The following is a 64,896-nucleotide window of genomic DNA, read 5'->3' as shown; positions in this document are numbered from 1 at the left end:
AAACAAAAGGGACAATAAGCCCTGCGGGCGGGGTGGGGACAGTTTAGGGCAAGCGGGAGGCGGGAGGCCAACAAACAAGTAAGTGGTTGGCCACGGAGCCCAAAGTGCTGTAAGACAGTTCATAGTGAGGACACGTGCTCGTCCCCAAGTTTGTCATCTGTTGTAGTTCTGCCTTGTGACTTGTCTGTTCCCGCCCTTTGTCCATTTTTTAAATTAGCCTAACAGTTCTGCATTTTCTCTTTATTTTTCCCATTTATCTCATCTATGATTAAACCAGGGTGGTATCATTCATTGAACGTCTGCTCTGTGACAACTGCTCTGCCGAATGCTTTTCATCCTTTATGTCAAGTAAAAATAAATCTAGTAGACAGACAGTCTCTCCATATCTGAGATGCAAGTGGAGGATCAGAGAGGTTAAGTAGGTTGCCCAAGACCACACAGCCTTGGCAACACAGATAGATTCGAAGGTGAATGGCCTGGCCCCTCCAGGCTGCTAACCACCAGGCAAGCCTGTTTCTAAAAAGGCTGTGATTCTAATTAGCTGTCTTATGTCATCATTGGCTGACCTGGGCAATAACATGTGTTTATGTTTTTATGAGCCTATAAAGTGCACACGTGAGTGCATTTCAAAGGCGTACAGCCTGATGAATTAATTCAAAGTGAACACACCAATTATCTGGCACCCAGATGACAAAGAGAGCCTTCCCAGGTCCTGGGACCTCACGCTGCCTCACCTGGCCAGAGGTAACCAAACCCCGACTTCCGGAGCGCGGTCGTCAGGTTTTAAGTGGCATCTCTGCATTCCCAAAAGGGCCTGCTCTACAAGACTCCTTTGTCAAAGGAGGATTGCAAGCCGCACGCCCCCCTCTCCCTGTGTGCTGAAGGTGCAATAATAAAACCCACAATTCTTCATTCTTCCCATTCAGAGAACACGAGGATCTTCGTCTCGTTTAAATTAACAGCCGAGGTGCAAACTCGGGCAGACAAGGCAGGTGATGCCGGCACAGCCCTCTGGGGAGGGGACGGGCAGTGAGGTCGGGGGGACGGAGCAGCAGGGTCCCCCAGGGCCCACCAGGGGGGTCATTGGTCGTGGGAAATGCTTTGGGCACGCAGCCACTTGGGGAGCGGTGTAGACACTGAGGCTGGAGGGGCGGGGAGCTACTGCTCAGTGGGCGCCGTGCTTCTGTTTAAGGCGATGACAGTTTTTGGAGATACGTGGTAGTGCTGGTGCCCCCTCAGTGTTCGCTCCTTGATCAGGGCTGGCCTACGCGACCCGCAGAATACAGAGTAAGAGGGAAGTGGCCAGGGCGCAACTGATAGCGCATCACCTACCATAAAGGAGGTCCAGGGTCAAAGCCCGGGCCTCCTGACCCGTGTGGAGCTGGCCCATGCGCGGTGCTGATGCGCACAAGGAGTGCCCTGCCACGCAGGGGTGTCCCCCGCGTAGGGGAGCCCCACGTGCAAGGACTGCACCCTGCAAGGAGAGCCGCCCCACGTGAGAAAAGCGCAGCCTGCCCAGGAGTGGCGCCGCGCACACGGAGAGCTGACGCAGCAAGATGACACAACAAAAAAGAGACACAGTTTCAGGGTGCAAGCAGACACAGAAGAACACACAGCGAGTGGACACACAGAGCAGACAAGGGGGGGGGAGAAATAAATAAAATAAATCTTTAAAAAAAACAAACAGCACACAGGACAGTGACTGCCGCCCGAGACTAAGTCAGACGGGGCATGGCAACCCCACCTCTGCGTCCTGGGGCGCCGCTGAGGCGAGCCGGGCGCACGTGAGCGGACACTCCCGCAGCGCGTGGGGGAAGCCCCCTCGCCGCCCTGCGCCCCCGCCCGCGCCACCCCTCCAGCCCGCGGCCAAGGCTTCTGAAGCCGCTAGACCCACGGCTGACCCGGCCTCAGACGCAGGCCGTGCACCTGGGGCGACGCCGCACTCCTGCCCCGCAGCTGACACTGAGCCAAAGCGGGTTCCCTTCCTCCCCGTGCACTTTAGACCAATTCCCCAGATACCGGGGCTTCCAAGAGAGGAAGAGTTTATTTGTTTGCACAAGCAAAGGAGGGCAGTCACCTTACACACGGCCTCCAAACTGCCTCCTGGAACTGCGGAAATTCTAGTATTTGTTTAACATCAGGATGCTAATAAGTCAATTGGCTGGCACAGGGTCCTTCATAAGTAAAGAGTAAGGGGTGGGGGGGGGGGCGAGTGTGTGCCGCTCGGTGGCTGAGCTCCCGCTCCCCAGGTATGAGGTCCTGGGTTCAATCTCTGGCACCTCATAAAAAGAAAAAGAAAATAAACTTTAAGGGACTGAACAGGAAGGGGAGTGGGTACCGAACCAGCGTGAGTCAGAAGGTTCTGGCGTACGGGTGTACAGAACAATCAGTTACAAGGCCGTTCACGTGAATATGAGACGGAGGAGGGTGGACTGGTTACTGTCACAAAGATAAGCACGCACGAGGGGGAGGCCACGTGTAGAGGGACCATAAACAGGGGCGAGGACACGGGTCGGGCTCGCTTGGGTAATTTCGGCTATTAACTTTTGGCTATTTGATACCACGGAGGCATCTATATACTGATTTGGTCATCATAGGTATATGGAGATATGTATTTGAGGAGGTACCGGGGATTGAACCCAGGGCCTCAGTTATGTGAAGCAGGTGCCCAACCACCGAGCTCGCATCCGGGGCTTTCTGAGGCCGTATCAGGGAAGACAGGACTGACACAATGCGGACAACAAAGGGATCAAGGTTTTGGCTCCTGAGTGTCACAAGTCGGGGCCGGGGCCTATACAATAGACACGGAAGAGGTTTCCGGGAGCCTGGAGCGGTGAGGGGGCTTAAGGGGTGGGGGGTGGGGGTCAGTGGTGCTGGGGGGAGGGCCAGACCCAGAGGCTCCCCTGGACAGGAGAAGAAGCCCCAGCCGGTGAAGGAGTTGGGGGGGCGGCGGTGACTCCGGGCAGGTAAGGCTTGCAGCTGGTGGGAGCGCAGCGCAGGGCCTCGACCTCGTCCCGCACCTTGGACCCGGTGATGGTGCCAGGGGACCACACCCGGAGACAGTCGCGCCCTGCGGCGTCCCCTCCGCGGGGACACTGGGCTCAGGTCAGTGACCTGCCCCTGCCGGCGGGGCATTATCAGGCCGGGAGCAGCGGGAGCAAGGTGCAGCTCTTGTCTGTTGGCGCTCGTCCAAGAGGGGGTGCCCCCTCGAGACCTGCTGGGGTACCGAGGCGGCCTCCAGGTACCCTGACGGGGGGTGGCTTAGCAGTGGGAACGTATTCGCTGACGGGCAAATGTCCACATCGAGGCGAGCCTTTCTCCCCAAAGCCGCAGCCTTCCGGGGCTGGCTGCAGGGGACGCTTGGTCCTGAGTTGGTCGTGTGACAAGGCCCAAGGTGGCGCTTCCCGATCTCGTCCTTCTTCTCCGGGGTTCCTCGATTTCATCTTTTTCTTTTCCACGGCTTTCTCTCCCTCTCTGTATTTCTTTCTCTTCTGAAGGACTCCAGTAGAAAGATTCCCACCCATCCTGATGGAGCTGAGCCACACCTTAGCTGGAGCAGCCTCATCGAAAGGGCCGACGGGGGGCTCACACGCACAGGAAGGGATTTACCCTAAGCACGGGTTTCTCTGGGGGGTACCTACCGCTTCAAGCCACCACAGAATCCAAGTAGCCGTGTAGGGACATCACACGGAGAGAGACTGTCGCCAGCCTCCCGGTTGTCCCTCCAACACGGCAGGTGTACAGATAAAGCCACCTTGGACGAGCAGTTCCCAGCTCTCCCCCTGCTCCCTTCAAGAGGGACTCAAAGTGGGATGAAGCCGTAGACGGACCACCTGGCAGAGCCCCGGTCAACACGCAGGACCGCGAGAAAGAAGCGCTCACTGTTGCTGAGCCACAGTGCAGGAAGGTCGGGTCGTTGGGAAGGAATAGATAATGGGAGCAGCCTCCTCTGGCAAGGTCATGGGCCCTGTTAAGAAAGAGTATCCAGCGAGTGAGGCCTGTGCCCTTCCCGTGCTGTTCTAGGCCAGCGCTGTCCCATAAAACTCTTCGCAAGGACGCACATGTTCTCGATCTGCCCGGGCCACCAGCCGCCAACCAGATGTGGTCACTGGACTCTTGACACGTGGCGAGAGTGACCGAGGAGGGGAAATTTTCATTTCCTGTTAAATTTAAATTCAAATCGCTACATGTGGCTGGTAGCCTCCATACTGGACAGCGGCACTCTAGGTCACTTCTGACAAGCCCACTGAAGGGTCATCTGACCCTGTGGATGTGGTTAGGCAAAATTTTTTGTGTGTAAAGGGCCAGATAAACATTTTAGGCTTTGCAGTCAGATGGTCTCTGTCTTAACAACTCGTCTTTCCCATCGTTGTGCAGAAAAGTCACAGACAGTACGTAAATGAATGGGTATGACTGCACTCCAATAAAACTTTATTTATAAAAACAGGCGGTGGGCCGGACTGGCCAACAGGCCACAAATCGCCAACCCCTGCCTTATGGGAATGTACCTTTAGTAAGTTTCACTTACTATTCACTTTTTTTTTTTTTAGATTTATTTTTTATTTATTTCTCTCCCCTTTCCTCCTCGTTGTCTGTTCTCTGTGTCCATTCGCTGTATGTTCTTCCGTGTCCACCTGCATTCTTGGCAGCACGGGAAAACTGTGTCTCTTTTTGTTGGGTCAGCTCTCCGTGGGTACGGTGCCACTCCTGGGTGGGCTGTGCTTTTTTCACGTGGGGCGGTGTTGCTGCTCCCCTCCGGCGAGGTAAGGATGAACAGGGCTCTGGAAACAGCCAGAAAACACACAGTAACCGCCCTGGAGACACAGGCTCGTGGCGCAGGTCTAGTTTATTGGGGAAGTGATAGAGCTTATATAGGCAGGGGTAAGGGCTTAGGGTGGCGTGGCCATTGCAGATAGGCTAAGGGGACTGGGGTAATTTGAAGCGGCTGTTGATCGGAGGAGGCAGGTTTGAAGTTGGCGCGCGCGGGCTTTTATGGCGGGAAGGTGGCGAGGAAGAAGGGTGGTGCCGTTTGCGGTAGCCATTATGCATGCTTAGTGGCCATTTTGGCTAGATGTTACTTGCTAGCAAGCTCACCAACAATTCCTCTGTTTTGGAGCGGCTCTCCTTGCAGGGTGCACTCCTTGCACGTGGGGCTCGCCAATGCAGGGGACACCCCTGCATGGCACAGCACTCCTTGCGCGCATCAGCACTGCACATGGACCAGCTCATCACACGGGTCAGGAGGCCCTGGGTTTGAACCCTGGACCCCCTATGTGGTAGGCGGATGCGCTATCAGTTGAGCCAAATCTGCTTCCCTCACTATTCACTATTCATTAAGGGTCCCCTCTGAAAAGTTAGATATAACTTGCTGAAAATTGATATTGAAATGATTTTTGTTAAGTAGAAAGCCAATCCAAGAAGTTTATTGCCCTGGAGGCCCCACCTCCTTGGCGGGGACTTCCTCGCCTCCCGCTGGCATTCTCTCCCTCACTGCCCAGGGACCCCCTGCCTCTCAGCCTCCCTGCCACAAGCCCCTCACTGCCCAGGGACCCCCTGCTCTCAGCCTCCCTGCCACAAGCCCCTCACTGCCCAGGGACCCCCTGCTCTCAGCCTCCCTGCCACAAGCCCCTCACTGCCCAGGGACCCCCTGCTCTCAGCCTCCCTGCCTCAAGCCCCTCACTGCCCAGGGACCCCCTGCTCTCAGCCTCCCTGCCACAAGCCCCTCACTGCCCAGGGACCCCCTGCTCTCAGCCTCCCTGCCTCAAGCCCCTCACTGCCCAGGGACCCCCTGCTCTCAGCCTCCCTGCCACAAGCCCCTCACTGCCCAGGGACCCCCTGCTCTCAGCCTCCCTGCCTCAAGCCCCTCACTGCCCAGGGACCCCCTGCTCTCAGCCTCCCTGCCACAAGCCCCTCACTGCCCAGGGACCCCCTGCTCTCAGCCTCCCTGCCACAAGCCCCTCACTGCCCAGGGACCCCCTGCCTCTCAGCCTCCCTGCCACAAGCCCGTGATGGCGCCGGTTCTCTAGCTAACTTCTTAAGTAAATCCTCGGCACATGCTCATTACATATTTGTATGAACTATGCTTTTTAAACTGCTTTTCTAAAATTATACTTTGACCATACCTCCTCAAAGGATTTTTTTTAAGTTTCCGGCCGACCAAGATGGCAGTGTCAGAGACGGCAGGTGTTGTTGCCCGCAGAGCCCTTGAATAACCAGCGCCAGTGGGCAGGGCCATCTTCCGTCAAGCCCTAGAAAAGCAGCTCAAGTGCTGCCGTTACTGGGCCAGCGCTAAATTTTAAAACTGCAGCTTGGAAAGGGCAGGGGAAGCTCCTGGCGCGCTGGCCGGCCGCGCCCTCACCCCCTCCCGGCAGGGGTGGAGCGGCCTGCCCTCCCACCCTGCGTCCCTGGCCGGGTTCCCGGGCGAGCAGAGGAGCCCCTCTGTGCAGGTCTATCCCACCGCAGCCTGGAAAACAACACCAGGCAACCTGCCTCCTGCGGGCGCTCCCAGAACCTGCCTGCAGGGAAAAGCAGCCTGTCGAGCTAGGGCGGCAGAAGAAAGAAGTAAGCGGCCTGGGGCAAAGGATTAGCTGCCTTGTCTTGCACCAGAGCTCCTGCCAGAGGGAGAAAGTCTCTTTCCATCCCGGGTCAGAGAAGGCATTTGAATTCCTGCCGCTGCAGCTCCCTCGGGGCAGGAGCGAGCACAAGCCCAGCACAAGAAGCAGGCGCCCAGCAGACCCAGGTAAGACGCGGAGGACCTTGCACTTGGCTTTGCCTCTGCCTGAGCGTCTCGCGGCAGGGCTGATCTCTAAAGAGAGCACCAGCAAACACAGCCAGTTTACAGGCAGTGAAAGGTGCTTTTCATTTGGGTTGGTTTGTTTTTGTTAGCTTCTGGAATTCAAGGATACAAACATAAGAAACAGACAGCTCAGGGACTAAATCCCAGCGTTAACACGGATGTGTCTCAAGCAGCTAGGCTCCCAGGTTCAGTTCTCAGTGCCTCCTAAAGATGAGCCACAACGAGCCATGAGGGGAAGTGGCTCAAGTGGTTGGGCACTCGCCTCCCACATGGGAGGTCCCAGGTTCGTTGTCTCCTTAGGAAGATGAGTAGACAACGAGCAGACAGACAAGGGAGCCATCTTGGGGCAAGGGTAATTTTTTTTTTTTTTTTAATGTGGGAAGCAGGGAAATGGAGGTGGCTCAAGCAATTGGGCTCCCGTCTATCATACAGGAGGTCCAGGGTTCAAGGCCCAGGGCCTCCTGGTGAGGGCAAGCTGGCCCACGTGGTGAGCTGGCCCATGCAGAGTGCTGCCCATACAGGAAAGCCGCCCTGCGCAGGAGTGCCAGGCGACGCAGAGAGCTGGTGCAGCAAGATGATGCAACAAGAGACACAGAGGAGAGAAAATAAAGAGACATAGCAGAACAGGGAGTTGAGGGGGCACAAGAGAGTAATCGCCTGTCTGGCACTCCAGAAGGTCTCAGGATCAGTTCCTGGAGCTGCCTAATGAGAAGACAAGCAGGCACAGAAGAACACACAGCGAAGGGACACAGAGAGCAGACAACGGGGGAATGGGGGAGGCGTAGAAATAAATAAAATAAATCTGAAAAAAAATGTGGGAAGCAGATGTGGCTCAAGCAGTTGTGTCCCCGCCTACCACACGGGAAGTCCCGGGTTCAGTTTCCAATGCCTCCTAAAGAAGACGATCAAGACAGTGAGCTGGCATGAAAGGCTGGTGCAGCAAGCTGACAAAATGAGATGATGCAATGAGGAGACACAATGAGGAAACACAATGAGAAACACACAACAAGCAGGGAGTGGAGTGCCTCAAGTGATTGTGCACCTCCCTCCCACATGGGAGGCCCCAGGTTCAGTTCCCAGTGCTTCCTAAAAAGAAGGTGAGCAGAAAAAGAGAGCACACAATGAACAACACAAAGAGCAGACAGCGCGCATTGAGGGGGCGATAAATAAATAAAATAAATCATCTTTTTTAAAATGCAACAAAGAGTACAAGACAATGAAACAGGAAATGAGGCCCATCCAAAAGAATAGGATAAATCCAGAAACCATCAATGAAGAGAACCAGACTTTAGACTCACCAAAGACTTAAAAAAAAAGACTTTAGTTTCACAACAATGCAAAGTTTTGGCGATGGGGGGATGTATGGGAGCCTTGTGTGATGACATGCATGTTTGTATGATAAACTCAGAAATTTTACTATACACTTATTGTTTATGTATGCTCATGTATGAATGACATACTTCAATAAAATTTTATTTATAAAAGCTGATCCTCAGTATGTTCAAGGAGATAAAGGAAAACAGAGAGAACGAAAGGATATGAGGAAAACAATGAATGAGCAATGTGAGAATCTTAATCATGAGATAAAAATTTTAAAAAAGGAACCAAACAGAATTACTGGAGCTAAACACCAAAAATATAACTGAAATGCAAAATTCTCTAGAGGGTTTCAACAGCAGATTGGGGCTGGCAGAAGAAAGATCAGTGAACCTGAAGACAAGACAATGGAAGTGACGCAGGCTGAGAAGCGGAAAGGAAAAGAATTTTAAAAAGCAGAATGAAGCCAAGAGACCTATGGGACACCACCGGGTGTCACGTAGGTGTCTTAGGGCCGTCCCAGAAGGAGAAGAGAGAGGGAAGGGGCAGAAGGAATGTTCAAAGAAACAATGGCAGGAGAGCCCCCAACTTAGCAAAAGACAAATACGCCCATTCAGGACGCCCAAGGAGCCCCACACAGGATAAACTCAGGACCAGACTCGAGGGGCGAGTGTCCCAAGAGCACGAGGGCAAAAGTGCTTGGCCTTTTCATGGCGCAGCCTTGGTCAGAAGTCACCTACATCACTTCCACCAAACCCTGTTGATTGGGTCACCAGGTTCAAAGGGCAGAGACACAAGACTCCACATGCCAGTGGGGCCGTGGCAGGCTCCTAGATTCTAGAAGAACACGTCCAACAGGAGACATTGCGGAAGCTTTCTTTGGAAAATACGATCTGCTACAGAAATGGAAAGAAATGCTAGATTTTGGGAAGTGGATGTGGCTCGAGTGATTGAGCTCCTGCCTACCACATCGGAGGTCCCGGGTTCATTTCTTGGTGCCTCCTGAAGAGGACAAGCAAGACAGCGAGCTGATGCAACAAAATGATGTAACAAGGGAAACGGACTTTGGCCCAGTGGTTAGGGCGTCCGTCTACCATATGGGAGGTCTGCGGTTCAAACCCCGGGCCTCCTTGACCCGTGTGGAGCTGGCCATGCGCAGCACTGATGCGCGCAAGGAGTGCCTTGCCACGCAAGGGTGTCCCCCGCGTGGGGAGCCCCACGCGCAAGGAGTGCGCCCGTGAGGAGAGCCGCCCAGCGTGAAAAGAAAGTGCAGCCTGCCCAGGAATGGCGCTGCCCACACTTCCCGTGCCGCTGACGACAACAGAAGGGGACAAAGAAACAAGACGCAGCAAATAGACACAGAGAACAGACAACCAGGGGAGGGGGGGAATTAAATAAATAAATAAATCTTAAAAAAAAAAAAAAAAAAAAAGATGTAACAAGCCGGCGGACTTGGCCCAGTGGTTAGGGCGTCCGTCTACCACATGGGAGGTCCGCGGTTCAAACCCCGGGCCTCCTTGACCTGTGTGGAGCTGGCCCGTGCGCAGTGCTGATGGGCGCAGGGAGTGCCCTGCCACGCAGGGGTGTCCCCCGCGTAGGGGAGCCCCACGCGCAAGGAGTGCGCCCCGTAAGGAGAGCCGCCCAGCGCGAGAGAAAGTGCAGCCTGCCCAGGAATGGAGCCGCACACACGGAGAGCTGGCACAACAAGATGACGCAATGAAAAGAGACACAGATTCCCGTGCCACTGGCAGCAATGGAGGCGGACAAAGAAGACGCGGCAAATAGACACAGAGAACAGACAACCAGGGTGGCGGGGGGAAAGGGGAGAGAAGTAAATAAATATTTTTTTAAAAATGATATAACAAGAGATACAAGGAGGAAAATATAGTGAGTGAGACAACAAAGCAGGGAGTGGAGGTAGTTCAAGCAATTAGGCGCCTTCCTCCCACATGGGAGACCCTGGCTCAATTCTGAGTACACACGATGAAGAGGCAGCAAGCGCAAACAACAAGGGGGTGGGGAGAAATAAACAAATACAAATTAATCTTTAAAAAAAGAAATGCTAGTTTTTGGTTACAGATGAAAGAAAATATGTGCATTAGTCAGCCACAAGGGTGCTGATGCAAAATACCAGAAACTGGTTGTTTTTCATAAAGGGTATTTATTTGGGGTAGGAGCTTTCAGTCACAAGGCCTTAAAGAACAAATTACTTCCCTCACCAAAGTCTGTTGCCATGTGTTGGAGCAAGACGGCTGCCAGTCTCTGTGAGGGTTCAGCCTTCCTCTGAGGCTCTGTGGTCCCAGCCTCTCGTGGTCTCAGCTGTAGGCTGGTAGACGGCTCGTCTCTCTCGCTGGGGCTCGTTTCTCCCCGGGCTCAGCTGCTCTGTTCTCTGCCCAAGGTCAGCGGTGGACTCTCGGGCGCTCTCCTCCCAGGGCCCCTGCCATGTCTGTGGAGCCACGTCTTCCTCCGCGTTCTTCTTCTCTTGTGTGGCTACTTCCCTGGGCTCCAGAATCAAAACTCCAACTCTCTCCTCTGCCTTGTGGTTTTCTCTGTGAGTCCCCGTCCACCAAGGGGGCAGGAACTCAAATCCTACTGATGTGGCCTAATCAAAACCCTACTTCATGATTTAAGCAAGTAAAAGTGAAATTTCTGAATTTAATACAATCAAAGGGGAACACGCCCAGAGGAGCAGACCAGTCAACAAACATAATCCAATACCTATTTGTGGAATTCATAAACAATGCCAAGCTGCCACAATAGGGATGTGATTTTTTTTTTCTTATCCAATTTCATGGGTGCCGTGAGTTCCATCCATAAGGAGAGAGGGTCCCTGAACCTCAGGCTAAGAGCCCCTCGGCAGAGTAAGAGAGCACGCGGGAGCTCGGGGACGTTACTCCTTTAAACAGCAGCTCTAGAGGGTGTCACGAGTTTGTTCAGCTATTCTCCAAGCTAGTTTCTGGGAAGACAGTTACCATCAAAAACCATTGCATGGGAAACGGACTTTGGCCCAGTGGTTAGGGCGTCCGTCTACCATATGGGAGGTCCGCGGTTCAAACCCCGGGCCTCCCTGACCCGTGTGGAGCTGGCCATGCGCAGTGCTGATGCGCGCAAGGAGTGCCGCGCCACGCAAGGGTGTCCCCTGCGTGGGGGAGCCCCACGCGCAAGGAGTGCACCTGTGAGGAAAGCCGCCCAGCGTGAAAAGAAAGAGCAGCCTGCCCAGGAATGGCGCCGCCCACACTTCCCATGCCGCTGATGACAACAGAAGCGGACAAAGAAACAAGACGCAGCAAATAGACACCAAGAACAGACAACCAGGGGAGGGGGCGAAATTAAATAAATAAATAAATCTTTAAAAAAAAAAAAAAAAAAAAAAAAACCATTGCAGGAAAGCGGATGTGGCTCAACTGATAGGGCGTCCACCTACCATATAGGAGGTCCAGGGTTCAAACCCAGGGCCTCCTGACCCGTGTGGAGCTGGCCCACGCGCAGTGCTGATGCGCGCAAGGAGTGCCGTGCCACGCAGGGGTGTCCCCCACATAGGGGAGCCCCACGCGCAAGGAGTGCACCCCGTAAGGAGAGCTGCCCAGCGCGAAAAAAGCACAGCCCACCCAGGAGTGGTGCCGCACACACGGAGCGCTGACACAGCAAGATGACGCAACAACTAAAAGAGACACAGATTCCCAGTGCCTCTGAGAATGCAAGCGACACAGAAGAACACACAGCAAATGGACACAAGAGAGCAGACAACGGGGTGGGGGGGAGGGAGGAGAAGGGAAGAGAAATACATTTTTTTTTAAATCTTTAAAAAAAACAAAAACAAACCATTGCAGGCCCTGCTGGTTTTCTACCAATAGTGTAGAGAGGGAGGGAGATATTTATAATCACACTAATAATAAAATATAATAACAAAGACAAGATGCTCTGAAAAAAAAACCCACAAACCAGCCAGATTCTATGAGAGCAGATAACAAAGAAAACAATGTCGATTGGTGGGCCAGGGAGGCATCTCTGGAAGTGTCACTGCTGGAAGGTGGTTTTGGTGGAACACATTGTGAATGTAAGTAAGACCACTGAATTGTATACTTGAAAGTGGCTAAAATGGGAAATTTTATGTTATATATGTATGTTACTACAATTTCAAAGAAGTAACAGCTGAGCTGGAGTCTAGATGCCCTACCTCACTCCAAACTCTCCAATGACTCCCCAGTTCCCAGAAGATAGAGTCAAGCACCTGAGCCTGACATTCTAGCTCTTTCATGAGTGTACCTAATTTAAAATGCAGAGATTTCTTGTTGCTATCTAACGTCAATTCTCTTCCTTACTCAGTCACAGAACCCTAATTTTATTCAAGGCAGAAGTGTGCCTACCTGAAAGACGGCATTACGCAGTCTTCCTTGAGCTGATGGCCAGTAAGATGTAAGTACATGTTGTAGGGTGGAACTTCCAGGAGGATGCCATGAGAGGGGCATGGACAGCTGGTATGTCTCCATTTGCCCTGCCATTTCCCATCAGTACCACCTCCTTTTCTTGCCTGGATGTAGACATGAAGGCTGGAGCTCCAGCGGCCATCTGGGACAATGAAGCAAGTTTGATCGTGGAAGCCACATGTAAAAGACAATGGAGCAGAAAGTTAGAAGAAGCTGTTCCTGGTGGCACTGTGGGGTTCCTGTACCATCTCCAGACTGTTGACCTTCTGCATTCTCTAATGTGAGCAAGAAATAAACATCCATCTTGTTTAAGCCACAGTTATAACCAGTAGCCACAATTCCCATCTGATGCACCTCTCTCATGGTTCCATTTTCCACACTTCCCACAACATGCACACTCACAACTGTGTCATAGACTCCAGCTGCTCCGAGCTGCTTCCTGTCCCCCCACGCCTGCCTGCACTTGCTGAGCCCTCCTCCTGGAAGGCCTCCCTTCTGTCCTTTTATCCAACTGCCAAACTCTTATATCTTTGAATCCCAGCTTACATATCACCTCCACTGCTTCCCTCAATGCCACACAACCCCTGCCGCAGCCGAAAGATTTGCTTCCAGCTCTGTAGGCTCTCAACATCCGTTCAAATCTTTATTTGAAGCATTCGCATTACCTGAGTTATTTTTGGAGATAATGTATTTTTATGGTGGTAAAATATATATATAACAAAATTTGTCATTTTAAGTGTACAGTTCAGTGGTATTAAGTACATTCATAATGTTGTGCGGCCATCACCACCATCCAGTTCCAAAACCCCAAATGGACACTTGGTACCCATCAAGCAGTAACCCCCTTCTCCTCTCCCTCCAGCCCTGGTCACCTCGTGTCTGCTTTCTACTCTATGAATGTATCTATTCTAGAGTTTTCATATAAGCGGAATCAGACAGTCTTGTCCTTTTATGTCTGACTTCTTCAACTTAGCTTAACGTTTCCAAGGTTCACCCATATTGTCAGAACTTCATTCTTTTAAAAAATATGTATTACAGCAGTTGTAGGTACAAGAGTCCAAAAGCACAGAGTTCCTATACTCTGCCTCCTCCCCCGCAGTTTTCCTTGATATTAACATTTTGCATTAGTGTGGTACCTTTGTTACAATTGAGAAAACAATATTAATATAATTCTACAGGGCAGTGGACTTGGCCCAGTGGTTAGGGTGTCCGCCTACCACATGGGAGGTCTGTGGTTCAAACCCCGGGCCTCCTTGACCCGTGTGGAGCTGGCCCATGCGCAGTGCTGATGTGCGCAAGGAGTGCCGTGCCACACAGGGGTGTCCCCCGTGTAGGGGAGCCCCACGCGCAAGGAGTGCGCCCCGTAAGGAGAGCCGCCCAGCGCCAAATAAAGTGCAACCTGCCCAGGAATGGCGCTGCACACACGGAGAGCTGACACAGCAAGATGACGCAGCAAAAAGAGACACAGATTCCCGTGCCGCTGACAACAGAAGCGGACAAAGAAGAACACCCAGCAAATAGACACAGAGAACAGAAAACCGGGGTGGGGGTGGGGGGGAAGGGGAGAGAGAGAAATAAAGAAATAAATCTTTAAAAAAAAAAAACATTCATGATGTGCTGCCATCACCACCATCCATTACCAAGACGTTCCTTCACCGCAGACAGAAACGCTGTCCCGATGAAGCATCAACCTCCCGCTCCCCACCCCACCCCAGCTCCTGCTGAAGCTATACTCTAACTTCTGACTCCAGGGATTGGCATGTTCTAATCATTTCATATGAATGAGATTATGTAGTATTTTCCCTTTTGTGTCTGGATTACTTCACTTAACACGATGCCGGCAAGGTTCACCCGTGTTGTAGCATCTTCCAGGGTTTCGTTCTCTGCATACTGGGTGTGGAGAGACCACCTTTTGTGGATCTGGTCATCTGTTGATGGCCACGTGGGCTGTTTTTTCCACCTTTTGGCTATTGTGAGCAATGCAGCTGTGAACACGAGTGTACAAGTATTTGCTTGAGACCCTCTTTTCAGTTATTTTGAGTATTTACCTAGGAGTGGAACTGCCAAGTCACAGGGCAATTCTATAATGTTTAAATTGCTGAGGAACTGCCAAACTCTTTTCCATGGTGGCTGCACCATTTTACATTGCCACCAGCAATGCCCGAGGGTTCCAGCTTCTCCACATTCTCAACAAGATTGCTTATTTTCTGTTTTGTTTTGTTTTTTTAATTTTTAATAGCTATCCTAGTGGGTATGAAGTGCTATCTCATTTTGGTCTTGGTTGTCACTTCCTGATTAAGTAACGATGTTGAACATCTTTTCATGTTCATATTGGCTATTTCTATATCTTCTATGGAGAAATGTCTATTTAAGTCCTTTACCCATTTTTTAACTTCGATGGTTGTCTTTTTGTTGTTGCATTGCAGGAATTTCTTATATATTCTGGATATTAAACCCTTCTCAGGTAAGTGATTTGCAACTATTTCCTCCTATTCCACACATTTTATTTTCACTCTATTAATAATGTCTTTTGATGCACAAAAGTTTTTATTTTTATTTTTTTAAAGATTTATTTTTTATTTCTCTCCCCTTCCCCCCAACCCCCCCGTTGTCTGCTCTCTGTGTCCATTTGCTGCGTCTTCTTCTTTGTCTGCTTCTGTTGTTGACAGCAGCACGGGAATTTTTCTTTTTGTTGCGTCATCTTGTGTCATCTCTCCGTGTGGGCGGCACCATTCCTGGGCAGGCTGCACTTTCTTTCGCGCTGGGCGGCTTTCCTCACGGGCGCACTCCTTGCGCATGGGTCTCCCCTACGCGGGGGACACCCCTGCGTGGCAGGGCACTCCTTGCACGCATCAGCACTGCGCATGGGCCAGCTCCACACGGGTCAGAGAGGCCCGGGGTTTGAACCGTGGACCTCCCATGTGGTAGATGGGACACCCTATCCACTGGGCCAAGTCTGCTTCCCCAAAGTTTTTAATTTTAATGAAGTCCAATTTTGTTTTCCTTTTGTTGCTCATGCTTTAGGTGCCATATTTTAGGAACCATTACTAAATCCAAGGTCAGGAAGATCTGCCCCTAGGTTTTCTTTTAAGAGTTTTATAGTTTTATCTCTTAGATTTAGGTATTCAATCCATTTTGAGTTCATTTTTGTGTAAGGCAAGGGTACAACCTCACTCTTTTGCATGTAGAGATCCAGTTTTTCCAGCACCAATTGTTGAAGAGACTGTTCTTTAGCCATTGAATGGTCAATTGGCCCTGGAAGTGAGGGACTGTATCTGAGCTCCCAATTGTTTTCCACTGATTTCTGTGTCTACTCCTATTCCAGGGCCATGCCCTTTGATTACCTAGTTTTATAGCAAGTTTTGAACACTGGAAGTGTGAGACCTCGAACTTGGTTCTTCTTTTTCAAGATTTTTTCAGCTTTTCTGGGTGGCATTCTCTGCATTTTAAAATGAACAATGAAAAATAGAGAGAGGAGGGAAGTGGACTTGGCCCAGTGGTTAGGGCATCCGTCTACCACATGGGAGGTCCGCGGTTCAAACCCCGGGCCTCCTTGACCCGTGTGGAGCTGGCCCATGCGCAGTGCTGATGCGCGCAAGGAGTGCCCTGCCACGCAGGGGTGTCCCCCACGTAGGGGAGCCCCACGCGCAAGGAGTGCGCCGCGTAAGGAGAACCACCCAGTGCGAAAGAAAGTGAGCCTGCCCAGGAGTGGGGCCGCACACACGGAGAGCTGACACAGCAAGATGACGCAACGAAAAGAAACACAGATTCCCAGTGCCGCTGACAAGAATACAAGCGGACACAGAAGAACACACAGCAAATGGACACAGAGAGCAAACAACTGGGGCAGGGGAAGCAGGGAAGGGGAAATAAATAAATAAATAATAAATCTTAAAAAAAAATAGAGAGAGGAGAGGGGTAGAAAAAGAAAAAACCAAAAGGAAAAAAAACAGAGAGAGACACGATACATGTGAGCACGGCTGTTGTTGTTGCTGTTTTAGGAGGGTCCAGGGACTGTACCCGGCACTTCACACGGAGGGAGCAGGCGCTCACCACTGAGCTGCGCCGCTCCCCACACTGTCTTCTTTTTAAACAATCCGGACCTGACTTTAGTGCCTCCCTCCAATTTTGCTGCTACAAATGTGTTTTATAGCTCCACACATAAATATGAGTACCCCAGAAAAGCAGCCTTGGCGTACTGTTTTCTGGCTTTTTTCCTATACCAATAGGATCACACTTTCTTCATTGTTCTGTAACTTGCTTTGTCTTACTTTTTTAACTCTGTAATTTGCTCTTTTCCCTCGAGAGTATATCTCGGAGCTCGTTCTCTATCTGTCCCCGAAGCTCTCCGTCACTCGTAAAAGTCTTGTCTGGCAGGGGACTGGATGTGGCTCCAGTGACTGAGCACCTGCTTCCTGTGTGTGAGGTCCTGGGTTTGATCCCCAGTAGATCCCCAGGACCTCCTGAAAAAAGAAAAAGAAAAAGTCTTTGTCTAGTATGTCCAATATCTAGGTTTCCTCAGAGGTGTTACTGTCAGTTTCCCCATGAACAATTTGGTTGAAAGCTGGACATTTTGAACATTATACTGTATTAACTCTGGAATCCAGCCTCTCCCACTCCCCGTAGTTTGCTGCTGTGGATTGTCGTGGGCTGCAGTCCTCCATTTGTTTGGAGAACCTTCGTAAGCTCACTTGCAGAGACTGTACTCCTGGGAAGAGGATGTGGCTCAAGTGATAGGGCTTCCGCCTACCATATGGGAGGACCCGGGTTCGATCCCTGGGGCCTCCTGGTGAAAAAGAAAAAGAGAAAGCGTGCCTGCACAGCAAGCAAGTGCCCACACGGAGAGAGTGCCCGCGCGACGAGCCAGTGCCTGCGCAAGATGGTGACGCAGCAAAAGAGAGACGAAGGGGAGAGTCAAGGTCAAGTGCAGCAGAGACCAGGAACTGAGGCGGCACAATTGACAGGGAACCTCTCTCCACATCAGAAGTCCCTAGGATCGAATCCCGGTAAATCCTAGAGGAGATAAAATGAGAAGAGAAGATCAAAAAGAGAAATGGATACAGAAGATCACACAGTGAATGGACACAGACAGCAAAAACAGCAGGGCGGGCAGGGAGAGGAGGAGGAGGGAAAATAAAATAATAAATATAAATCAATCAATCAATAAATCTAAAAAAAAAAAAAAGACTGTCCTCCTGGGTATGTGGCCACTAAGGTCTCCTCCACGAGCTCCGCGGTCAGCCAGCATGATCTGATAAGAGATTTCCTTAAGTGTCGCAGTTCAGCTGCCCTTTTCTCCATCAACCCTTTGCAGGTTGCTGTAAAAGTTTTGTTAGATTCCAGAGTTCCACAAAGTTCATTCCTTCCGTCTTCAGCAGTGCACAGTGCAGGAACCGGGCTTCTGAGTGCCGTACCCCGTTTCCCACTCTATCGCTCTTTGTTTTTTTTCACTAGCCACATAATATTTCATAGTACGGACGCACCACAGTTTTTCAACCACCCCCCTACCAATACACACTGAGGTTGCTTTCCGTTTTGTGCCTTTTACATAAATGGTGATCAAAGAAGATAAATAAGACAAACAGACGGTACCTGGGAAGTGCAGGGGCGGCTTCAGATTCTGTGGACAGGTCTGTATAAACGCCTCTCTCCCCCCCACTAGATAAAATCCAGCGAACAGATCCAGACTTGGCAGCACAGCCCCTGGAGACCTGTCTTCCGCCCCGGGAGCGACTCCCAGCCCTGTCACTCCCTGTGTGTGTGGTTTCAGGCAAGGACTGTGACTTCCTGGCGAGCCCCGCTCCTCTTCCGGAAGATGGGCTCGTAATACTATCACTAAGGCTGATCGCGGCAACATCCACGCCTGCTGGGGTTCACAGGGCGCAAACTCTCCCGGGGCGCCCCTGCTCTCCTTCTGAAGTGGAACACAGCCTCACCTCCTGACCCTGCAATCCCGCTCCTAGGCATCTCCCCAAGACTGGAGCCTCGGCCCGCCTCAAGACCTGTGTGCGCATACTCAGCTTTCTTCACCACAGCCGCCTATTCAAAGAGACCCAGATAGCCAACGACAGGAGGGAGGTCAACAAATTGGGGTGCAGCTCTACGAGGGAACTCTACTCGGCCAAAAAAAGGACAAACCACGGTCACACAACACCGAAAGTCCTGACGACGATCCTGTGCAAAAGAGGCCAAACCCGCGGGACCCGTACTGCAGGATTCCAGTCTTCAGTGCCCGAGAACAGAATCAGTGGAGAGCGAAGGCAGGCCGGGGGTGGCTTCCTGCGGAAACGGAGTTGACCGAAGAAGGGGTGCAGGGGACGGGGCGAGGGGAGGGGGGTTCTGCGGAGCACGGAAAGTCCCCTAGCTTCCTGGGCTGCGCTCACTCAGAGGGGTGCGTTGGTCAAAACCCAGCCCCTTGCACGGCTAAGGTCTGTGCGCATTTCTGCACGGAAGTTACCTGAGGATCAACCTGAGATAAAACCTCGCTTCTGATATATCTACCCTTCCTGCTTCCTGCTTTGTGTCCATTCACCTGGCCAGCGGGGTGGGGGCCTGCTTGTCTCCGGGCGGTCTCCTGAGCGCACGGCCCGGGGGCCTTCGTTTTGACAAACGAGGAGGCCATGTGCCTCCAACCCCGAGGAACCCCACCGAGGGCCGCCAGTGGTGCCCAGCTTCCGGCTCGGCAGACAGAGCCTTCTGGCAACCTCACCCCTGTCGGGGCTGAGACCCGCCCTGCAATCCCTGGGCACACCACGGCTGAGCCCCAACTGTGTGCCGGGCACCACGTGACCGCTGGAAACGAGACGCGCGGAGAGTCCCCGCCATCCGGGGCTGCGTACATGAATCTGCAGCCCGAAGGCAGGTAGAGCGGATGGCAATGTAGGAAAAACTACGAGAACGGAGTAAGGGGCTGGAGAAGGCAAAGGCTAGGGCTGCTGCTTTGTAGCGCGCAGCCAGGGAAGGCTGCCCGCGGAGGCTGGTACACGTGGGCAGAGGCCTGACTGACGCAAAGGCACCTGCCGCATGGCCATCTGGGGAGAGGGCGTTCCCCAGAGAAAAACAGCCTGTGCAAAGGCCCAGGGGCGGCTTCTTACTACTCGGTGTGTTGGAGAAGCAGGGAGGAGGGCCGTGTGGCTGCAGGATGTGAGCCAAGGGGGAAGGGCAGGAGACAAGGGCAGAAAAGTCTCGTGGGCCACGTCATTTAGGGCCTTGGGGGCCACGGGGAGGATCTCGGCTTTTCCTCCAAGTGGGACGGGAGCCACGGAAAGGTTGGGAGCCAAGGAGAGACGTGAGCTGACTTAGGTGTTAATGGGTTCACCTGGCGAGAAGAGACGGGGGAGGGGGCTGGGGGGAGGTGGGTGGGCCGAGTACCAAGCCTGGCAAGGAGGCTACTGCACCAGTCCAAGCAGGCAACGATGAGTGTGAGCAGAGGTGGCGAGAGGCAGCCAAACTGTGACAATGTTTCGAAAGTAGAGCCAAAAGCCTTAGCTGCTGGATTGGATGGGGAGTGTGAGAGAGAGACTGGAGTCAGCGAGGACGCTGAGGTCTCGAGCCTGAGCCGCTGTGTGGGGGAGGCCGGTGGGTGGAGAGGGTAAATGTCCTACATGACCCGAGCTGTTGCACATCTCCTGGCCTTTATGCTCTCCAGCCCTCCGGCCTGGGGTGCCCTCCGGCCTGGGGTGCCCTCCCTCCTCTATTTCCCACCCCTCGCCTCGGCCTCAGCCCTCCTCAGCCGAGCTGGCCCAAATGTCACCGTACCTCGGAGCTTCTCCTCCAAGCGAGCCTGGCTCGGCGAGGTGCCCCCTCCTGCGTCCCCAGACACCCTTCTCTTCATCGTCCCCGGGACGGACCATCAGAGCCCCGGGGCCGGCACGTGGGCCAGACTCACCAGCAGCAAATGTGTCCAGGGGAAATCGCCTCGGATTCTCACATTCAACCAGCAAATACTTATTGAGTGCCCACTGCGTACCAGGCACTCTAGTAGGCACCGGGGAGACAGCAGGGAACAAGACAGACAAATCTCTTTCTTCTCAGGGGCTCTGGGAGGGAGACAGGGAGCAAGATGGAGAAGCGAATGGTTTATGGTGATGGAGAAAAAAGGAGGATTCGTGGGTGGGTGGGGTGTGGTTGTTAAAGAGGTGGTCAGGGAAGGCTTCGCTGAGGAGGAGACATCCGAGGTGAGCCAGGAGCCGTGTAGCTATTGGGGAAGAGCATTCAGGCAGAGGGAAAAGCCAGTGCAAAGGCCCTGGGGTGAGACGGTGCTTGGATGTAGGAGGAACAGTGAGGGGGCCGGTGTGGCTGGAGCTGGCGGGCTGGGGGAGAGGGGGTGGAAGGTGAGATCAAGATCTGGCTCAAATTTCAACAGCTTCACCATAATAAGGAGACCCGACATTTGTTGAGCACTTCCTACGAACCAGGAAACGTGCCAGGTGCTTTGTGAGGCTGATGTTGGCAAGAGCCCTCCATCCACCCAGTTATCCCACGGTGAACGTTCTAGACAGTTCCTCTCCCTCGACCCCCCACCCCAACCCCATCCCCAAACCATCCCCAAGACTGGGACAATCTCCCTTCAAAACATATCCTGGAGAGGACTGTGGGAGACTTGTGGAGCAGGAAGCTCCAGGAATCAGTCCTTGCACCCAAACAACGATGGGACTGGCAAGAACTGTCGGAATCCACTATTTTGAACCTCTGGCATCTGGTGGAAGACTGTGCAGCATCCAGGAAAGAGCCAGAAGAAGACAATGCTCGCCACCTCCTACCCCTGCCTACGTGGCCGGTAGCAGCAGGCGCTGCAGCCAGGACTCCTGGGGCAGTTGGCTGGCGCCCGCGTGCGTGTCAGGACCTCGTCTTCCAACAGCTCACGGTGCGTGGTCCCGTCGCGATCGCTTTTGATGAGCGACTTCAGCAGCTGGGGGCTGGCCCTGAGGACAGCCGCGGTTCCGTCTTCTTCAGGCAAAAATGGCAGGGGAGTCTTAAGGAGGCAGTAGGTTTTCGTCTTTGTTTTGTTTTGGCAGTAGGTTTTTCTTTTGTTTCTTTCTCTTTCCAGGCCCTGTTTGAGAGCAAAAATAGTTTGGAAAAGTCACAAATTGACAGCTCTTCCCCTCAACAACAATGACAAAGTCCAAGCCATCCCAGAGGAGTGGGAGAAAGAGATTTTCAGAATTATATCATAATACTCAGAATATCCAGTTCTAAACAACAAAAATTATGTATATGCTATCACAATTGAAAAAAAAGGACCCGAAAGGACTATTATTTATGCGGATTATATTTATCACATTAGAAATTCAAAGAGATAAGTTCTTTAAAATATTCATTCATTTAAAAAATAGCAATAATAAACCCATTGCAAGTTAATGGGTAAACCTATTTTAATAAACAACTTTTCTTCTTAATGAGAAGAGTGGCATTGTTTTACCATTTTTTTGGAACTCCCTTTCCCCCTGGCTCAGTAGAAGATGCTGGATTCTCACAGGTGGCCTTGTGATAGAACACTTGTCGCAGCCTTTGGATAACTCCCCTGTACACTCAGGAAAGAATGACAGTGAAGAAGCCAAGAATGTCTCAATGTTAGCATGAAAATAATTCTGACTTCATGGACCCCCTAAAAGGGGGGTCCCTGATCCACATTTTGAGTCCACGATTCTTTATCCCCTCTTGAGATCAATAAGACTCCAAAAAGAAAAGGTTTTATCCCAAGTTTGGCGACAGAACCCGACCTAAACAGATACAAGCCAATTTAGTTCTAAATTATTTATCCTCAGAGGGAACTGCTCGTAGGCTTCACCACAGGAATATTAAAGTGTTGTGACAGAAGGGCTGCCCCAGACGGCGCCAGGAGGGTGTTCCAAATGTCCAGTATATGTTCCGACAGCTTTCTTAAAATCTGAAAAATCCCAAATTCTGAAACACATCTGGCTCCCACAGTTTCGAACAAGGGACTTGTCCAGAATTAAAGTTTCATGCATCAGTATTTCCCCTAGAGCGTACACTCTCCTACGTTCTATAGTAGAATTTCACATCCTACTAATGGCTCACAGCCCACAGTTTGAAAAACTCTAGGGGACCTTCCGGGTGTCTCCCCTCCCCCCCAGATCTGCTCCCCTGACGCAGCAGTGCTTGGCATTCTAAGTCTTGATCTGCCAGGGTTTTACCCGTGCCTGTTTTCCCTGATGACCGTCGCAGGGCCGGGAACAGCCCTGCACCCCAGCTGCGGGCACGGGACACAGCTTCTGGCTAAGCACACGGCAGGCACGTAATAAACGGGTGTGGAGTGAGTGAATGTCGAGTCAGGGACAGAATCAGGACTGCCATGCTGACCCAAGAATTCTGCTCAGATCATCTCCAAAAACCCAAAGGACCGCCCTACTCTTGCTACCCCCATCTATCAACTGCCCCAGCCCTGGCAGAGGCTTAACGCGAGCCTCGCTCCTGGATGAACCAGAACTACATTTCCCACAAGTCTCAGGCGCGGGACTACAATTCCCAGAAGCCCCTGCTCCCGCCAGGTTCTCCGCGCTGCAGCCGCCCGCGCAGCTCGTTGCATCTTCCCGTCTCACGCCCCCCACCCCCGAATCTGTTCCCTCCGCCGGGAGGCAGGTCCTGGCAACCCCTACCTCCCGACCAACCTGCCTCAGTTTCTCCAGTGAGACCCCCGAGAGGCAGCCCCCTTGCCCCTCCCCTCGGGTCTGCGCTGCGGGGTTTGCGGGCCGCCCGGAGCGTGGGCGGAAGCCTGGAGCCCTGCCGGGGGGCGGGGGTGCGGGGTCGCCCCGACGGTGTGTTGTTGCTGACGCTGCGGCTGGGGTGGGCAGCTCCGGGCCAACCTCACCCAGCGCGGGACGCGTCGCAGGTGCTCGGGAACCGTGGAGACGTCCGCGGCCGAGGGTGGGAGTCCGCGCTTCCGGGTGTGCTGCGGCTCGGGGCGCTAGGGGGCGCCAGGGGGCGCTAGGGGGCGCTAGGGGGCGCCAGGGGGCGCCAGGGGGCGCTAGGGCGCGCTAGGGGGCGCCAGGGGGCGCTAGGGCGCGGGGCGGGGCGCGGGGGGGGCCGAGACGGCCGCGGCTGGGCGCGGGGATGTGTGTGTCCCTGCCGGTGGTGTCTATGTCCCTGGCCGACGGGGTCCAGTCCCAGCCCTGCCCCTTCCTGGCCCTTGGGGAGGTGGCTTCACCTTGCCGTGCCTCAGTTTCCTCATCCGTACGATGGGGATGAACAGTGTACACAACCTCATAGGCTTGTTGTGAGGATTAAAAGGCGATATGTGGAAAGCCCTGACAGCAACGCCTGGCACAGCGAAAATGCTCGTAAGAAAAAAATAAATGCAATAAAACTATGGCTCTGTATCCTCTGTATGAGAGCGCGCCTGTGGCTGTGCCATGTACGTCCCGGTCACCTCAGAGTAAAGGTGGTGTTTGTGGTGTGTGTTCATGTGTGACCATGGCTGGGTAGTGTCTTTGTAAGTTGGGGTGAAATGTGTGTGTATGTGTGATAATGCGTGCTGATGTGTGTTTAAGTATATGATGCAGGTATCTTTGTGTATCTTTGAAGCCATGTGTGCGCCTGAGTTGTGCGTCTGTGTACATGAGTATGGGATGCCCGCCCGTGTGATGTCTTTGTGTATTTTTGTACGTCATTTGTGTAGCTGTGTTTGCGTGCGTGCGTCTTTGCATGTTACGTGCGTCTATATCCATGTATGAGTTGTGTGTGCGGTGTGTATCTGTGAATGTGAAGTGCGCCTGGGTGGACGCGTGCGAGGGAGGCGTGTTTGTGGGAGTGACCTGTGGCTGTACACGTCTTTCTTGTGTCTTTGTGTCTGTGGTGTGTGTGCCTGTCCGTGTCCGTGTGCATGCCTGCCTGTATCCACGCATGATGTGTGTCTGCGTGAGTCTGTGTCATGTGCATGTCCGGGTGCGTCTGTCTGTCTGATGCCTGCGTCTGGGGGTGCTCTTTGTTGCCCGCGTGTCTGTGGGCTGCCTGCGCGTGTCCGAGCCCGTGGGCCGCAGCACGTCGCCGCGGATCTCTGCGGGTCTTTACCTTGGTCTCTGCCGTGCGGGTCTTTGTGATGCTTCCGCGTTCCTGCGTGGCCCGGTGCGTCTGTGCCGGGGGGCCGGCTTGCCTGTGCGTTCCCCGTGTGGCCCGTCCCTGCGTCTTTGTGTGACGTGTACGTGTCCCCGTCTGCCGGTGGCTGTCCACCTTTGTATGTGATGTGCTCGTCTAGGAGGGTCCCTGCGACATGTGGCCGCTGTGTGTGGGCTGCGTCTGCCTGCGTGACATCTGCATCCTAGCGTGGAGCACACGTGTCCGCGCCAGTGGCATGTCACAGCAATGTCCGGGCCAGGCACTGTGGGCCCTGAGCCCCCGCGGGGGTCTACCAGTCCCTGTCTGTCCCTCCCCCTCCCCTCCAGTCCCCTCCCTCTTGGCAGCCAATGCTACCGGGAGCCAGTTGCCATGACGACGCTCCATCCGCCCTCCTCCCACCCTTCCTCTGACAGGCTCTCTGCTTCCCCAATCCCGGCTGTCCTCGGGGGCGGGGCCCTCATTCACCCCCCCCCCCATCCTACCTTCTCCCCCCCACCCCAGCAATCCCGGCTCCCCAGCTCCTCTCCTCTGTCCGCCTCTCCATCCCTTCATCTGTCTGTCCCTTCTGCGAGGGGGAGGGGGGTACCTGAGCCAGTAAGCAACCCCTCCCTCCCCCTGTCCTGCATCTCCGGCCCCACTCCTGGGCCGGGGGAGGCCAGGGTTGCGCGGGTCCCCATGGCTGGGGGCTGAGGGCCCGCCCCCCCTCCCCAGCTGCCACCACCTTCACCTCCCTCCCATCCTCGACAAGATGCCCGCCTCCGGCGCCCTCATCCTCCTCGCGGCCGTCTCCGCCTCCGGCTGCCTGGCGTCCCCGGCCCACCCCGGTGAGTCTGTCCGGTCATCCGTCTGTCCAGCCCTCCCCACCCCCACCGCGGCCTCGCTGCCTGCCCTGGGCCCTGTCTGCGGGGCTCGGGGGCTCCAGCACCTGTTTGTGCGTCTTCCCGCAGCCGAGCCGGGCCTGGGAGGCTGGGGCTTGTCAGCAGGGCCTGTGGGAGGGAGGCTGGGGGGCGGGTGGGAGGGGGTCCGTTTAGGCAACATGTGTGTGTGTGCACATGCCTGATGCGTGCAAGTGTGCAGGGGACGGGCCTCGGGGAGGGTTGGGGGCAGAGGGGAGCAGTACTATTTCCAGGGGAGACAGCCCAGGAGGCTCCGGCCTGGGGGGGGGGGGTGCACCCAGGGCTGGCAGAGTTCCCTACTCGGGGGTTCGGGCCGGGGAGAGGGGACATGTGTGTGGTTCAAGCGTATCTAAGAGAAACCGGGCTCATCCTCTCCCAGCCTGCAGTTGGGGGCTCACCCTCCTCTCCAAATAAGGGGTAATGAGGCTATCCGTGGGAGTGTACCTCACATTCTGAGAGCCTCCGCCCCACTGTTACTCTCCCTCCCCTCAGTCCTCCCTGGAATTCATCCATGCTTGGTGTGGAAAGGTTTAGGGGGAGTCCCAGCTCGGGGCGAGAGAAGGGGGGACCCCACCCCCAACGCATCCACCTGGGAAGGCCCCAAACTACAACTCCCGTGATGCGTCAGGCCATCCGGCTCCTCTGCTAAGGGGTTCCTGGTTGCAGAGCATCATGGGAGTTGTAGTCCAAGACTGGCCGGGACAGGAGGGGCAAGGAGTCCGGGAATCGGGGGCCTGAAGCCGGGACCCCAGCCCAGCCCTGTGCCTGCAGATGGATTCGCTCTGGGCCGGGCCCCTCTGGCTCCCCCCTATGCTGTGGTCCTCATTTCCTGCTCTGGCCTGCTGGCCTTCATCTTCCTCCTCCTCACCTGTCTGTGCTGCAAACGAGGCGATGTCGGCTTTAAGGTGAGATGCACGGGGGAGATTCGAGGTGAGGAGGAAGACCCCAGCGAGGTCCTCTCCCCGAGCCGTGCCGGGGGTGGGGAGGGGGCAGGAAGTCCCCGAGCCCTGGGGCGGAGACTGGGCTGGGCCTGCGGGGTGGTCACCAGAGGGCTGACACCCCTCTCTCGGCTCCAGGAGTTCGAGAACCCTGAAGGGGAGGATTGCTCCGGGGAGTACACGCCCCCGGCCGAGGAGACCTCCTCCTCACAGTCGCTGCCTGATGTCTACATTCTCCCGCTGGCTGAGGTCTCCCTGCCGATGCCCGCCCCGCAGCCCTCACATTCCGGTACTACCCACCCACTGGCCGGAGGCCCCAGGGACCCCGGGAGTCTTGCCCAGCCGCCAAAGGGGGAGGCGGAGCTGGGGAGACCCTAGAATATAGGGGGTTGCAAGTGGCCTGTAGGGAGGCCGAGATCATCGTGGGGGAAGCCGTGGCTTCATCCAAAATCACATTTGGGGAATCTTGTGAGGAGGCAATCAATGGTGAGCTCAGCCTGGAGCTCCGTCTCGGAGGCAGCCAATGGGAAGCTGGGGTAGCGTCATCGGCTTTGGGGATGCCAGAGGGAAAGGCAGGTTGGATGCTGGGATCTTGCGGGCAGCCAATGAGTTGGCTGGGATTGTGTCATGGGATCTCGGGGGCAGCCAATGAGGAGGCTGAGGCCCTAATATGGAATGTTCGGGGCAGCCAATGGAAAGCAATTGCTGTCTGCTTTCCCCCTGGTCCCCACTGAGCTCAAGGGCTCTCCCTCTCGCCCCCCCACCCCAGACATGACCACGCCCCTGGGCCTCAGCCGCCAGCACCTCAGCTACCTTCAAGAGATTGGGAGTGGCTGGTTTGGGAAGGTGAGCGGGGCTGGGGTGGGGGCTGCAATCCTGTCTTGTGTCCACCACCCCACCACCCCGCTCCCACCACTCCTCATCTGTCCCTCCCCCTGCCTCAGCTCCCCCATCCCCTTCCCCCCTGTCCTCCTCTGTCTCACCTGCTCCCCCCTCCCCATCCCCCCCACATCTGTCCATCAGCGTCTCCCTCCTCACTCCATTGACCACTCCGCCTCGCCACTCGGCCTTCCACGCGTCCATCTGTCCATCCTCCCATTCGTCCCTGCGTCCACCGGACTCTGGGCCCGTGAGTCTCTCCCCCCACATGTGATGGGGGGGCTGGAGGGGAATGAATGGGGAGGCTGCAAAGAGGGGGAAGGTGGGGAACTGTGCAGCAGGTGGGGCTGTTCTGGGGGACAGGGCTGGGGAAGGGGCGCGGGGTGACTCCCGGGTCCCCCGACCAGGTCATCCTGGGGGAGATTTTCTCCGACTACACCCCAGCCCAGGTGGTAGTGAAGGAGCTCCGAGCCAGCGCGGGGCCCCTGGAGCAGCGCAAGTTCATCTCGGAGGCGCAGCCATACAGGTATCCGGGCCTTCTGGGTGGACGTGGCCTCACGGGGTAGCATCTGGGCGTGGAAGAAGCAGAGTGTGGGGCCAAGCCTGGGTCTGAAGCCTGGCTCCCCCTCTTCCTGGCTGTGTGACTCTGGTCAGAGAATTTCCCTCTCCAAGGGACAGATAGGTGAGAGGCAGTAGGATAGGGGGAGAGAGCATGGAAACCAAGCCAGGGGCCTGCTTTTCTCCACTCTGAACCTTGGTATCTTCATCAGGAAAGTGAGTCCAGGAAGCCCGAGTGTCTTCGCGGAGCAGGTAGATCACTCTGTGTTGAGGGCTGGGTACTGAGGGGCCTTCCGTCCCTTAGGCTCCTGCTCATGCAAGAGGAAGGACAGAAATGGAATCTCAGATTGGGGCCCTGAGCTGGCTCCCAAGATGGCCAAGAGCTTTGTCCTTTGCCCCTGGCTCCCCAACTGCTGGAATGTGAGGTCTGGGAAAGCAGGACCCTTCTCTTCCCTGTGTGGTCTCCCCTCCAGTCTAAGGGCTCCTAGGAAAAGGGACAAGCTATTTTCTGGATAAATGCTTTGTAGAGGTAGAGAGCTCCCTGTCTTGGAAAGGCTGTGTCCTCAGAAACCCCTTATCAGAAAAGTTGTAAAAGTGGAGTTTACCCTGAGAACCACAGACACTGGAGTTGGGCACCCCCTTGCTCCAGAACCTCCCATGGCTCCCTATTGCCTGTAGGACAAAGTCTGGCTCTTCCCTACTTCCCACAGGCCCTGCAGGGCCTGGCCCTGTCACCAGGGCCCTCCCCTCCAGCCACTCTCCCCCTTGCTCCAGCCACCCACCTGGTCTCCTCCCAGACCCTCCTTCCTTCCTGCCTCAGGGCCTCTGTCCTTGCTGATTCTCGGCTAGCAGCTCCCTCCCTGTCCGCGCACTCCCAGTTTCGGGTGGCGTGCTCCTCCCAGCTCTCAGATCTCAGCTCAGAAAAGACCTCTTCTGGTCCCCCATGTGAGGAGGTCCCTGTGAAGCTCCTGCGTGTCATCGTGTGTGTTTTCTTCTCAGTTTGTCATTTTTCATCTGTTTACTTGCTTATTGCCTGCCTCTCCCTAGGCCTGGGCTGGGAGCCACTAGCTACATATGGCTCTTTAAATTTCAGTTAAATCAAATGAAGTAAAATGGAAAATTCATGTTCTCAGTCACACATGCCACATTCCAAGTGCTCAGTAGCCACATAGGGCCAGTGGCAGATCCGGGCCACTTCCACCTTCACAGAAAGTTCTGTCGGACAGCGCCGGTCTAGCCCGGCAGCTCGGGGACCATCTCGTCACCCGAGCACGTTTGCTGAGTGAGTCACAGACCAGAGAGCAAACCCCGAGGCTGCCACTGTCGGTGCTGTGGGACCCTGGGTAAATCACTTCACCTCTCTGAGCATCCCTTTCCTCCTGGATCAAACGGGAACCAGGGTCCTCCTTGCGGGGTCATGGGGGAGGAGGCGGTATCCGGAGAGGCCATCCTAGGCCCAGATGAGAAGGTGTGCAGGGAATAGAAGTCTGCCATGCTAAGTCTCCCACGTTGGATGCTCCGGCCATTTTCCGAGCCCCAATACCTGCCCGGTGCTTTGTGATCACTTCATGTATGGTTTCCTGCCAAGCAGGAACGAGGGTCTCTCTTCCCCAGGTGGGGAGGGTCACGGAGGCCTCCTGCCAGCCCCACGACTAAGCCCCTCCTCCCAGCAGGCTCTGGGCTGCAAGCAGAATGTTTTAATCCTCCCCCGCAGCCCCTGTGACATGTCACCTTGAAGCTCACATATCAGGGTGGAGTCCATCAATTTGCCCAAGTTGACTGTCCACCTCCTGGTCCAGGTCCCAGAGACAAGGCCGTGGACAAAACGGCCCCCAGTTCTCACCCTTGCAGAGCTTACGGACTAGTGGCAGAGAAACCCAACCAGCAAATGAAGAGAAAAACCAAAAAGAACGTATCAGATGATGATATGGTGTCATAAAATAAGGCAGTATGTGAAAGGGGAGGTGGGGCTGGGCTGCTTTGGACAGGATGGGGTTGGGGGGTGAGGCCAGTTGGACTAGGAGGAAAGAGCCACACAAAGCACTGGGGAGCAGTATCCTGGCAGAGGGAACAGCAGGTGCAAAGGTTGTGAGGCAGGAAGCAGCCTGAGAAGCAAGCAGCCCAGGAAACGCAGTTACACTGCAATAATAAAATTCAATAAAATGCTAAAATAAGAATGACAGTCCTAGCTAGGGTCTGCTGGGTTCTCCCTGCGTGGCCAGGTCCCCTCTCTTCTCATTAATTTCCACAAGCCCATCAGGGAGTTCCCATTTTACAGATGAGGGAAACCAAGGCAGGGAGAGGTGAAGTGACAGATCTGAGTCACACTCCTGGGAAGGGTGAAGTCAGGATTTAACCTGCCAGAGCCTGACTCTTATCCACGTAAGGGCATGACAGAGGGGCGCCCACCCCACAGTGCTAGGGGGCAGCAAAAGCTTCTGGGGGGATGATGTTGAAGCCGAGAGGACTTTGGGTGGGTGGGTGCGGGGCTCTCCATGGAGAGAACTCTAAGTGCAGTGGCCGCGGGCCTGAGCAGATGGCTGCTGTGCCTGGGGAAGTGGAGTGACGGGAGGACTCCAGGGAGGGCAGCAGGGACAGCCAGAGGAGCTGGAAAGGCCACGGAGCTGCGGCTCTCTCCTGAAGGCGTGGGGGAGCCGCGGGACTGACTGGAGGCGGGGAGGCCAGAGAGGATGAGGCTTGAGCTGTGGGGAAAAGTCAGCGGACCAGAAGGAAGGCTGGCGCGGAGGGGAGGAGGTGCCTGCGGGTCTGGGGGACAGTGAGGCCCTGAGGTGGGACCCCGGGGAGGGAGTGGGAAGAGGTGAGGACACTGAAACCCAGAGGTTTGAAGCAACAGTTGGGTTTGCTAGAAGGTTGCAGGGGAAATGGGGGACGGGGCAGGGGGCTGGGGTGGGATGGAAAGGGGCTGCTTGCCTGACCCAGGCACCTCCCCACCCCCAGAAGCCTGCAGCACCCCAACGTCCTCCAGTGCCTGGGCCTCTGCGTGGAGACACTGCCCTTTCTGCTGATTATGGAATTCTGCCAGCTGGTGAGGGCCTGGGGGAGAGAGGGGGAAACGGAAGGAGTGGGGTCTGGGAGGGGGCTGGGGGCAAGCCTAGGGTCCTAGGAGTCTTCATATTGACAACTGCGTGTCACATCTGCCAACACTTATTATGCACTTACTGTATATGAGCACTCGGAGGCGGTGTGCATTGCACAAGAGGGTAAGGAAGGTTGCATTAGCCACTGTTAGCAGGGGAAACTGAGGCCCAGAGGGAGTGTCCACTGAGTGCGGAGGTCGTCCACGCTTGCCTCAGATTGGCTGGATGTATGGGTGCCTGGGAGGGGCTGGTGGCGCTGACGGGGTCCCTGTCCTCCCCCCCAGGGGGACCTGAAGCGCTACCTCCGCGCCCAGCGGCCCCCTGAGGGCCTGTCCCCCGAGCTGCCCCCTCGAGACCTGCGGACGCTGCAGAGGATGGGGCTGGAGATCGCCCGCGGGCTGGCCCACCTGCACTCGCACAATTACGTGCACAGGTGGGCGGGCAGGGAGGAGCCAGGGCAAGGGGAGGAGCCACAGGGGAGGGGGAGGAGCCCAAGGAAAGGGAGGCTGGCCCAGGGCGGGGAGGAGGGGCGCGTTAGGGGGGGGAGAGGAGGGGGAAGAGTAGGAGGAATCGAGAGGGGAGGAGTCCGGGAGGGGCGAGTCCCCGGAGGGCACGTGGTCTGGCCGTGGGGGGCCGGCGGCCTCGGGGGGGCCCCCGGGCTCACTCCTGCGCCCGCGCCCCCAGCGACCTGGCCCTGCGCAACTGCCTGCTGACCTCCGACCTCACGGTGCGCATCGGCGACTACGGGCTGGCGCACAGCAACTACAAGGTGGGCTGCCCTCCGCGGGGCGGGGCGCGGGGGCCCTGGCGCCGGCTGACCCGCCCCGCCCGCCCCCCAGGAGGACTACTACCTGACCCCCGAGCGCCTGTGGATCCCGCTGCGCTGGGCGGCGCCCGAGCTCCTCGGGGAGCTGCACGGGACCTTCATGGTGGTGGACCAGAGCCGCGAGAGCAACATCTGGTGAGGCGCCCGGCGGCGGGGGGGAAACTGAGGCCCGGAGGGGCGGCGCCCGGGCGCGCCCAGGGCCGGACCCTGACCTCCCGCCGCCCTTCTGCCCCCCGCAGGTCCCTGGGGGTGACCCTGTGGGAGCTGTTTGAGTTCGGGGCGCAGCCCTACCGCCACCTGTCCGACGAGGAGGTGCTCGCCTTCGTGGTGCGCCAGCAGCACGTCAAGCTGGCGCGGCCCCGGCTCAAGCTGCCCTACGCAGACTACTGGTGAGGGCCCCCGCGGCCACGGGCACTCACAGCTGCCCCTCTGCCTCCTCCCTCCGGGTCTCGCCCCCCCCGGTCCCCGCCCCCCTCCCTCGGGGTCCCCGTCCCCCTCCCTCAGGGTCCCCATCCCCCTCCCTCTGGGTCCCTGTCCCCCTCCCTCTGGGTCTCCGTTCCTTCCCTCTGGGTCTCCGCCCCCCTCCCTCTGGCTCTCTGTCCCCTCCTTCTAGGTCCCTGTTCCCCTCCCTCTGGGTCTCCGTCCCCCTCCCTCTGGGTCCCTGTCCCCCTCCCTCTGGGTCTCCGTCCCCCTCCCTCTGGGTCCCCGTCCCCCTCCCTCTGGGTCCCCGTCCCCCTCCCTCTGGGTCCCCGTCCCCCTCCCTCTGGGTCTCCGTCCCCCTCCCTCTGGGTCCCTGTCCCCCTCCCTCTGGGTCCCCGTCCCCCTCCCTCTGGGTCCCTGTCCCCCTCCCTCTGGGTTCCCGTCCCCTCCCTCTTGGTCCCCCTCCCTCTGGGCCTCTGTGTGTCGTTCCTTCCCCCTCCCCCGTCTGGACCTCTGTCCCCTCACCTCTGCCTCCCCCCTCAGGTACGACATCCTGCAGTCCTGCTGGCGGCCGCCTGCCCAGCGCCCCTCGGCCTCCGACCTGCAGCTGCAGCTCACCTACCTGCTCTCCGAGCGGCCCCCGAGGCCCCCGCCGCCTCCCCCGCCCCGCGACGGCCCCTTCCCCTGGCCCTGGCCCGCGGCGCACCCGCCACCCCGGCCGGGCACCCTCTCCTCGCCGTTCCCGCTCCTGGACGGCTTCCCGGGGACCGACCCCGACGACGTCCTCACGGTGACCGAGAGCAGCCGTGGGCTCAACCTCGAGTGCCTGTGGGAGAAGGCCCGGCGGGGCGCGGGCCGCGGCGGGGGTCCCCCGCCCTGGCAGCCGGCCTCGGCGCCCCCGGCCCCCCACGCCAACCCCTCCAACCCCTTCTACGAGGCGCTGGCCACCCCCAGCGTGCTGCCCGTCATCAGCGCCCGCAGCCCCTCGGTGGGCAGCGAGTACTACATCCGCCTGGAGGAGCACGGCTCCCCGCCCGAGCCCCTCTTCCCCAACGACTGGGACCCCCTGGACCCAGGCGTGCCGCCCCCCCAGCCCCCGCAGGCCCCCTCCGAGGTCCCCCAGCTGGTGTCTGAGACCTGGGCCTCCCCGCTCTTCCCCGCGCCCCGGCCCTTCCCGACCCAGGCCTCCACCTCAGGCGGCTTCCTCCTGAGCGGCTGGGACCCCGAGGGCCGGGGCGCCGGGGAGACCCTGGCGGGGGACCCCGCTGAGGTGCTGGGGGAGCGGGGGGCCGCCCCGTGGGCCGACGAGGAAGAGGAGGAGGAGGAGGGCAGCTCCCCGGGGGAGGACAGCAGCAGCCTGGGGGCGGGCCCCAGCTGCCGGGGCCCCCTGCCCTGCCCCCTGTGCAGCCGCGAGGGCGCCTGCTCCTGCCTGCCCCTGGAGCGGGGGGACGCCGTGGCCGGCTGGGGGGGCCACCCTGCCCTGGGCTGTCCCCACCCCCCAGAGGACGACTCGTCCCTGCGGGCAGAGCGGGGGTCCCTGGCCGACCTGCCCATGGCCCCCCCCGCCTCGGCCCCCCCCGAGTTCCTGGACCCCCTCATGGGGGCGGCGGCGCCCCAGTACCCCGGGCGGGGGCCACCCCCCGCTCCCCCCCCCCCCGCCGCCACCTCCCCGGGCCCCCACGGACCCGGCCGCATCCCCCGACCCCGCCTCGGCCGTGGCCAGTCCCGGCTCGGGCCTGTCGTCTCCGGGCCCCAAGCCGGGGGACAGCGGCTACGAGACCGAGACCCCTTTTTCCCCGGAGGGAGCCTTCCCAGGCGGGGGGGCGGCCGAGGAGGAGGAAGGGGTCCCTCGGCCGCGGGCTCCCCCCGAGCCGCCCGACCCCGGAGCGCCCCGGCCACCCCCAGACCCGGGTCCCCTCCCACCCCCGGGGACCTGGGAGAAGCCAACCTTCGTGGTTCAAGTGAGCACCGAGCAGCTGCTGATGTCCCTGCGGGAGGATGTGACAAGGAACCTCCTGGGGGACAAGGGGGCCACCCCCCGGGAGGCGGGGCCCCGGAAGACGGGGAGAAGCCCCGGGAACAGAGAGAAAGCCCCGGGCGGGCACAGGGACCCGGCAGTCCCAGGCGGCGGCAAGAGAGCCCCAAGCCCGAGCCAGGACCCGAGCCTCCCCGCGAACGGGGCGACAGTGTTGGAGAACGGGGCACAGGTAGCCCCAGGCACCGAGGAGAAGGCGGCCGCGAACGGGGGCCCAGGATCCCCAGGGAGAGAAGAGAAAGTGCTGGAGAATGGGGAGCTGACACCCCCAAGGAGGGAGGCGAAACTGCTGGAGAATGGGGGCCCGAAGTCCCCCGAGGCCACGGAGAAAGTGCTGGTGAATGGGGGGTTGACGCCCCCAAAGAGCGAGGAGGCATCCGAGAATGGGGGCCCGAGACTCCCCAGGAACGCGGAGAGGCCTCCAGAGACTGGGCCTTGGAGAGCCCCCGGGCCCTGGGAGAAGATGCCCGAGAGTGGGGGTCCAGCCCCCACGATCAGGGGGCCAGCCCCCGAGACCTCGCCGGCGAGGGTGCCCGAGCCCGGGGCGGCGCCCCCGAGCGGCGCGGAGACAGCCCCTGGTACCTCTGGCCCGGCCCCCAGGAGCGGGGCCCCGGAGGCCGGGACCGAGAGGAGAGCCCCCGCGACTGGGGGGGCGCTGAGAGCCCCCGCGGCTGGGAGGCTGGACCCCGGGAGTGGGGGCCGAGTCCCAGTGGGGTCGGGGACGGCCCCCGGCGGCGGCCCCGGAAGCGGCGTGGACGCAAAGGCCGGATGGGCCGACAGCACGAGGCCGCCGCCGCTGCCGCCGCCGGAGAAGCCGCCGGAGACGCCGCCGAGGAGGCCGGAGCCGGCGCCCCTGAGGGCCAGGCCGGAGGTGGCCCCCGAGGGAGACCCCGGGGTCCCCGACAGCAGGGCCGCCGGAGACACAGCACCCAGCGGAGACGGGGACCCCCCCAAGCTGGAGAGGAAGGGTCCCGAGATGCCACGGCTGTTCTTGGACTTGGGACCCCCTCAGGGGAACAGCGAGCAGATCAAAGGTGAGCAGGTGGCTGGGGGGCCACGGGGGGCCCAGGGCCAACCCCTCCCAGAGGCAGAAAATCCCCTGGGTGAGCAGAGACCACAGGTCGGGCTGGCCTCGTTCTGGCTCTGCCCCTCCCTGGCTCTGTGACCTTGGGCAAATGATTTTACCCCTCTGTGCCTCGGTTTCCCCATCTGCCAAAGATGGATGACAACGGTAGGGCTGTCGGGAGGATGAAATGAGTCGGTGCTGAGCACTGCTTGTCTCGCTGCGATTAATGTAGACCGGGGGCATCAAACTCGTGCCCACGGGCGCCAGGCAGTCCAGGGGCGAAGGAAGTGGCTGGAGCAGGGGAGGTGGGAGGTGGGGGAGAGATGCCTTGTCCAGAGGGGGCAGCCGCTTCTCAGCTCCATTCAGGAAGTGCCCACCCATTGCTGCCAAAGCTGCCGCTTTCTCTTTTAAGTCCTGGGGTTTTCTGTGGTTGCAGCCAGTTCAAAGGCAGCCCGTTTTTGGAGGCTGGGGCCCTGCCCTGAACTTCCCAAAAAGCTCAGGCATCCTGGGTGGGCGCTCTGTCCCTGCCCTGCCCACCCCCCCCCCACGGCATTGGGGACCCAAGAGGGGTGGGTCCCTCTTGGAAAACAATTTTGAGGGCAACGCAGGAAATGTTTTGTCACAGAGGGGATGGTTTAAATGACGGGAAATGGAGGGTAAAGATAAGAGGCTCCTTTTGAGATGTGGACATGCAGGCTGTGGCTCCACCAGATTTGCCACAAGGCCTGATAAATACTGGCCTGAGAGTGGGGGCGGGGCAGCTAGCGGAAGTGTCAGCTCCTGTGGGAGGGACACTCAGTGTATGCTGGGGCCAGGGCCGTATTTTATATGGGCAATCTCAGAAGGGTTAGCATCTCGGTTTACCGAAGAGAGCCTGCAGCTCAGGGACTAAGAGACAAGGCTAGGACACTGCCACCTCCATGGAGTTGTCATGAGGAGTCTGTAGCCACCTGTGTCAGGTAAGCCCCCAGGCAGTGTGAAAATGCCAGGGCATGAGCCGCTAAGATGCCTCAGAGGATTTGAGTAAGGCTAGGATGGCTGGCTGAGAAATTATGGGGAAGGGCCTGCCATTCCTACCCCCCCACACTGAACTCCTACCCATCCTTCATGACCCCACCCAAATTTCCCCTTCCAGGGAAGCCTTCCTGATTTCCAAAGGCTGTCACCCAGCCTTTGGGCACTCACATTCCCCGATTGCTGCCTCTGTGTAGTCCCTGAGATAGATGGTTAGGGAAGGCCATGAGGGAGCAAGCCACGTGGACATCTGCGGGAAGGGAGTTCCAGGTAGAGGGCACTGAGATGGGCACTAGCTTGGCAGGTTCAGAGAATAGCAAAGGCCGGTAAAGCTGGAGCAGAGAAAATAATGGGAGGACAGTGACCTGGCCCCTATCCATCTTTTTCCCTGCCCCTCCTCTCACCCCCACTGTCGCCCCCCCCCCCTCCCCCTGGGCATGGCACACAGTTCACTTAATGCCCAGTGGAGAGATGAGTGGCCCTTGTCCATTTACCAGTGAGGAAACCGAGGCTCAGAGAGGTGGATCTGCTTGCCCAGGGGCACACAGCAAGCAAGCTGGGTAGGCTTGGGCCTCAGCACCGTTCTTCCTCTCCCGAGGACCTGACGTCCTTCCCTCCCATCAGCCAGGGAGTCTTAGGGCCGGGAAGGGGCCGGCAGTTGCTTCAGACACCACGTGTGCCTGGAAATCAGGGGCTGGAGAGAGGTACCTTGGTCACCTTCGCGGCAGGGAACAGGGAGTGTTCATTCATCGCACAGCTCTGTGCTGGGCATGCAGCTGTGATGGAGCGGGGTCAGTCTCTGTGCCCTGGGGAGACAAATGCTAATCCCGTGCTGCAGCAATGTAGTTCCAGGATGGAATAATCCTCTGGGAAGGAGCGGGGCCCTGTGTCGCGGGGTGGCCTGGCCTGACCTCCTGGGAGATCTCTGAAGGCTTTGAAAGCCCAGGGCTGGGGGAGGAGCAGGACTTGGATGAGATCAGGCTGTTCCAGATGGAAGGGAACAGCACAAGCAAAGGCTCAGAGATGGGAGAACACCCAGCCAGAGGCCCCACGTGGCTGGGCAGAGGCCAAGCCAGAATGAAGTGGGGACAGAGCCCGAAGAGGTCACCCGAGCTGGGGCACCAGGGCCTGGCCCAGCAGATGGGGCTTTATGCTGTGGGCCCGGGGGAGCCATGGGGAGGCTAAGCCCAGGAGTGGGGGGTCGCTCTCCCATCCTGCGTGGAGAAAGGCCGCGGTGCAGCCCTGCGGTTCACACTGGGAGGCGGGCTCGGACTGGCCGAGTGGCATTCCGGGGGGCGCGCGGCTGGGCGGGAGGGCCTGCCTCAGTGTCCCCGGCGGCGGGGGCTCACCGGCTCTCTCCCCCCACAGCCAAGCTCTCGCGGCTCTCGCTGGCGCTGCCGCCGCTCACGCTCACGCCGTTCCCGGGGCCGGGCCCGCGGCGGCCCCCGTGGGAGGGCGCGGACGCCGGGGCGGCTGGCGGGGAGGCCGGCGGGGCGGGGGCGCCGGGGCCGGCGGAGGAGGACGGGGAGGACGAGGACGAGGAGGAGGACGAGGACGAGGAGGCGGCGGCGGGCGCGGCGGCGGGGCCGCGGGGCCCCCGGAGGGCGCGGGCAGCCCCGGTGCCCGTCGTGGTGAGCAGCGCCGACGCGGACGCGGCCCGCCCGCTGCGGGGGCTGCTCAAGTCGCCGCGCGGGGCCGACGAGCCCGAGGACAGCGAGCTGGAGAGGAAGCGCAAGATGGTCTCCTTCCACGGGGACGTGACCGTCTACCTCTTCGACCAGGTGCGCGGCCTGGGGGCGGGATGGGCGGGGCCTGAGGCTGGGCCAGGGGGGCGGGCGGGGCCTGAGTGAGGGGGGGGTCGGGGCGGGGCCAGGCGGGTGGGGCGGGGTCCGAGCTGGGGGCGGGGCCCGGGGACAGAACAGGGGGTGGGCGGGGCTTGAGGCTAGACCAGGTGGATGGGGCGGGGCCTCGAGGGTGGGGGTCAGGGCCTGGGGATAGACTAGGTGGGTGGGGGCGGGGCCTGGATGGTGGGCGGGGGCCTTGAGCTAGACCAGGTGGACGGGCGGGGCCCGGAGGGTGGGGGTGAGGCCTGAGGCTAGACCAAGTGAATGGGGCGGGGCCTGGAGGGTGAGGGTGGGGCCTGAGGCTAGACCAAGTGAATGGGGCGGGGCCTGAGGCTAGACCAAGTGAATGGGGCGGGGCCTGGAGGGTGAGGGTGGGGCCTGAGGCTAGACCAAGTGAATGGGGCGGGGCCTGAGGCTAGACCAAGTGAATGGGGCGGGGCCTGGAGGGTGAGGGTGGGGCCTGAGGCTAGACCAAGTGAATGGGGCGGGGCCTGAGGCTAGACCAAGTGAATGGGGCGGGGCCTGGAGGGTGAGGGTGGGGCCTGAGGCTAGACCAAGTGAATGGGGCGGGGCCTGGAGGGCGAGGGTAGGGCCTGAGGCTAGACCAAGTGAATGGGGCGGGGCCTGGAGGGGGGGGTCGGGGCCTGGAGGGGGGGGTCGGGGCCCGGGAATAGAGCAGAAGGGCGGGGCGGGGCCTGGAGGGGGCGGGGCCTGGGGTAGAAGAGGTGGGGGGGACAGTACTGAGGGTATAGTGGTGTCAGGGCGAGCCTGGGGAGGCTGGGGGAAGTGTTGAGGATGTGGGCGCGGGGCGTGGGCGGTGGGGGCGGGGCCTAGCGAGGCTTGGGGCGGGGCTTGTCGAGCAGGCCTCTGGCGGAGGGAGCTGCTCGGGGGCGGCCTCGGGATGGCGGCAGCGGGTGGGGCTTACAGATGGGGCAGGTGGAGGGTTGGGGGTGGGGCCTGGGGCGATGGAGCTAGCGGATTAGCGCGGGATTTAGAGATGGGTTGAGGAGTGTGTGACTGGGGTCTAGAAAGGCTGGGGGACAGTGCTGAGAGAAAGGGAGGCGGGTGCTGCCTGTGGCCTGGGGCAGCGGCTAGGTGAGCCTGCGGCGGGCGCACCCGGCTGAGATCTTGTGAAAACGGGGTCCTGAGCGGCCGCGAGGCTCAGGGCTGGGGCGGGGGGAGGGGGGGACGGACGGGGGACGGACACCTGTGGGGGCGGGGCTTATGGGCCCGGGGGCGGAGTCGGCTCATCCCGTGGGGGAAGTGAGCAGAATGGGGTAGGGGTTTGGAGGGCCGGGGGAGCAGTAGTTCTGGGTCTGGCCCCGAAAAGCTGAGGTCTCGGCTGTAGGTGGGGCTCCCGGTGAAGGGCGGCGCTTACGGAAATCGTATTGGCCCAGGGGCTCCCGCAGAGGCAGCGCGTTAAGGGCGGGGCTTGGGGGGAGAATGCCCGCCCTCGGCGGCGGGGCGGGGCTTGCCGGGCGCGGGGCGGGGCTCGCCGGGAGGGGCGGGGCTCGCCGGGAGGGGCGGGGCCTCGGGCGGGGTCAAGGCCGGCGCCAGGTGTCGAAGGCAGAAAAGGGGCTCTAGCCGCCTCTCCGGAGTGAGAGTCAGGGATCCTTTGCCCGGGTGCCCGCGCCCCACAGACGTTAGCGGGCTTTGCTGTTTGTTGGGGGTGCGGTGGGTGGGCTGTGATGGTTCGCCCCGTCCCGCCTCCCCTAATCTGCCGTCTCAGGAGACGCCAACCAACGAACTGAGCGTCCAGGGCCCCCCCGAGGGGGACACGGACCCGTCAACGCCCCCAGCGCCCCCGACGCCTCCCCACCCCGCCACCCCCGGAGATGGGTTTCCCAGCAACGACAGCGGCTTTGGTAAGGGGCAGGGGGTGCCGGGGAGGGACTGTTGGGGGAGTGAGGGCCGCTGCAGGGGAAGGGAGCGGGGTCTGAGGGCGGGAGCTGAAGTTGGGGGGACGCAGAAGGGGCTGAGGGGCTGACGCGTCCCCTCCTGTCCACCTCCAGGAGGCAGTTTCGAGTGGGCGGAGGATTTCCCCCTCCTGCCCCCGCCAGGCCCCCCCCTGTGCTTCTCCCGCTTCTCCGTCTCGCCTGCGCTGGAGACCCCGGGGCCCCCCGCCCGGGCCCCCGACGCCCGGCCCGCAGGTACTGTCCCCACCCTGCCCGCGGCGGGCTTGAGCGTCTCCGCTTGTCTCCTTCCCAGCCCGCCTCTGGATTTCCCTGCCTCTCGCGGCCGCTCTCTGCTGCCCGTTGCATAGTCAGCGCCCCCCACCCAGCCCCAACCCCGGCTGGGAGCAGCACAGCACCTCGGGGTGAACATCAGATAGGCTTGGGCAGCCACGGCCCCTCCCTGAGCCTCAGTTTCCCCTTCTGTAAGGATCCCCTCCCAGCCCTGCCCGTCTCCTTCCCGTCTCCGGGCCCAGACTCCTGCGTGCCGTTTGTGGGGATCGTGAGCCAACCCCGGTTTTGAGGAGGCAGACAAGGAGAGAGAGGAAGTGGGGTGCTCTTGGCCAGCTAGTGTGCACCAGAGTGGGAATTCACTACCAGCAGCGACACCGCTGCTACTGATAAGGACGTAGGCCCTGTGACGGGCTTGACACTGAAACTCATCTCCTCCTCACTCTCATTCCTTGGGGTGGACTCGCGTCTCATCCGCATTTTACCAGAGAAGACTGAGGAGCCAGGATTCAAACCCGGGCTGCCTGGCCTGAGCGCCTGGGGTCCCCCACTCCCAACAGTCACCATTTATCAGGCTCCTTTCCTATGGCTTTGCGCACACGTCACATTGCACGTCATCTCGGCCATCTTGGGAGAGGGCCACGTCACCCCCCCTTTCTGGCTGTGTCCCAGGCTGAGATGACTCTCAAAGAGGGGCAGCGGGCGCGGTACCGGGCTCTCTGCTGCCCCCTGCTGCCGCTGCAGGTAACTGCCCGGAACGCAGAGCTGCCTCCGAGCTGAGCGTGTGGAGCCTTCCCCCGGGAGCTCTCGGAGTCAGGAAGTGGAAAGTTCCGTTTCTGCTCCCGCAAATCCTGCCTGAGTTCAGCCCTGCCACTTCTTGGCTATGTGCAGCACTTTCCCAGTTTCCTCATCTGCAGAACGGGGGAGATCACAGGCTCTCACTCCTAAGATTATGGGGGAAATGAGCTGGCTTCATCTTCCCTGTGCTCGCGGCACACAGCCTGGCCATGTCACAATGTTTTCTGACCATTCACTGTCCCCACTCCTCATTAAGTAGGTGCTTCCTGACCTGCTGCTGTGCGCAGGCACTCTCCCTGGGCCTGACCCCAGACCCGTGACCACGTAGTCCCTCAATAAATGGAGAGCTGCAAACTCAGGGTTGCTGGGAAAGCAGGTGACAAGAGGAAAGGGCTTTGTCTGGAGATGCGGGAAGGCTTCTGGAGGAAGTGACCTTTAATTAGAGACTTGAAGGATTGGCTTGTCATTAACTAGGGCAAGGGGACAGACAGCATTCTAACAGAAGGAACAGCTTGTGCAAAGGGCCTGAGGGAGGAGAGAGCTTGGCCGGTCCAAGGAACAGAAGGGAGATGGAGTGGCTGGGAGTTACTGAGAGAGAGTGCGGGTGGGTGCAGGGGGGTGAGGGTGAGAGTGGCAGGGGCAGACCAGGTAGGGCTTGAGTGCTGGGCTGGGGCTTTGTTCCAGAGGTGCTGGGGAGCCACAGGAAGGCTGGGAGCAGGGGAGGGGCAGGGTCAGCTCTGGGTGTAGAAACACTCATCTGGAGCTGTGTGGGAGAAGGACTGGAGGGGAGAAACTGGGGACCGGGGGAGGCTAGGGCAAAGGTCCAGGATAGAAAGAGAGGACAAGGCTTGAGCCTGGGGCTATTTGGACAAGAGGGGACAGAGCACAGGGCAGGAGGATGCACCTGACTGCATCCTCAGGTCTCACCTCCTGAAGGCCCCATGAGGACAGGGCAACGTGTGTTCCAGGGTGTGGGGACACTGGCCAAGTGGTGAGTCAGGGCTGAGGCTGGCAGGGTGAGCAAGAGGGATGACTTCACCTTGAATGGCCGGGAGAGGAGACGGACGACCCAGTCGTGAGAAACCCCGGATCCCCTCACTTGGTCCACAGACACTCCCACTGCAGCGCCGGCTGGGCGGGCGGCTGAGCCCGTGGTCCCTGAGACAGCCGGGGCTTCCTTCTCCCTCACACTCCCCTGCTATTGTCCACCTAACGACCGTTTATCAGGTGCTGAGTGAAGCCAGAGTTTCCCCACGCCTTTGGGGAGGAGGAGATGAGGGCCATTTCCCTACCTAAAGAGGGAAACTGAGGCTCAGAGCAAGGGAGAAGGGTGGTGATCGGACTCAGGCCACCCAGTCAGGAACTGGCGCAGCAGGGGTGAGGTGGCACGTGGGGACTCCTCTGTGGGCAGCCCCCAGCCAAGACCTTGCTCTCCTGGGATCTGTGGAATGGGTGGGGCAGTTTCATTCCATGCAGGAGGCTGGAGGAGGAGTCACAGGGAAGCGTGGTGGGAGGCTCGTGGGGAGAGGCTTTTCCTCAGAGACGGTGCCTTGTGCCAGGCCCCGCACTGGCCGCAACCACCAAAACCCAGTCCTACCCTCCCCAAGAGTACGCTCCAGAGAGGGAAGCAGAGAGGAAGCTCTTCCAAAGAAATGCTTTCAGAGTGATAGAAGTGAAGAAAAAGAGGCTGGTGAGGGGGCGACTGCTTGAACCAATGGTCAGGAAGGCTGCTGAGGAGATAGCATCACTGGGGGGCCCCGAGTTACAAGGGCAGGGCTGCCACCAGGCTCCAAGCAGCAGGAATGGCCAGTGCAAAGGTCCTGGGGCAGGACCGGACCTGCTGTGTTCCGGCAGCAAGGAGGCCGCCAGGGTTGGGGCAGGGTGGGGAGGGCGGAAGGTGAGGGCAGAGAGGGGACAGGGCCGAGGCTGTGGGGCCTTATGGGCCACGGTGGGGACTTCGCCCTGTCATTCGTTTTCCTCTCCACTCCCTCCGTCCTCAGGCCCCGTGGAGAACTGACTCCCCAAAGACCTGACCCCCCAGCCCCCTCAGAAGAGGAGCGGCGAGTAGAATCCTCTGTGGACGACGGAGCCACTGCCACCACCACCGCAGACGCCGCCTCCGGGGAGGCCCCTGAGGCCGGGCCCTCCCCCTCCCCCACCACGTGCCAAACGGGGGGCCCTGGTCCCCCGTCCCCCAGCCCCCCGGACGGCTCCCCTGACTCCCCCGGACCCCCTCGGTGCCAAATGAAGCAGGAAAGCCCTTGCCTCTCCCTGGAGAGCCACCCTTCTTGAAACTGAACTGAACTTTCGGGCCTGGAGCCCCTCGGCACAGCGGAGGCCCCTCCTCTCCCGCTCCTGGCCCCCGACTGGGGCCGCAGGCTTCGGGGGCCTGGCCCCCCATCTCGCGTCGCCCCTCCCCTCCCCCGGCCTGGCCCCTGGAGGGGCCTCAGGCTCAAACCTTCGCGTGGCATTTTCACATTATTTAAAAAAGACAAAAACAACTTTTTTGGAGGAACGCAGGGTCCTTGCGTGTTTCAGCGGGGAGACGCAGGGGGTGGGGTGCGGCCCAGGAAGAGTCGCCCTCCCAGGACACGCTCGCTGGACACGGAGGCTCAGCGGCCGGCGTGAGGCCTGGGCTCCCGGCCCTCTGGAGCCCGGCTGTCTGCTGTCCGCGTGGCCCGACCCCAGCTGTAGCCCTCCACTTGCACAGCTCCCAGGAGCCAGCGAGGACTGGGGAAGGTGGACGGGTGTGGTCGGAGCCGCGTCCCCGGGCGGCCCGCTGTGGTGGCAGCCGGAGCCTGAGCCACGGCCTGCGCTGGCAGGGTGGGGCTCAGAAGTGACCTGCAGACCCCCACGTTGGGCCATGGCGCCAGCCCACGCACCTTTTCAGAACGGCACTGCCTGTTCGCGGGTCGGCTTCTGTCTCCCTGCCCAGGAGGGCTCTGCCTCAGTTTACCTGTTTGCCCCCATGCCCACCCACCTCGCTGAAATTCTCCCTAACTGCGTCTCTCCATCCCCATTTATTTATTTGTCCCTTTGGCTGCCTGTCTCGCTCTGGCCCAGTTTCTGTGCCCCTGCCCCGTCCTCGCCATCCACCATCTGTGTGCTGACCCATCTCCCTGTGCCTGCACTTTCCCTCAGCCTCCTCCTCCCTGGCTAGTTCTAGTTCTTTGTTTTAGCTTTGACCCGTCTCCACTCGTTTCTCCTTGTCTGTGTCTTCCTGGCGCCTTCCTGTCTCTATTATATCTTCCTGCCTTTTGTCTCTATTTTTGTCTCTGATTCTCCTGGGTGCTGTTTCAGCCTCCAGATCTTGTCTTTTTCCCTGACTGGAGCTGTTGCTGATCTCTTGGCCTCAACCTGTCCCCATCACCTTGGCACCTGGCCCGTCTGCACACGTGAGGGATGTAGTTTGAATGAGACAAGAGGGAAGGAGCAGAGTGGGTACCAGCTGGGAGGTTGGAGACGCTTGTTGTAGGAATGAGGGTGATCGGGCCCTAAGGGCCACATGTCAGTCGTGGGGGAGGGGAGATTAGGCTTCAGTCTTTCTGGCTGCTGTCCTGCTGGTAGGACAGGCCCTGCTCAGGCTGACCTCGGGCAAACCTGCCCTGAGTGGGGCTATGGGAAACCAAGCCAGGGAGGGAGGTGAGGGCCTGGACGCGGGCTGCAGGGAAGAAGGGGCTGGGAGCCAGAATCCTTGGTCCTTGTGGAAATGGATGAAGAGTAAAATGGAAAGACTCCCTTTTTTAAAGACTGGGACCAGGGATTGAACCCAGGACCCTCATATGCAGGACGCCAGCACTCAACCACTGAGTCACATCAGCTCCCCTGTGAGCTCCCTTGTCTCCTTTTTTTTCCCCGGAGGCACCAGGAACCAAACCCAGGATCCCACGTGGGAGGTGGGTACTCGGCTGCTTGAGCCACATCCACTTCCTCCTGGACCATTTTAATGTCTATACCACAAACAGCTTCAGTTTATTTTGGCCAAAATAGGACCACCGAGTTTTTCCCCTTTAACCCTATCTCAGTGAGCGGAACACACGCTCAAGTCAGACTCCGGAAATTCTTGACCCAGTCCTCGGTGAGTCCCGTGGCAGCTCCTTCAAATCCCTCGCGGGTCCACTGCTCGCCACCTCCAGCCACGCCACCCTGCACCTGGACAACTGCAGCCACCTCCTAAGTCACCCCCGCTTCCACCCCTCACCTCCAAATTATTCTCACCTCAGCCAGAGGCACCTCCCTCCAGCCTCAGTCCAAACACACCAGATGGCTCCACGCCCAGGCCTGCCTTCCCATCCCACCCAGAACACACCCCCAGTCCCTGCCCCTGCGCCTGCCCGCCGGAGCCCAGACCCTCAGCCGGGGCCAGCCGGCTGCGCTCATCTCCTCCACTGCCGCCCTCCAGCGCCACCCAGCAAGGGCGGGGGTGCCTGTGCTTCCCAGCCGCAGTGTACTCCAACACGCAGCCTTGGCCTGCCTTGAGGCTCGCACACGCTGTTCCCTCGTCCGCCCAGCTCGAGAGACAGCTGCCCCCTCAGGTGGTAGCCGCGGGATTCCGCCGAAGAGGGCGGCACAGGCCGGTGGGCACTGAGGCCCCCCCATATACCCAAGGATCTCATTTCTCATGATCGAACTGGGGCTTGTTTCCCTAGCACTCCTGGAAGGTGTTGGAATTTACTTGGGGACGCGGCTTCCCATCAGTCCCTGGCGCCTGAAGCGGTCAGACCTCTTCGTAACCTCCAGAAAGGGAAGGGGGCCAGACCACGGTAAACCCGACAGCGAGGTTGTAAGAAACTACAACTCCCAGGAGACCTCGAAACTGGTTCTCGCCAGCGGCGAGGGGGAGAGATGCCGCACAGCTCGCCGGGAATTGTAGTCCGCGGCGATCTCCCACTACGGGGAGGGGGCGCCACCTTCGCCGACGGCTGCGTTGTTCTAGTGCAACGGGAGCCTCCCGCCAGCGGGTGCCTGTGGTGAAGGGGCCGATTTCAAAGGTTCCCCCCCCCCCCCCGCCCCCGCCGAGAGTGCCCCACAAAGGCAGGCGCTCGACCTCGAGGTGGCTGGGAGGGAGCTGGGAGGAACTCCAGCCCCCGAGGGCCCGGGCAGCAGGCGGTTTTCATTTGCGTCTTGGTTCCGGGAGCTGCCAGGGATTGTAGCTTCTTCTGAATTCTTGTGGGACCCGAGGCTGGGAGTCCCACAGCACGCCCCTAGCGGAGTCCTCGAGTTCTTTTTCTTTGGGGGCATAAACTGGAGGGCAAAGGTGGCACCTGCTCCCCCCAAGTGCCCACCTCCAAAGAAGTTGGTCCTTGCGCTTCCGAGGCTGTCAGATGCCCGGGAAAGGGGCCGGGGTGAGATGTTAGAAGGCAGGTCCCCGCCCCGTCCTTGGCATTAAGCGTCTTGAGGGGCGAAACCCGGGGCCCCAGGAGCCCCGAAGACCCCCGAGCGCACGAGCTCGCCGCCCCCGTGCCTGCGCCAGGGACCTGCTCCGCCTCGCTGCAGCATCCTCACACCACTGCACCCAGGCCCCAGCCCTCTCGCTCTTCAGCCTCATCCCCGGGGGGCCAAGCCGGCCCAGGGGGCGCTCACGCTGGCCCAGGGGGCACAGCGGCCTGCCCCAGGAGAGGGATGAGCTTCAGCGTGGCCCAGCAGGCTACTAGCACGTGCCTGAGATGGGCTCGATGTAGCCCCCGAAACCTCCAGACCCCGACTCCAGGGCAACTCTAACCCAACACTAGCTCCTGTAGTCAATGTCGTGGGGTGCAACTGCCCCGTCGTCGCAGGTGGCCTCCCTCGAGCGTGAGCGGCCCGCAGCGTCTGCAGCAGGTCGGTGCTCCCGCCCACATTGAGGCGGCCGCTGGCTGGCTCCAAGTGCCCCAACCCCAAGAAATGAGGGGTCCACAGGCCACGAGGGGTTAAATAATAAGATTACCAACAGCACATTAATTACAAATAATGCGAAGAGCTACTGGTGGTGAATTTTCCAAATGGGGAACCAGGATCCATAGCCCCAGGGCCCAGGGGTCCGGCCACCCGGGTGGGGCAGCTCCAAAATAAATAATGGAGTAGGGAGCAAGGGGTCAGGGCTGCTCCTGTTTCTTCTTGACAGAAATCCTCTTCTTCCTCGCTGCCAGCATCTCATAGAAAGGGTCCACGCTCACAGCTGCCCTGCAGAAGGGGAGGAACCCCAGGCTGAGGGGCAGCGCCCAGGCCCAGCCCTGCCTCCCGCAGCGCCCCCAGCGCCTCCGCGCCCGGCTCTGGCTCACTGGATGGACTTGATCCACTCGTCCTTCTCCTCCTGCGTGGGGGCCGAGATCCGGTACACCATGTGGTTACCCTCAACCACCCGGCCGTCCGCCTCGGTTTTGCAGGCTTTGATGAGCTGCCCCTTGTTGTTGGGGATGTAAAGCTCAAAGCAGTTCTGGGGAGATGTGAGAGAGGGGCAGCGGGTGAGAGCTGGCCCTGGGGACCCCACCACGGCAGGAAGGCTCAGGGAGGGTCTTACTGGTTTCCGGGGGTCATCCACCTCTCGGATGCTCAGATTCTCCAAAGGGATAATTCCTCGGGGCTCCTTGTCCTGAAAGACAAAGGGAACAGAAGTCAGACCCCCAGTCCCCACCCCGCAGACCCAGGGGCCCAGGCCCTCTCCTCGGCAGTGGCCCCCAGCCCAGCTCCACCTCACCGTCGTGTACTCGAAGTAGTAGAGGCAGTTGTCTGTGAGGATGAACCAGCGCCTCTTCCACGTCTTCACCCGGCCCCCTGAAAGGGAAGGGGTGGGAGGGGGCCTGGGCTCAACCGGGGGGCAGGGCCTCTGGGAGGGCTGGGAGGGGGGTGTGCGAGGCAGAGCAGGACAGGTGGGGCTCCGGGGACTTGGACACAGCCAGCGGGAGGCAGGCGGGTGGGGCCAGGTGAGCTGAGCGCCCCACGGGAGCTGCCTGAGTCCCCCTCCTCCCTGGGGGCTCGGGCCTGGGCAGCCCTCTCCCCGACGGGCGGCCGGGAGCCAGGCTGGGCTGCGTACCTACCTCCTGGGGCAGACAGCGAGAAAGCAGGCAGGCCCGGGCGCAGAAGGGAAGGCAGAATAGGGCGCAGGGCGACAGAGAGAGGGTGGGCGAGGCGGGAGTGTGCAGGGGGTGGGGCAGGCAGAGGCAGAGACAGTGGAGGGAATCAGAGGGGGGAGGGAGAGAGAGGGAAGAAAACCAGTTACATCCACCTGGGGCACAGGCCCGGACCCGCTCCCTCCCAAGAGGGCCGAGGAACCCTGGCCCACCGCCCCACTGCGGGGGGCTGTGACCTTGCCCGGCATCAGCGGGGGTCCAGCCCACCCCCAGGCATGTCCTAGGCTGGCAGGGCCTTCCGTGGACTCGGTGAGGATGCTTCCACCCAGAGGTCACCCCCACCAAAGCCCCAGCACAAACCGGTTGTGTGACCTTGGGGTGACCTCTTGCCCTCCCCAACTCCAGGGGGGCAGTTTGGAGACTTATTTGGGCCCCCATCTGCCTGCTGCAACATGACCTGTTTCTGGATTCATCAACCATGACAACCAACCCAACTCTTCTCTCCTGCACCCCAGCATTCTACAGAAGGGGTTTTTCTAACTGCCGAGAAGGAAAGAGACGCACTCAGAGGTGCCCTGGTCACAGCCCCAGCCCAAGGCTGCCTCTGCTCTGTGGGGGGCCGTGGGTGGGACACTGAGAAACTGCCCTCCGAGCCTCCACTTCCTCATCTGGAAAGTGGGGACAATTCCCGCCAGGGGGGCAGCTGTGGGAGGGAGCTCCCAGTGAAGGTGGCGCTTGGGCTTTTGTCTTCCCTGCTCACCCCCCGCCAGTGGCCTGAGGAACCTCAGCCCCCCCCAGGCTCCTCTCGCGCCTGGCCCTGGAGGACCCAGCCCCCCACACCCCAGATCCAACGCTGGATCTGGGCCAGCATGTGCGCTAGAAAGTGACACGCGTCCTTCACATACCAGGCGCCTCTGCACTCCTCAGGGAGAGGCAATGGCTCGAGCCCACATGGGGGAGCTCCCGAGCCCCGGCCAAAGCCAAAAGCCACCTCAGGGCTAGCCTGGCCCCCAGGAAGGGCCTTCCCCGACCCCCACTGCCCACGCTGCCTCCAGGGCGGCCCCAGCTGGTGGCTCCTCCTTGGCGTCTCCTCGCAGCCATGGCTAAGGCCCACGTGGCACCTACTTCCCGGGCCTGCTCTAAGCTGCTGGTGCACGTGGGGTACACCTGGGGAGCTCGCAAAGCGCAGATGCTGATTCAGTCCCCCGGGGGCCTGGGCACCAACATTTCCAGAGCTCCCCCAGCGAGCTCCCTGCAGCCAGCGTCGGCACCTCCCCAAGCCTCGCAGTAATGCCGGGCAGAGGCGCCCCTCGGTGCCTGCGCTGACTGACCTGGACTTTGCTGGAGGCTCCCACTGCAGGGTGGGCTGGCCCCCGCCCGCCTGGCCCACCCACTCACCCCACGGGGACTCCACATACCTAAGCCAGGCCAGGCTCCTCCCTTCCCACCCAAGAGCCGGGAGTCGAGAAGGGCTCTGGGGGAGCCCAGGGCAGGCCCCCTGGCTCTCTGGGAGAAGCAGGCCCTCCTCTGCCTATGGGTGTGCTTTGGGGAGGATGTGACACCTGCACCAGTCACCGTGCTCGTGGCCGAATGCCAAGGCCAACAGACCGCAGAGCGGAGCTGGCCCCACCCTGGACCACTGGGTGCTCCTGCCAAGCCAGTTCCGGGGTGCCCGGTCCCCTGGGACTGCAGCTGAGAGAATGCCCCCCCCATGGGGACTGTGCTTCCTGGCCTCCACATGGAGTCCTCGGCCCCAGCAGCACTAGCTGGGGGCAGGGGGCTGGGGGCACTTAGTGCACATCAGGGCCTGGGCCTGGGCCGGCGGCAGGCCTGCTCCCCATTTCAGTCCCATTTTTCAGATGTGGGACCCGAGGCTCAAGGAGGTGGAGCCGCTCGCCTGGGCTCATGCAGTGGTCTGCGGGGGAGGCGAGCCGGGGGTCCGGGCCCGCCCTCCCCCTGCGGGGGCAGCGGGCAGGGTCTGCAGGGACGTACCCAGCTTAAGGAGCCAGCCCTCCCGGTCCGGGTTGAAGAAGGTGTGGGTCAGGTCGTTGCCGTCATCCTCGGGGATCTTGAAGGGCTCGTTTCGAATGCTGTCGTAGAGGTTCTGAGGGGCGGGGCTGCGTCAGCCACGCCAGGGCTCTGGGACCCTGCCGGGGGCCCCTTGGTGGGGGTGGGAGGGGGTGATGGGGGTGGGAGTGCCTCTACAGCCAGGGCTGCTAAGAGTGGGATGAGTGGGACAGGCCCGGGGTGGGGAGGCTGGGGGGGGTGAGGGGAAGGCAGGAAGCGTGAGGGGCACCACACAGAGGGAAAGGGGCAAAGGAGGGCACGATGACAGATGACAGACACAGGAGCCAAGGAGCCTGGCGTGATCTCCGAGAAAGAGACGGGCCTGATGGAGCCTCAGATGGACCCAGGGCCTGGAGGAAGCCCAGGAGATGCAGGGTCCAGCCCAGAAGACGGGAAAACAGAGGGCCGGGCCCTCAGAGAGAGGAGGGACAGCCACAGGGGCGAGGCCGTGACGGAGGCAAGCATGCTGGCGTCACCGGGCAGTGTGCGGGCAGGGCAGGGCGTGCAGCCAGGGGAGGCGGGGGTGAGGAGGCGCCAGCAAGGGGGATAGGGCAGAGGGGCTGGGCGAGCGGAGGGGGCCTGACCCTGAGCAGCTCCTCGGGCAGGTCCCCGCCCTCGTTGATGCCGCGGTTCATGGCCACGAAACGCTCCAGGCCCGGCTTGTCCCGCACATTGGGGTTGTGCAGGCTGGTGTTCAGCATGATGACGGCGAAGGACAGCACGTAGCAGGTGTCTGCACCGCGACAGGGTAGGTGAGGCCCGGGCCTGCGGGCGCCCGGCCCTTCCCCTGCAGACCAGCAGGCAGGGCCCAGCCCCCAGCCCCCCTGCCCCCACCTGTGGACTGGAAGACCCCAGGGTTGCACAGGCAGTATCGCTGGGCGAAGGCCTCCATCATCCGGTCAATCTTCTGGGCCTCTCCGGGGAGGCGGAAGCTCCACAGAAACTGCCTGGGATAGGAGGGGCTGGGTATGGGTGCCAGGGCTGGCAGAACCCCACCCCCCACTCAGTCCCCGGGTTGGGAACTGGCCAAGAAGAACTCCAAATCTCGGGGCCTCAGCAGCTGGTTCAGGGATAGATACATGAGCTCATCTGATCAATGAGCACCTTGGCCCCGGAATTTTTTCGTGGACTTGGGAGGAAATCGCCTCTTTCTTTCTGCTGAGGTTGTCAGGCAGGTCTGGTGCCTACTAGGGACTTGGGTCATCCGTGGGAGGAGGGTCTGCAGAAAGCAGTGCCGACACAGTGGGGAGAACAGCCAGAGCCCCTGGCTAGTTACGCGGGAGGGAGGCCATCGACGCCCTGGTCTGCTGGCGTTCTCCTTAGCCTACCTGCGTGGAGTTTGTCACCAGCAAGTGAGAAAGCCCTGGCACATGCACTCCTGCCCTCCCAGCCCTTCCCCTCACCTGAGGGCCTGTACCAGGTTGAGGTCAGTGAACTCGTGCAGATCCACAAAGGCGTGGAGCACCGCCAGGTTCAGCTCCTCCCTAGGACAGAGACGCGACCATGAGCAGGAAGGAGCTGGAGAGGCCAGCGTGGGAGTGGGCCGGGAGCCGAGCCCCGGGAGGCAGTGGCCTCTTCTGGCACAGCGTCTGCTGTGGGCATGCCTCTGGGGCAGGGACGCTTAGGATCATGGGCTGCGAGAACCCGGGTTTGGCCGGATCTCTGCACACACACAAGTGCAGACAACACGTTCCAACCACTGTAACCTCTCCGACGGCGCCCAGGCTCCCCAGCGGTCATCGATGGGCCTGTGTACCCCAAGAAATTGATGTCTCCAGATGTCCACGTAACCCCTGCGCACCTCAGATGGCTACACATTGTCACAAGGCACCTCAGGTGATCAGATGACCCCTATGCCCCCATGCGCCCCAGGTAGCCCAACAATCCCAGGCCTTTTCAGATGGTCCCCACACACCGGCTGTGCAATCCCAGCACTCTAGATTTCCAGAGGCTGCCTAAACATCCCTGGCACCCACTCTTCCTAGACGACCAGGTCCCCTGCCCACCAATCCCCCCCAGACGGTCTTCCCGTACTCCTGATGCGCACACGCGGTCTCCGCTGTCCCCAGACATGCATGAATGGTCGCCACCCTCCCTAGATGCTCACACAAGGTCCCCAGGTGGCCCAGCCATCCACAGATGGCCCTGGGTGCTCCCGCGCAGCCTGAGCCCTGCCTCAGCAGGCTCCGCTGCAGCGCAGGGCTTCCTCGGGGAGGCTGTGGGCTTCTTCCCCCACGGAGCGGGCAGTGTGAGGGCAGGAGCTGGGGCCAGGGGGTCGGGGGCCAGCGGGGTGCTCTCACCTCTCCCCCAGGTAGTCCCCTATGGCCGTCTTGTTCAGCCCCTCGCCCTTGTACAGGAAGCGGGCGATCTCCTCAGGGGTATTCTGCAGAAGTTCATTCTCCACCAAGAACTGAATGCCCTGGAAGGTCGGGGCTGGGTCTCAGGGCTGGGTCTTCCTGGGGGGCGGTGGAGCCCACTTGCCCACCATCAACACTCCCAGGAACCAGGAACCTCAGCACACACACCTCCCCCCAACCAGGGCAGGGCCAGGTTTCACCTTCAGGCTCCTCTCGGTCCCCACGTACCCTCCCTCCCTGCCTCTGCCTCTGCCTCTGCCCTGTTAATCCCAACACCAAGAAGAGGGCCGGCAAGGACCAAGGGCCCAGGTAAAGTGACCCCAAACTACAACTGGTCTCGGCAAGAAGAGTAGAATGAGAAGTGGTTAGCAGACATTGTCTGTGTGGGGCCGTGGAGGCCAAACCCCAGGCTGCGTTGGGGGCTTCTCTGGCTCCCCCTGCACCCTGAGGACCCCCATCACAGTGCTACTCCACTCTGGGTGTGGTTGCTATCTCAAGAGGCTTCCCAAGAGCCGGGCAGAGTCTGACTCCTCTGGAAGTCTCCCACGCTACCTAACGCTGAGCCCGGCTGGCAGGCGGCCTTGGGAAATGGGTGCTAAATGAGTGACAGTGAACCAACATCCTGCCTCCACCTGAATGCCGAGCCATCCTTCAATCTGCCCTAAGTGGCCCCTCCTCAGGGAAGCCCTCCCTGACTCCAAGCTCTCCCCTTGGGCATCCACAGCTCTGGTACCTCCCTCTGTCACAGCACTGGTTAACCCTCCTCACATGTCTCAAGCTCTTCTCAGGACCCTAGGTGACATCAGAACCCTAGGTGGCACCAAAAGTGGATCCATATAGCACAAGCAATAGCCAGAAGGTTGAAACACTTGGTTAGTGTTCCTGGAACAACCAACCAGCCAATATCTGAATCTAGGAATTAGGACCCAGCTGTCCACCTACAGATCTGTCTGTAACCATCACACTTCCGGAATGTGGAGGTACCAGAATCCCCTGTCTAGATCCCAGCTCCCACGGCCCCAAGCACCTTCTTGGGGTCCATGTTGAACTTCTTCCTGCCCATTGCCATCTTCCGGTTCCGCTGCAAGGTCTTACTGCAGGCGCAGAGAGTGAGGGGTGGAGGGTCAATGTCTGGACACCCCTGGCCAGGGCCCCAGCCCCTCACAGCCCAGCCCCAGTTCTCACCTGCCCTCATTGGCCTCCAGACCCTCGACCTCACTCATGGCTTCACTAAGCTCCTCTCGCAGGCGCTGGATCTCCACCAGCAGCTCCTGCTTCCGCCGTCGGATGTTCTCCAGCTCCATCCTCTCCTCCGGAGTCAGATCTGGGGGCTCTGGGGACCGAGGTCAGGGGTTGGTGGTCAGGGTCTCAGGGACTGGGGGCCTGGATTCTTGTAATCTGGGGGGAGGACAGGGCTGGGTGGGGGCAGACGCCTGGGGGTGGATGGGGGTTCCGACTCTGACGTCTGGGGGATAAGGGGCTGCAGGCTGGATTCCTTCATCCCGGAAAGGAAAGTCTAGGAATCCAGACTTGAGTCCTGGGGGAGGAGGGGACTTGGGGACCGCACTCCTAGGTCTGAGAAAGAGGGGGAAGGGGAGCCTGAACTTCTGGGTCCATTACTTGGGAGGGAGCTGAGGCGTTGGTTTTCTGACTCCATTACTGGCAAGGGAGCTGGGGACCGGGGCTCTTGGGTGCTGAGCGAAGACGGGGGCGGGTGGCCAGACTCCTGGGTCCATGAGAGTAACTAAGGCGGGGCCGGATGATGACAGCTGGAGAGCGCCGGGGCCGGGGGGCGGGGCATCGGGGGTCCCCGCCCCCGCGGGCTCCGCGTAAGCCCCCAAGGTTGCTCCCCACCCCGCTCCCAGCAGGCACTGGGCTCGCTCGGCCTCGCCTCCCTGCTCCATCCCGCCCCCCCCCCCACCGCCACCGGAAACAGTTTCGGCCCAAACAATGGCCTGGAACGCCCCGCTCTCAGGCCGCGCCGGAAGCTCGTCCCGCGCCCCGCAAAAGCGGGGCGTCGAAGGTACCGCGCGGTTGGGGCTGCGCGTGCCGGGGTGAGGGGAGGGACGTGCGCGGCGAAAGGTTTGGGACCCAACGCGCCACCCGCGCCAGGCCGGCCCCGCCCCTCGCTGGCCTACCATAGACGCCGTCCTCCATGGCGGCTAGAAAGGCCCGCGGGGAGTCCGGGGCGGTGCCGCCAGTCGGGCCTGGATCCGCGTTGGCCCGCGGGCTCGGGTGAGCCCGCTCAAACGCCCCGGGAGCCACCGCCGCCTCCTCAGCGCCAGTCCTCAGCGCTGAAAAGACTCTCCGTTCGCCTCCCGACCGCCCCGCCGGTAGGGACCGCCCCTCGTCTTGACACCATCCAATCCACGGTGGGGCCTCTCGCCTGCTCCGCCCCCGGCGCAGAAGGCCCGTCCTCCAGCACCAATGGGCGCACAAGGAGCAGATACAGCAATGTCGGGCTGGTGGTAGACGGTCGGCGGGGCCAATCGGAACGCGGGCAGGGCGCCGAGCCCCGCCTCCGGAACAAAAGAAAGCTTTTGGCAGGAGTGCCCACCAATGAGAAGCCTCGGAAAGGAGTTGCATGGAGGTGGGAATATGCGGGAGCAGAGTGAAGTGCGTCTGCGCCAGGGCCTGGGCAAAGGGAGACTGGTTCAACCGAGCCCCGCCTCTAGTAATGCGTTGTTGGGAGGCGGTACTTTGTTAGGCCTGTTGCCAGGGGGCGGGGCCGCAGCTGTCGTTGTTCCCTTAAGCCACACCTCCTAGCGGGCCGGGCTGGCTTCTGATGGCAGCGGTTGCCAAGCAACTGGGCGCAGCTTGGCTCCCCTTCCTTTTGGCCCTCCTCCTCCGGGCACTTGCCCCTCCTCTCGGACCCGTCCTCTTTACAGTCTTTTTTTTTTTTTTTAACCCCCCTCCCGTGTCCTCCTCAACCACCTCGGGCTCTTTAGAGTCAACGAGGGATGAGATAGCTTTTTCTTCCAAATGCTCTGTTATTAGAGATCGGTCATGGAAACGGGGACAATAGGGGAAGACCAAATAGAGAACACAGACCGCTGCTGCCCCTCCAGCTGCCCCTCCCCGCCCCCCCCAGGCTCCACGCTTCTTAACCGCCTCCTCCCAGCTTAACATTCCCCCAAACTCCTCCCCCCCTTAGCCTCCTCCCCCTAAGAAAACTCCCCTTTCCTCCCTCCTCTGCATCCTCTCACGCGCCTCCGCCCCAAATCCTTTCTTTCCCCGAGGCCCCTCCCCCTCCCCCGCCTCTCTTTCCCCTTCCTCCCGGGAAAGCTAGCGCGGTGCCTAGGCGCAGATGGGGAGCTCGGTGCTGGTGTTGGGGGGTAGGCCCCCAATTGAGGCTGAGGTGGTGTCTGGGCATCGTCCTCATTCACCGCCCCAGGGCCGGGCAGGTGGGGACAGATGCAGGGCCAGGGCCTGGTTAAACTGAGGGATTAGACACAGAGCCTCCTAATCTCCTCAGTGACCTTTCTGAGGGGGCCAGAGCCTGACCCCCATCCCTGGTGGAAAACCAGGCAAGCAGCCCTGCCCCCTTTCTCCTTCCCAACAGACCCTCCCTCCCCATCCTTTCACCCGCTGCTTCACGCCCTTGCCCACCCCGTCCCTACCCCAGATACCCTGACTTGGGAGAGAGCAGCCAGCTAATTAATCCCATCCGGTTATTACTTGGGGATTCTAAAGGATAAAGAGGGTTGGGGAGGCCAGAAGGGGGGGGCCTGGGTTGATGCAGCACGTGGGCAGGCTAATGGGAAATGACAGCTGGGGCATGGGTGGCAGCATGCCCTCCTCAGCACTGGCACTGGCTCCCTATGGCTGGCTCCAAGCCTTCCGGGCACTTAGGTAGATGGGAACATGGGTGGGTGGCCAGGCCGAGGACCAACGCCCCAGAAACACACTCACATATACACCCACCAGCGCTCATAGTTCTTTAATCTGGGGGACAGGCCTCCCGCTACGACACACACTTATAGTGGGAAGAGCCCTGGAAGTCAGAGCCACCTGCTCCTTCCCCAGCCCCTCCCCACCCCTGGAGCTGGACCAGGGAGGAAGTGATTTTGGCCCTTGGCTACAGCCCACATCCCCCTGTGCCTGCCCTCTGCTCTGTGACTCACACAGTTCAGAGCCAGCCTCCCTGAATATCTCCCATCCCAGCATTCCAGGGCCAGGGAGAACCTCACCCCTACCCCACCCTCAGTAAGGTGAGGAGGCATTCTGCTGGAAGGACCCTAGGAGAAGTTCAGGTTTCAATGCCCCATTTTACAGATGGGAAAACTGAGGTGGAAGGGAGTGATTTGCCCAAGGTCACATAGTAAGATGGTGCTGAGTGGAATTTAGAGCAAAGCTTCTTGAATCATTGTAAAGGACTCTGTCCCTTTTAGTTCAAGCTTAATATCTAACCCTGTTGTAGGAACCAGAGGGAAAATAGGTATCTGCATGTGTGTATGTATATATACAGGCATACAAACATACACACATATATATATATATATAATATGATACATATGTATATAACATCTTTAAGAAATAGATATATATCACTAGGTGTAGGTTTCCAGAGCATTCTAGACTCACCAGCCTTTGATCTTCCTTTGCTCACTAACTAGTCCTGTTACCTAGAAGGTTTCACCTAGGCTCTCATCTTGGGCAGCTCAGAAATGCTGTGTAGCAATTCCTGGGTCAACCTTCTAGAACTACCAAGCATTTCATCTGGAGGTGATTAGAACTTACATGCCTTTGGTATTGGACAATTCTGGGTCCCTAGAGCCTTGATTCCTTTTGGCATTATAGAACCACAAAAAAGTTTTTCTATTGGTTATCAATCTAGAATCACTGAGATTCTCTAGAGTCAACACTCCTTCCTTGACTCTGTGATCCATCTAGACCCACAGAGTCCTGATTCCTTTCGAGTATTCTGGAATAACACTTTAAAAAAAAATCTGTGAAACACTCAGAAGCACTTATTATCTCCTAGGTGGAATGTTCTACAGACCATGGCTTGGAGATATCTAATATCAAAAACTCCCAATCTATAACTTCAGTCCTTCTAGACCGATAGACCCTCCACTGAGTTGTGTATTCTATAAACATAACTCTTTAATTTCTGGAATGGTTTGGCTCTCTAGGTCAAACCTTGTCTAGAATCACCAGTACTTATCTCCATGGTCAATACAGACTCACAGAACCTCAACTCTCGGGCTTTCTGGAACCACAAGGTCTTCTCTTGACTTGCAGTCCAGACCTTCCGTCCTTGTCATTTGCCAATCAAGAAAGTCTTGAACACATGGGGCATTCCATAGCATTCCCTCCTTGGGTACTCTAGAACAAATCATTTGGTTGAATCAAGAAACAAAAACCCCTTGGGTGTTAGGTCAATTCAGACCTACAAAGTCTTGTTCTCTGTTGCTGCTCAAGAACTGCAACTTCCTCCCCCAGAGGTGGTCCATACCACTGATTCCTGACCCTGTTCAACAACCCTGCACCAGAGGAATCTAGAACCACTAGTCCTTGACTCTTGTGTGGTCCAGAATTCTAGATCCCTCAGTTCTGTTGAGATTCAGGAATCAGGTTCATAAGGGGTCTCAGGAGGGAGCATGGAACACAGAGGAATTAAGGTCCAGAATGTCTATGGTGAGTCCACCAGGTATGGCAGGGTCTGCCCAGAGAATAATTTATAGCGGACCTGTTGGCCTTGGGGAAACATCTGCTCCCATCCCAGGAGAGGGTATGATCTCTCCATCTCACTGCCTCTGGGAAGGGGGCACCAATGGGAGAACACCAGCTTGTGTCATGGGGGCAGGGTCACTGCCAGGGCTGGTGTAAGAACTCGAGGGCTGGCAGCCCCATCTTCTGCCTCTGCCCCGTCCCTGGCCTCTTCTTCCTCATCTTCCTCCTGGCAGCAGCTCAGAGCAAGTTCATTCTCATAACAAAATGCAGCCAGAGTGCCAGGAAAGGTAGACTTGGGGCTGTGGGAAGCTTGCTCTGCCCGTTCATCCAGCTCCTTGGCGCTGCAGACAGGTGTCCCTGGGACCTCGTATGTGCGATGGAAGTGGCGATAATCGACCTCGTACTGGGAGCCACGCTGGAAGAGGACTGGCTCGAAACGATGGCCCCAGAGCAGCTCACCAGGGAGGTAAGAAGAGCGACACTGTGTGGTCATGGCTGTGGCCTCAACCATGCCCTCAAGAATGACCACCAGCTCGAAGTCGGCCTGGGCCAGCTCAGCACGTCCTAGCTCATACAGGGGACTAGCAGAGTCAATCTCGTGCACGATGGTGATGGGAGACACAAGGAAGATGCGATCGGTGCCACCATCAAAGCCCACGTCCACATCCTGGTGGTCCAGCGGGATGTACTCACCCTCTGGGGTCACACGGGGCTGCAGCAAAAGACAAGAGGGCAAAGACCAAGAGCGGGAAGCAGAAGGATGAACAAACAGCATCAGAAAGGAAAAGAGAGGCAGAGAAAGAGGAGAGCAGAGACCAGCGTGGGTGGGGACGAGGACCCAGAGACAGAAGGAGACAAAGATACAGAGGCCCAGGGAGAGAGGGCAGGGACCCAGAGGTAAATAGGAAAGAGACAGAGTTTGGGGATAGAAACCGAGAGAGAAAGAAAGATGGACAGAATGATCAAAGCAGAGACAAATCAAGTCATAGACAAAGCAAGAGACAACAGAAGATAAGGATGACGTCCAACAACCAGCAGGTGGAGAAGGAGGAGAGGAAAGAAAAATGGCTTTCAACATATGGCCAGAGAGAGAGCAACCAGTCTGACAAGGAGCATTGAGACCGTCTCTCTACAACCACCCCTGGCTCCATCCCATTTATTCCAGGGGGTAGGGGGTGAACATCCAGTCCCCAGGCCCACAGGTATTTGTAGTTTCACCCCCCTAGCACCGGCTCCGGCTGTCTCCCAGGCCCTGCCTCTGCCCCACAGACTTCTGGGCCGGAACAATGTCGCTCCAGGTTCAGGAGTTCCATAGAGGACTGTTTCACATAATAGGCTACTCTCTGTCACACACAGTGTCTGCTGGGAATTGTACACCTCTGTCCCCAAGAGGTCACACACACCCCCAACACCAACCAAACTACATCGCCTCAAGGAATCCCATCTGGGCACCTTCGCTAACTCCACACGTATCTGGGATTGGTGGTTCAGAGCCTGCGGTGGTGCAGAGCCCTGTGGATGGCTCGGGCCCACATTTCCCACAATCCTTTGGAGGGCCCAACCTCAAATAACCAAAGCTCATTATGCCTAAAGATTTGTGGGCTATAATAGTCCAGGGCGTCAGGAGAAGCCGGTCACGGTCCCCTCCCTTAAGTTTACACATCCTACAACTGCTCTGGGACCCAGCCTCAGTCCACAAGGGAGACCTACCCCCAGAGGGTGCTGGGAATGGTAGTCCAAGCTCCCTTCCGGCCGCCGCACGGCGTCACTCCAGGGACTACCGCTCCCGCACGCCCCCGGGCCTCGCCTCCCCCCCCTCCCGGGGGCGGGGCCGAGGCCGCGGCGCACCTGCAGCAGCTGCGCGCGCACGTGCGCCTCGACGAGGTGGCTGCGGCGCAGGTTGCCGACGCGCCACATGAGGCAGAGGCGGCGGTCGCGCAGCGCCACCACGGCGTTCTCGCTGAAGACGAGCGTCTCGTTGCGCTTCTTGGGCTTGGCCATCTTGGCCATGACGGCGCCCACGACGAAGGCGTCGAGCACGCAGCCGGCGATGCACTGCAGCACGACGGCGGCCACGGCGGCCGGGCACTCCTCGGTGACGCTGCGCACGCCGTAGCCGATGGACGTCTGCGTCTCCAGCGCGAAGAGGAAGGCCGCCAGGAAGCTGGCCACGTGGGAGAAGCAGGGCGCGGGCGGCGGCGGCGCGGCCAGGTCGCCGTGCAGCGAGGCGATGAGCCAGAAGGCCAGGCCGAAGAGCAGCCAGGAGGCGAGGAAGGAGCAGGAGAAGAGCAGGCACATCCAGCGCCAGCGCACGTCCACGCACGTGGTGAACAGGTCGCTCAGGTAGCGCGCGCCCTGGCCGCCCAGGTTCACGAAGCGCACGTTGCAGTGTCCGTCCTTCTTGACGAAGCGCCCGCGGCGCCGGCCCGCCGGCACCGGCCCCCAGCCATTGCGGCACAGCCCCGGCCCGGCCTCCTCATCGCCGGCCCGGCCGTCCCCAGGCTCCAGGGCGCCGCTCAGGCGGCGCAGGGCCCTGACCAGGCCCATTGGGCTGGGGGCCCTTCACCTGGTCTAGCGGGGGGCGGCCGCCCGGCGGGGGAACCTGCGGTGGGCAATGAACAGACAGGAGCGTCAGGGGTGCCAGGTCTGGGTGGGGACTCAGGGGCCACGCAGGCTCCCTGGGTCTTTCTGGCCTCTGTCAGGGCGGGGAACGTTTCCCACCTTGCAAGTCGTAAGAGTACAGCAGCATGACCGAGCACACTGCTGTGGGAGGTACTTGGATAGGGACAAGAGAAATCACACTGTAGCCATAAAAACAATGATTATGTTCTAGAAGACATTGGCAGTGACATTCACTGTTCTGAGCACTTTATATGAGTACACCCACTTGAGCCGCAGCAACCTATGAGGCAAGGGTTATTTAGCCACAGTTTACAATGAGGAAACCAAGGCACAGAAAGGTTAAGTAGCTGACCCAAGGTCACGCTAAGTAGGCGCCAGCCTTAGTGCTCCTAACTGCTCTGTCATACTGCCACCTTGGCATCACAGAATGGAGAAATAAGCCTGGGCTCTGAGGTCAGCTACCGCTAAGAAACAGGCTGGGAAAGCACGAACAACAAAAGGGAAGAGTAGATTTAAAACTTTTGTGCTGTTAGAAATCACCCCACCAATGGAAGAAAATAGTTGCAGATCATAAATTTGATAAGGGACCCGTATCTAGAATCTGTAAAGAACTTATATACTCAATAATAAAAAAGCCAATAACTCAGTTTAAAAACGGGCAAAGAAGATATATAAATGGCCGATAAGTTTGTGAAAAGATGCTCTATCATTAGCCATCAGGGAAATGCCAATCAAATCCATAACGAGGTACTACTTCACACTCACCGGGAAGGCCATAATCAAACAGATGATGATTGAAGTGATGAGTGCACAGCTATATGCTTATACCAAATACCGTTGATTGTACACTTTGGATGAATTGTATGCTTTAATAATATGTATCAATAAAATTGATTTGTTAAAAAGATAATAGGTGTTGGCAAGGATGTGGGAAAATGCACCCTCATACCGTGATGATGGAAACATTAAGTGGCACAGCCACTTTGGAAAGCAGTCTGGCTTAAAATTAAACAGAGTTACCAGATGATTCAGCAACTCCACTCGTAGCTATATACCAAGGAAAGCGAAAACTTATGTCCATCTGCGAACTGCTACACAAGTGTTCAGAGAGGCATTATTCATAATAGCTGAAAGGTGAATCAACCCAAATGTCAATCAACTGAGAAACGGATACACTGCCATCTTTCCATGTGATGGAATACTACTTGGCAGTAAAAGGAAATGGAGAACTGATGGAGGCTGCATTATGAGGCACCTTGAAATCATTAGCCTAATGATAGGAGGCAGTCACAAGGAGCACACATATGAGTCCATTTATACAAAGTATCAAGAATAGGCAAATCTTATCAATTTAGAAAGTAGATTATTGGTTGCCTAGGGCAGGGCAATGGTTTTGTTTTTTGGGTGGGTGATAGCTAAAGGGTACGGGGGTTTCTTATTGGTGTGGTGTAAGTAGTCTAAAATTGTAGTGCTGGTTGCACACACGAGTGTACTGGACACCACTGAATTGTCCACTTTAGTGGGTGATTTGTATGGTATGAGAATCATTGCACAAGAAAGCCTCAGTTTCTTCAACTGTGACGTGGGGTTCTACTTAATCAGGAATAAAGTATAAAAAAGGTCAGGCAGGCCCTCCCAGTCATGTGGACCCAGGGCCCAATCTGGGCTCAGTTGCTGACCCACTGTGTGCCCCAGACAACTTGCTTCCTTTTCAGGACCCTGTTCGTTCATCTGTGGAATGGGGATAAAATTCCTCAAGTTAAAATTGGAAAAGGGATCCAGAAGATCTTGGGACTTTGGAATCAGGCAGGTCTAGGTTAAGTCTCCAATCCACCACTTACTAGCAGCATGACCAATGGCAATTTGTGCTCCTTCCTGTGCCTCGATGACCTCATCTGTGAAATGGAGGGACTGCCCACAGCCCACCAGGGTGGAAAGGAGGAAAGGGGCTGGCCTGGCCCTGCAGACCTCTGTGTGCTCCAGCACCCACAGGGTTAACATCTGGTCCCTTGGTGGGGGCATCTCCAGGACCTTGCTGGGTCAGCCAGGGCTGAGCCACGGGGTAAATACTTTGCATGGGGATGCTGTGTTCCACCTCAGCCAGGCTCTAGGGACCTTCTTGGGGTTCCTGGCAGGGTATGGGACGCTCAGTCCCAAGAAAGGGCCATTACTCTATGTCTAGTTCAGCATCAACGAGGTCCCCCCAGGAGCTCTGCACCCACTGTCCCTGACACCCAGACAGCCCTGCAATGTGGAGGTTTACTAGGCCCATTTTACTGAAGCAAACCTGAGGCTCGGGTCAGAGTGGACCAGGCCCAGCTGACAAATCACAGCAAGTGCAAACAAAGAAGGGGTGGGGAGAAATAAATATTTAGGTAGCAGAGGTGGCTTGAGCAGAGTGGCCCAGGCCCGGCTGTGGCCAGTGACCACGACGTACCCCAGCCCTCTTTTCTTGCCCTCACCCACCCTGCGTGTTAGAGCCCGTTCTGAAAGGACGCTGAGGCTAGTCATCAAAGGGGGAAGGTTGAGGTCGGGACCCGGGTTTGCACATTTATTACAGCAGCTCACCTCCAGCCTAGAACTCTGCATTTGTCCTCTTCTCAGAAGCCACCATGAGAACAGGGTGGGAGAAGTGGGGCAGTTGTGTGTGTACACCTGAGCCCACGCTCACACAGATCAGCCCTGTCCCTTCTCACACCTGCTGGCCCATCTCTCAGCCCATCTTCTGATGCGGGGACTTCCCTTTTGGCAGAAAAGCAAACTAAGGCTTCAAGGTAGCCTCATCTCGGGACCCCAGCTGGGCAGGGCTGAACCAGGTCTGGAACGCTGAATGCGGAGCAGCAAGCCGTGGCTGAGGGCGCTCCCGTTTCCTGTCTGCCTTGGGCTGCCCACTGGGCCCCACCACTCCCCTTGCCTGTTCAAGATGCCAGGTCAAGCTCATGACCCCAGTTCACAGGCTGGGAGGCTGGGCTGCTTGGTGCTGGGGGTAGAGCTGGAGGGATGGGAATGCTGGTGTTCTGGGCCCTTCAGACCTGGGAATCTGCCTCCCGAATCCTCACGCTGCAAGGCTAGCGTGACTGCCCATTTCAGGGCCCTGTCCCTGTGCCCCAGCCTGCCCAGCTCGCAGGCCAGCAGGTGGAGTGAAGGGCAAAAGATCCAGAGTCTGAAGTCCTCCCTGCCCCCCCATCCTCCACCTGACCCACGAGAGCAGCTTAATGTTCCATATAAAGGAGACGTGGGGCTTAGGGCTGGCCAACTTCAAATCAAAGTCGCTGTCTAATCTGGGGCCAGGAGCCCCGCCTCGGGGCCAGCCTGGTCCACCCGGCCTCCTGCCCCCCATATCCCACTTTCATGCTCTGCCCCCCAAGATCCTAGATGCTCCCCCACCAGCAGTGGGCTCTGGGTAGCAGGCTGGGGTACAGGCCAGGGTTGTGGGGGTAGAAACTGCAGTACAAGGTACAAAGACGGGGGGCGGGGGACGACATGCTGCACAGAAGTACTCACAAAGCCCTGAGAAAGGGACAGTCAGGACCCAGAAGGGGTGACAGGGACCTGAGAAAGGTGGAGAGTCAGGGAGAGGGGGACAGGGACCCAGAGAGGGGGATGGAGAGAAGAGAGACAGGTAGACTAGAGAAATTGGAGAAAAAAGCATTGGAGAAGTCTTAAACGGAAAGGGACAAGGAGCTGGAGCTGGGAAGACAAGAGACTAAGACGGTGCGACACAGGCTCTTGCCAAGATGCAGCTGGGCTGGGGGGTGACAGCTGCAGGCGCTGAAGCCAGGGTAAGAGAGCCAGGGTCTCGGGAAGGGGGGGGATGGACCAAAGGACAGAAAGCAGGGACAGCAAGGGGGTGGGGGAAAGGTGGAGCTGAGACAGCCCCAGCCAGACACAAGCAGCGGGAGGACGTGCGGGGGCAGGGGAGCCTCTGTGTAGGAGCACCTACCTGGCGGGGCAG

General features: G+C 58.9%; 3 protein-coding genes and 1 long non-coding RNA gene across 6 annotated transcripts; 1 reads left to right on the top strand and 3 right to left on the bottom strand.

Annotated features, from left to right (window-relative positions):
* Positions 1–4,411: 4,411 nt before the first annotated feature.
* LOC131274375 (uncharacterized) lies at positions 4,412–19,880 on the bottom strand. Its single transcript, XR_009181643.2, has 3 exons — positions 16,812–19,880; positions 12,481–12,815; positions 4,412–4,781 (listed from the first exon to the last, which is right to left on the bottom strand). It is a non-coding gene; the product is annotated as an uncharacterized lncRNA (long non-coding RNA).
* Positions 19,881–24,991: 5,111 nt separating this feature from the next.
* LMTK3 (lemur tyrosine kinase 3) lies at positions 24,992–43,328 on the top strand. Its single transcript, XM_058280524.2, is given in 16 exon segments — positions 24,992–25,439; positions 26,283–26,416; positions 26,588–26,738; positions 27,219–27,295; positions 27,736–27,854; positions 30,845–30,932; positions 31,269–31,417; positions 31,669–31,753; positions 31,824–31,945; positions 32,050–32,199; positions 32,774–33,875; positions 33,877–35,299; positions 37,714–38,126; positions 39,919–40,054; positions 40,202–40,339; positions 43,171–43,328. Coding segments are annotated over 16 exon segments (4,380 nt in total). The 5' UTR covers positions 24,992–25,363; the 3' UTR covers positions 43,188–43,328.
* A 3,746-nt stretch (positions 43,329–47,074) lies between these two features.
* CYTH2 (cytohesin 2) lies at positions 47,075–55,230 on the bottom strand. 3 transcript variants are annotated; one of them, XM_058280521.2, is made up of 12 exons: positions 54,782–55,227; positions 53,829–53,976; positions 53,671–53,737; positions 52,587–52,705; positions 51,690–51,770; positions 51,121–51,233; positions 50,871–51,019; positions 50,212–50,323; positions 47,847–47,923; positions 47,670–47,741; positions 47,431–47,585; positions 47,075–47,332 (listed from the first exon to the last, which is right to left on the bottom strand). In XM_058280521.2, exons 1-12 carry the CDS (start codon positions 54,798–54,800, stop codon positions 47,245–47,247), a joined length of 1,200 nt encoding a protein of 399 aa, XP_058136504.2. In that variant the 5' UTR covers positions 54,801–55,227; the 3' UTR covers positions 47,075–47,244. The 3 variants fall into 3 exon arrangements, with proteins under 3 accessions (XP_058136504.2, XP_058136505.1, XP_071065462.1); XM_058280522.1 differs by lacking the exon at positions 54,782–55,227 and adding an exon at positions 54,264–54,368 and having other exon boundaries at positions 47,847–47,925; positions 50,211–50,323; XM_071209361.1 differs by having other exon boundaries at positions 47,289–47,585; positions 54,782–55,230.
* A 3,135-nt stretch (positions 55,231–58,365) lies between these two features.
* Positions 58,366–60,866, bottom strand: KCNJ14 (potassium inwardly rectifying channel subfamily J member 14). Its single transcript, XM_004451132.5, has 2 exons — positions 60,168–60,866; positions 58,366–59,031 (listed from the first exon to the last, which is right to left on the bottom strand). The coding sequence occupies exons 1-2, from the start codon at positions 60,864–60,866 to the stop codon at positions 58,441–58,443; spliced, it is 1,290 nt and encodes a 429-aa protein (XP_004451189.2). The 3' UTR covers positions 58,366–58,440.
* Between the last annotated feature and the right edge of the window lie 4,030 nt (positions 60,867–64,896).

This window comes from Dasypus novemcinctus, chromosome 18 (assembly GCF_030445035.2).
Source record: "Dasypus novemcinctus isolate mDasNov1 chromosome 18, mDasNov1.1.hap2, whole genome shotgun sequence".
In the NCBI taxonomy this organism is placed as follows: domain Eukaryota; kingdom Metazoa; phylum Chordata; class Mammalia; order Cingulata; family Dasypodidae; genus Dasypus; species Dasypus novemcinctus.
Note: the sequence above shows the minus strand (reverse complement) of the source record. Positions and strands in the feature narration are given on the sequence as shown.

What these genes read in the sequence shown, in the direction of transcription:
- KCNJ14 (XM_004451132.5), bottom strand. Translation starts at nt 60,866, where the DNA reads ATGGGCCTGGTCAGGGCCCTGCGCCGCCTGAGCGGCGCCCTGGAGCCT. An exon ending in TGCGCGCGCAGCTGCTGCAG is followed by an intron (nt 59,032 to 60,167) that starts GTGCGCCGCGGC and finishes CTTTTGCTGCAG; the next exon opens with CCCCGTGTGACCCCAGAGGG.
- CYTH2 (XM_071209361.1), bottom strand. Translation starts at nt 55,229, where the DNA reads ATGCAACTCCTTTCCGAGGCTTCTCATTGGTGGGCACTCCTGCCAAAA. An exon ending in CTGGAGGCCAATGAGGGCAG is followed by an intron (nt 53,738 to 53,828) that starts GTGAGAACTGGG and finishes CTGCGCCTGCAG; the next exon opens with TAAGACCTTGCAGCGGAACC. An exon ending in ACTACTTCGAGTACACGACG is followed by an intron (nt 47,742 to 47,846) that starts GTGAGGTGGAGC and finishes TTTGTCTTTCAG; the next exon opens with GACAAGGAGCCCCGAGGAAT.